Source organism: Rattus norvegicus, chromosome 9, assembly GCF_021556685.1.
Source record: "Rattus norvegicus strain SHRSP/BbbUtx chromosome 9, alternate assembly SHRSP_T2T, whole genome shotgun sequence".
Lineage (NCBI taxonomy): Eukaryota > Metazoa > Chordata > Mammalia > Rodentia > Muridae > Rattus > Rattus norvegicus.
The window spans coordinates 13,197,549-13,256,934 of NC_141542.1; the positions used below are offsets into that span (position 1 = coordinate 13,197,549).

The 59,386-nt window shown below is 39.7% G+C and overlaps 1 protein-coding gene and 1 pseudogene across 15 annotated transcripts; one reads left to right on the forward strand and one right to left on the reverse strand.

Annotated features, from left to right (window-relative positions):
• Positions 1 to 17,960: 17,960 nt before the first annotated feature.
• On the reverse strand, positions 17,961 to 40,639 carry LOC148003325 (sulfotransferase 1C2-like). 15 transcript variants are annotated; one of them, XM_087568047.1, is made up of 10 exons: positions 40,421 to 40,631; positions 34,724 to 34,797; positions 34,025 to 34,141; positions 31,070 to 31,247; positions 30,593 to 30,728; positions 26,028 to 26,125; positions 22,442 to 22,568; positions 21,915 to 22,009; positions 21,600 to 21,780; positions 17,961 to 19,987 (listed from the first exon to the last, which is right to left on the reverse strand). In XM_087568047.1, the coding sequence occupies exons 4-10, from the start codon at positions 31,100 to 31,102 to the stop codon at positions 19,875 to 19,877; spliced, it is 783 nt and encodes a 260-aa protein (XP_087424173.1). In that variant the 5' UTR covers positions 31,103 to 31,247; positions 34,025 to 34,141; positions 34,724 to 34,797; positions 40,421 to 40,631; the 3' UTR covers positions 17,961 to 19,874. The 15 variants fall into 15 exon arrangements, with proteins under 15 accessions (XP_087424173.1, XP_087424171.1, XP_087424178.1 ...); XM_087568045.1 differs by having other exon boundaries at positions 34,724 to 34,802; positions 40,421 to 40,552; XM_087568052.1 differs by having other exon boundaries at positions 34,025 to 34,138; positions 34,724 to 34,802; positions 40,421 to 40,537.
• A 9,350-nt stretch (positions 40,640 to 49,989) lies between these two features.
• Positions 49,990 to 50,824, forward strand: LOC148003326 (brain acid soluble protein 1-like; annotated as a pseudogene).
• Positions 50,825 to 59,386: the final 8,562 nt, after the last annotated feature.

Below are 59,386 nucleotides of genomic sequence, written 5' to 3' on the forward strand. Positions count from 1 at the left end.
ACATCAGCAGCTTGACAGCACACCTAAAATCTCTAGAACAAAAAGAAGCAAATACACCCAAGAGGAGTAGATGACAGGAAATAATCAAACTCAGGGCTCAAATCAACCAAACTATACAAAGAGTCAACAAAACCAGGAACTGGTTCTTTGAGAAAATCAACAAGATAGATAAACCCTTAGCCTGACTATCCAAAGGGCATAGAGAGTGTATCCAAATTAACAAAATCAGAAATGAAATAGGAGAAATAACAATAGATTCTGAGGAAATTCAAAAGATCATCAGATCCTACTACAAAACCCTATATTCAAGAAAACGGGAAAATCTGGATGAAATACACAATTTTCTAAATAGATAACAGGTACCAAACTTAAATCAGGATTAGATAAACCATCTAAACAGGCCCATAGTAAGTAAAGGAATAGAAGCAGTCATTAAAAATCTCCCAACCAAAAAATGCTCAGTACCAGATGGATTTAGTGTAGAATTTTATGAGACCTTCATAGAAGACTTTACACCAATACTGGCCAAACTGTTTCACAAAATAGAAACAGAAGAAACACTATACAATTCCTTCTATGAAACCACAATTAAGCTTATACCTGAACCACACAAAGACCCAACAAAGAAAGAGAACTTCACACCAATTCCTCTTATGAATATTGATGTAAAAATACTCAATAAAATTCTCGCAAACCAAATCCCAAAACACATAAAAATGATCATCCATCAGGATCAATGAGGTTTCATCCCAGGAATGCAGGAATGGTTCAATATACAGAAATCCATCAACATAATCAACTATGTGAACAAACTCAAAGAAAAAACCCACATGATCATTTCATTAGATGCTGAGAAAGCATTTGACATAATTCACCAGCATGACTCATTGGCTCCAGATCCAGCTAAATGTCTCTAAGATGATATATTTCAATAGCAAGAAATGAAATGCATAAATCTGATGGGGACTTTGTGTACCCTTGCTACTCAGTGAGGGGCATTGCTCCATGTAGACTTTTACCCGATAGGAGAGAAATCAGATGAGTACCAGGACCCCACATCCTGTACCTCCTTCCTTCCCTATGTGCTGGAGGGAATAGGAGCAGGGGCAGTCAGTCCAGCTATTTGTAGCAGGGTCTTCACAAAGATCATCTCAAAACATTCCACAGGTATTCACCTCATAGAGGACAAAACTGAGTCCTTGAGATGCTCTTTACCTTGCTTTTTTGGACAGATCAGTTTTGGTTGGGACAGTGTTTTATGTTCTACCCAGTAAACCTTTTGACCATATGTAACCAGTGCACCTGGCTTCTTTGGAGACTCAGAGGCCAAATCCAGATCTCTCATTGACTGTCCTTTCTCTTCTAATATTTTCAGACTCTTTTGGACATATTCTATTGTGGAGGTTTACTTTCAGCATGTGTGCATTTAGTCTCATATAAATATATGTGAGTTGTGGTGCAAGAATTAGGTGCATATGTTTAGACATTTTGGTGAGGAATGCTTTACCTCCTTTGCTTCTTGGGCCTGATTTCTGAAAAGTAACAGGGCATCAGTGAGAAATCATTAACTTGTAGTCAGAGGTGACAGAAGAGACAATAAAGATGTCATTGTAGCGACTTTCACACTGGAAGACACTAAATTTTATATCTGTCTCAGTCCTGATTCCACTAAAAAAAATAAGCCTACTGTTATCTGCCAGGGTTACAGGTATTGGGCTTGGGGAATGTGAAACTCTTGGCCAGCTTCTTCATTGATCCATAACATTTCTTCTCTTGTAGGTCCCTGGCCACATCCTGAAGCTCATTTCCACTGCCCAATCCCAGGACCTTCACACTCAACACTCGTCCAGAGATGAAGGATAGCATGTCACACCACCCTTCTGCTGGGAGACCAGCAGGCCATTGCATGAGCTTTAAAGGATCATAGAGGCTCTACACAGCATCAGAAAGACATGTTGTGAATAACAATGAAATGGTTTCTATTCCATCATCTACCTATAGACTACCATCCTCACTTCTCAGCAGTATCTGGGAATAAAGACCCCCTGTGAAAGCCTTTCGGGAGATGAGATCCCCAATTCATTTTCATGCTTTCTACAGTGCAGAAATGTCATCTATGTCCTCTTGGATTACCAAGGAAACTGGCTTTATCAGATGAGGAACGTGTCTCAGTAGAGTCTTGAGAAGGGAATGCACAACTGTTGGGCCTCTAGACTAGATCTGAGAAAGGCAATGTCCATGGACCAATTATGCCTGGCTACAACTAACCTGAAGAGGGTGAACTGGAGGTCATCCTATTAGACAATTTCTCACTGAAAAATTCTATTTAAATACTGAAGTATTCAAGAATTCCAACATAACTTACGTAAATTGTCATTAAGAAAACTTTAAAACTTGGTTGATAGAAATATAAAGTTGTTAACATGAGGGAACTTTTGCACTTCATCTATAGACTTAGCCAAATCTAGTATGATGCTCAAATACCAAATGTAACAAATTACTGGAAGAGGGCAGAAAAGATTCCTCAAGACCCTGCACTTCTGGTTCTAGCACTTTCCACAAAAAGCCTCCAAGAAACAGAAAGTGCTACAAGGAAGGAACAAAGACTGAACACATGAGATTGACCACAAAAACCAGCAACAGATCACCTAATTCAAGTCAGCTAGTTCTGTCAAAGGCACACAGGCAAATCAAGGCAGATAACATTGTTTATCCACAAGGGTTGCAAAAGAAGCATAAAAAAGCAAGTAGGAAAGCCATTGAAATAATGAACACTGTCACCAATATTACACTGTCCCAAAATCTAAAACTATAGTGTTCATATAAAAGTTACCTAAGAGAATTACCTAACTGTGACGTTGTGAAGAGGATTATTCAGTAACAACATAACACAGAAAAGGTGAACTATGGACACAGGAGCTCTGCATTTACCAGACAAGAAAATACAGAATGTGGAGCCTGGCTTGTTCAAACACCTCCTTAGGACATCTAGAGTGAGCCTCATCACTGTAACACCCAGGTGCCACAAATTCCTATCCTATGCCAAGATACTGATTTACTATTTAGCAGTACCAAGGGAATGTCCTGGCAGACAGGCAGATGTGCTTTGTTTGCTGCTGTTTTACACTCAAGACTCCCTTATCCACTTCCAAGATTTCTCCACAGGAATGTGGGATAGAAGAATGATCACAACCCAAAGCTGTGTTGTCCCTTCCAGCTCTTACTGTTAGCTTTGCTTTTGACTTCCAAATACCTCAGGAAAGTAGAAGAGTGAGGTAAAAGATGGGAAAGACATGGAACATTCTGTAGCTTGAGTGTCTCAATGCTGCTTCTCCTAGAAAACAGAAAGCCTAGAGCTGCACGTGTCCTATGAATTCTCTATACACACTGCTAGTTATCAACCCGTGCAGACATCCTCCTGCTCCCCCACAAAGACTTCAAGTTACCAGGCTCTGCTGGACACAGCACAGCTCCAACACTACTAGGTACCAGTCCATGCAAATACTTGTGGCCCTATACCACATATACCTCTAGATATTAGGTCTTAACTGAGACCTTTTTCCACGCACACACAAACACATACCAAAACTCCACAAACATTACAATGTATCAGGTCTGGATACCTCTCTCTCCACCACTCTATTCAATACATACCAGCAAGTCAGGACTTGACACATATGTCCTCCAGCTGCTCTGCTCAAATACCATTAGTAGTATTTGCCCCTGCTTGAAGTCCCATCCCCCAAAACCATCTCCTCAAATGTATTGCTCATCTAGAACCAGCTGAATATTTCCCCACAAAGCCCCATGTAACATACTCTATGACAAGCCTTTCTGTTCACCAACCATGCAGTTCTACATGAACTGTGTATCAGCAGTTGTTAGGCACCCTCCATAACCCCACATACTGAACCATTTCTTGGGGCCCTACTAGACACAAAGGTCATCTCATTGCCACCCAAAGCACACTGCTATTTAATGGACCATGCTAGGTAATACCCTGCTATAACCTTGCAGCACAAATGGAAGGGCACCTACATTCATAAAAGAAACTTTATTAAGCTCAAAGAACACACTGCAACTCACAATAATAGTGGGAGACTTCATCAACCCACTCTAATAATGGACATAACATGGAAAGAGAAACTAAACACAGACACAGAGAAACTAACAGATGTTATGAACCAAATGGATTTAACATATCTATAAACATATCATCCAAAAAAAAAAGAATAGACCACCTTTGCAGCACCTCATGGTACCTCCTCCAAAACTGACCATATAATCAGACACAAAACAGGACTCAACAGATACAAGAAGATTGAAATAATCCCATGTTCCCTATCAGAGCACCATGGATTAAGCTGGCCTTCAATAAGAGCAAAAATGATAGAAAGCCCACATACACATGGAAGCTGAACAACACTCTACCCGATGGTAATTTGGTCAAGGAAAAAATAAAGAAATTAAAGACTTTATAATTTAATGAAAACGAAGGCACAACATAACCAAACTTATGAATACAATGAAAGCAGTGCTGTGGAAAACTCATAGATCTGAGGGCCTCTAAAAGAAAACTGGAGGGAGCATACACTAGCAGCTTGACAGCACACCTAAAAGTTCTAGAACAAAAAGAAGCAAATGCGACCTGCGGATCCTGGCCCCCAGCAGCTCTCTGCTCCCAAACCCCATGGGAGAGAGACCTCACCGCCTGGTCAGGGGGGCACTCCTGAGGCTGCAGAGCGGAGGACCACCAACACTGCCCACTCCTGCCCACATCCCTGGCCCAAGAGGCAACTGTATAAGGCCTCTGGGTTCCCGTGGGGGAGGGCCCAGGAGCGGCAGGACCCCTGCGACTGAGACACCGCCGGAACCTGAAGGAAACAGACCGGATAAACAGTTCTCTGCACCCAAATCCTGTGGGAGGGAGAGCTAAACCTACAGAGAGGAAGACACGACTGGGAAACCAGAAGAAACTGCACTCTGCACACACATCTCGGACGCCAGAGGAAAACAACAAACGCCATCTGGAACCCTAGTGCACGGAAGCTCCCGGAAAGGGCGGCGCATATCTTCCTGGTTGCTGCCGCCACAGAGAGCTCCTGGGCAGCACCCCGCGAGCAAACTTGAGCCTCGGGACCACAGGTAAGACAAACTTTTCTGCTACAAGTGACCTGCCTGGTGAATTCAAGACAGGACCACAGGAACAGCTGAAGACCTGTAGAGAGGAAAAACTACATGCCCGAAAGCAGAACACTCTGTCCCCATAACTGGCTGAAAGAAAACAGGAAAACAGGTCTACAGCACTCCTGACACACAGGCTTATAGAACAGTCTAGCCACTGTCAGAAATAGCAGAACAAAGTAACACTAGAGATAATCTGATGGCGAGAGGCAAGCGCAGGAACCCAAGCAACAGAAACCAAGACTACATGGCATCATTGGAGCCCAAGTCTCCCACCAAAATAAACATGGAATATCCAAACACACAAGAAAAGCAAGATCTAGTTTCAAAATCATATTTGATCATGATGCTGGAGGACTTCAAGAAAGACGTGGAGAACTCCCTTAGAGAACAAGTAGAAGCCTACAGAGAGGAATCGCAAAAATGCCTGAAAGAATTCCAGGAAAACATAAATAAACAAGTAGAAACCCATAGAGAGGAGACACAAAAATCCCTGAAAGAATTCCAGGAAAACACAATCAAACAGTTGAAGGAATTAAAAATGAAAATAGAAGCAATCAAGAAAGAACACATGGAAACAACCCTGGACATAGAAAATCAAAAGAAAAGACAAGGAGCTGTAGATACAAGCTTCACCAACAGAATACAAGAGATGGAAGAGAGAATCTCGGGAGCAGAAGATTCCATAGAAATCATTGACTCAACTGTCAAAGATAATGTAAAGCAGAAAAAGCTACTGGGGCAAAACATACAGGAAATCCAGGACTCAATGAGAAGATCAACCCTAAGGATAATAGGTATAGAAGAGAGTGAAGACTCCCAGCTCAAAGGAACAGTAAATATCTTCAACAAAATCATAGAAGAAAACTTCCCTAACCTAAAAAAAGAGATACCCATAGGCATACAAGAAGCCTACAGAACTCCAAATAGATTGGACCAGAAAAGAAACACCTCCCGTCACATAATAGTCAAAACACCAAACGCACAAAATAAAGAAAGAATATTAAAAGCAGTAAGGGAAAAAGGTCAAGTAACATATAAAGGCAGACCTATCAGAATCACACCAGACTTTTCGCCAGAAACTATGAAGGCCAGAAGATCCTGGACAGATGTCATACAGACCCTAAGAGAACACAAATGCCAGCCCAGGTTACTGTATCCTGCAAAACTCTCAATTAACATAGATGGAGAAACCAAGATATTCCATGACAAAACCAAATTTACACAATATCTTTCTACAAATCCAGCACTACAAAGGATAATAAAGGGTAAAGCCCAACATAAGGAGGCAAGCTATACCCTAGAAGAAGCAAGAAAATAATCGTCTTGGCAACAAAACAAAGAGAAGGAAAGCACACAAACATAACCTCACATCCAAATATGAATATAACAGGAAGCAATAATCACTATTCCTTAGTATCTCTCAACATCAATGGCCTCAACTCCCCAATAAAAAGACATAGATTAACAAACTGGATACGCAACGAGGACCCTGCATTCTGCTACCTACAGGAAACACACCTCAGAGACAAAGACAGACACTACCTCAAAGTGAAAGGCTGGAAAACAACTTTCCAAGCAAATGGTCAGAAGAAGCAAGCTAGAGTAGCCATTCTAATATCAAATACAATCATCCACCATGATCAAGTAGGCTTCATCCCAGGCATGCAGGGATGGTTTAATATATGGAAAACCATCAAGGTGATCCATTATATAAACAAACTGAAAGAACAAAACCACATGGTCATTTCATTAGATGCTGAGAAAGCATTTGAAAAAATTCAACACCCCTTCATGATAAATGTCCTGGAAAGAATAGGAATGAAAGGCCCATACCGAAACATAGTAAAAGCCATATACAGCAAACCAGTTGCTAACATTAAACTAAATGGAGAGAAACTTGAAGCAATCCTACTAAAATCAGGGAAAAGACAAGGCTGCCCACACTCTCTCTACTTATTCAATAGACTTCTTGGAGTTCTAGCCAGAGCAATCAGACAACAAAAGGCGGTCAAGGGGATACAGATCAGAAAAGAAGAAGTAAAAATATCACTATTTGCAGATGATATGATAGTTTATTTAAGTGATCCAAAAAGTTCCACAAGAGTACTACTAAAGGTGATAAACAACTTCAGCAAAGTGGCTGGGTATAAAATTAACTCAGATAAATCAGTAGCCTTCCTCTACACAAAAGAGAAACAAGCCGAGAAAGAAATTAGGGAAACAACACCCTTCATAATAGACCCAAATAATATAAAGTACCTCGGTGTGACTTTAACCAAGCAAGTAAAAGATCTGTACAATCAGAATGTCAAGACTCTGAAGAAAGAAATTGAAGAAGACCTCAGAAGATGGAAAGATCTCCCATGCTCATGGATTGGCAGGATTAATATAGTAAAAATGGCCATTTTACCAAAAGCAATCTACAGATTCAATGCAATCCCCATCAAAATACCAATCCAATTCTTCAAAGAGTTAGACAGAACAATTTGCAAATTCATCTGGAATAACAAAAAAACCCAGGATAGCTAAAACAATAGTCAACAATAAAAGGACTTCAGGGGGAATCACTATCCCTGAACTCAAGCAGTATTACAGAGCAATAGTGATAAAAACTGCATGGTATTGGTACAGAGACAGACAGATAGACCAATGGAATAGAATTGAAGACCCAGAAATGAACCCACATACCTATGGTCACTTGATTTTTGACAAAGGAGCCAAAACCATCCAATGGAAAAAAGATAGCATTTTCAGCAAATGGTGCTGGTTCAACTGGAGGTCAACATGTAGAAGAATGCAGATTGATCCATGCTTATCACCCTGTACAAAGCTTAAGTCCAAGTGGATCAAGGACCTCCACATCAAACCTGTTACACTCAAACTAATAGAAGAAAACCTAGGGAAGCATCTGGAAAACATGGGCACTGGAAAAAAATTCCTGAACAAAACACCAATGGCTTATGCTCTAAGATCAAGAATCGACAAATGGGATCTCATAAAACTGCAAAGCTTCTGTAAGGCAAAGGACACTTTGGTTAGGACAAATCGGCAACCAACAGATTGGGAAAATATCTTTACCAATCCTACAACAGATAGAGGCCTTATATCCAAAATATACAAAGAATTCAAGAAGTTAGACTGTAGGGAGACAAATAACCCTATTAAAAAATGGGGTTCAGAGCTAAACAAAGAATTCACAACTGAGGAATGCCGAATGGCTGAGAAACACCTAAAGAAATGTTCAACATCTTTAGTCATAAGGGAAATGCAAATCAAAACAGCCCTGAGATTTCACCTCACACCAGTGAGAATGTCTAAGATCAAAAACTCAGGTGACAGCAGATGCTGGCGAGGATGCGGAGAAAGAGGAACACTCCTCCATTGTTGGTGTGATTGCAGACTGGTACAACCATTCTGGAAATCAGTCTGGAGGTTCCTGGGAAAAGTGGACATTGAACTGCCTGAGGATCCAGCTATACCACTCTTGGGCATATACCCAAAAGATGCCCCAACATATAAAAAAGACACGTGCTCCACTATGTTCATCGCAGCCTTATTTATAATAGCCAGAAGCTGGAAAGAACCCAGATGCCCTTCAACAGAGGAATGGATACAGAAAATGTGGTACATCTACACAATGGAATATTACTCAGCTATCAAAAACAACGGCTTTATGGAATTCGTAGGCAAATGGTTGGAACTGGAAAATATCATCCTGAGTGAGCTAACCCAATCAAAGAAAGACATACATGGTATGCACTCACTGATAAGTGGCTATTAGCCCAAATGCTTGAATTACCCTAGATGCCTAGAACAAATGAAACTCAAGACGGATGATCAAAATGTGAATGCTTCACTCCTTCTCTAAAAGGGGAACAAGAATACCCTTGGCAGGGAAGAGAGAGGCAAAGATTAAAACAGAGACTGAAGGAACTACCATTCAGAGCCTGCCCCACATGTGGCCCATACATATACAGCCACCCAATTAGACAAGATGGATGAAGCAAAGAAGTGCAGACCGCTAGGAGCCAGATGTAGATCGCTCCTGAGAGACACAGCCAGAATACAGCAAATACAGAGGCGAATGCCAGCAGCAAACCACTGAACTGAGAATAGGACCCCCGTTGAAGGAATCAGAGAAAGAACTGGAAGAGCTTGAAGGGGCTCGAGACCCCATATGTACAACAATGCCAAGCAACCAGAGCTTCCAGGGACTAAGCCACTACCTAAAGACTATACATGGACTGACCCTGGACTCTGACCTCATAGGTAGCAATGAATATCCTAGTAAGAGCACCAGTGTAAGGGGAAGCCCTGGGTCCTGCTAAGACTGAACCCCCAGTGAACGAGCCTGTTGGGGGGAGGGCGGCAATGGGGGGAGGGTTGGGAGGGGAACACCCATAAGGAAGGGGAGAGGGGAGGGGATGTTTGCCCGGAAACCAAAAAATTATTATTAAGTATTAAATAAATTTTTTAAAAAAAAGAAGCAAATGCACTCATGAGGAGGACAAGGCAGGAAATAATCCAAGTCAGTGCTGAAATCAACCAAGTAGAAACAAAAATAACTATACAAAAAAATCAACAAAGTCAGGAGCTGGTTCTTTAAGAAAATCAACAAGATAGATAAGCCCTTAGCCAGACTAATCAGAGGCACAGAGACAGTATCTGAATTAACAAAATTAGAAATGAATAGGAAGACATGACATCAGAATCTGAGGAAGTTCAAAAAGGCATCAGATCCTATTACAAAAGCCTATTCTCAACCAATTGGATAATCTGGGAGGAATAAACCATTTTCTAGACACATACCAGGTGCCAAAGTTAAATCAGGACCAGGTAAACCATCTAAATAACTGCATAAGCCCTAAAGAAATAGCAGCCATTAAACGTTTCCCAACCAAAAAGAGGCCAGTACCAGATGGGTTAGTGCAGAATTCTGTCAGACCCACAAAGAAGACCTAATACCCTTCACACTATTCCACAAAATAGAAACAAATGGAAAAATACCCAACTCCTTCTATGGAGCAATAATTGTGCTTATACCAAAACTACACAAAGACCCAACAAGAGGATTTCAGACCAATTTCCCTTATGAATATTGATGGAAAAATAATGAATAAAATTATTGAAAACCAAATCCAAGAACTTATCAAAAGTTCCATCCATCATCATCAAGTTGGCTTCATCCCAGGAACGCAGAAATAGTTCAGTATATGTAAATACATCAATATAATTTGCTATGTAAACAAATTTAAAGGAATAAACCACTTAATCATCCCAATAGATGCTGAGAAATCATTTCACAAAATTCAACACCTCTTCATGATAAAAGTCTTGAAAAGATCAGGAACTCAAAGCTCATACCTAAACATAGTAAAATCAATAAATGGCAAAAGAGTAGCCAACATCAAACTAAATGGAGAGAAACTTGAAATAATCCCACTAAAATCAAGAAGTAGACAAGGATGCCCACTCTCTCCCTACCTATTCAATATAGTACTCGACGTCCTAGCCAAAGCAATCAGACAATGAAAGGATGTCAAAGGGATACAATTTGGAAAGTAAGAAGTCAAAATATAACTATTTTCAGATGATATGTTAGTATACTTAGAGCCCACAAAAATTCCAGAAGAGATCCTAAACCTGATAAACAACTTCAGCAAAGTGGCTGGATATAAAATTAACTCAAACAAATGAGTAGCCTTCTTCTATTCAAAGAATTAACAGGCTGAGAAAAAATTAGGAAAATGATTCCCTTCACAATAGTCCCAAATAATGTAAAATACCTCAGTGTTACTCTAACCAAGTAAGTGAAAGATTTGTATGGCAAGGACTTTAAGTCTCTGAAGAAAGAAATTGAAGAAGATCTCAGAAGATTGAAAGTCCTCCCATGCTCATGGATTGGCAGGATTAATACAGTAAAAATGGTCATGTTGCCAAAAGCAAACTACAGATTCAGTGCAATCCCCATCAAAAACCTGACTCAATTCTTCATAGAGTTAGAAAGAGTCATTTGCAATCTCATTTGTTATAACAAAAAACACAGGGTAGCAAAAAATATCATCAACAATATAAAAACTTCTTGGGGGAATCACTATTCCTGACCTCAAGCTGTATTACAGAGCAAGAGTGATAAAAAATGTATGGTATTGGTAGAGAGACAGGCAGGTAGATCAATGGAATAGAATTGAAGACCCAGAAATGAACCCACACATCTATGGTCACTTGATCTTTGACAAAGGAGCTAAATCCATCCACTGGAAAATAGGATAGCATTTTCAACAAGTTGCACTGGTTCAACTGGAAGTCAGCATGTAGAATCAAACCATTCTTGTCACCCTGTACAGAGATCAAGCACAAGTGGATCAAGGGCCTCCATATAAAACCAAATACACTCAAACTAATAGAAGAAAAAGTAGGGAAGATTCTCATACACGTGGGCACAGTGGACAATTTCCTTTTTTTTTCTTTTTTTTTTTATTAACTTGAGTATTTCTTATATACATTTCGAGTGTTATTCCCTTTCCTGGTATCCGGGCAAACATCCCCCTCCCCCCTCCCCTTCCTTATGGGTGTTCCCCTCCCAACCCTCCCCCCATTGCCGCCCTCCCCCCAACAGTCTAGATCACTGGGGGTTCAGTCTTAGCAGGACCCAGGGCTTCCCCTTACACTGGTGCTCTTACTAGGTTATTCATTGCTACCTATGAGGTCAGAGTCCAGGGTCAGTCCATGTATAGTCTTTAGGTAGTGGCTTAGTCCCTGGAAGCTCTGGTTGCTTGGCATTGTTGTACATATGGGGTCTCGAGCCCCTTCAAGCTCTTCCAGTTCTTTCTCTGATTCCTTCAACGGGGGTCCTATTCTCAGTTCAGTGGTTTGCTGCTGGCATTCGCCTCTGTATTTGCTGTATTCTGGCTGTGTCTCTCAGGAGCGATCTACATCTGGCTCCTGGCGGTCTGCACTTCTTTGCTTCATCCATCTTGTCTAATTGGGTGGCTGTATATGTATGGGCCACATGTGGGGCAGGCTCTGAATGGGTGTTCCTTCAGTCTCTGTTTTAATCTTTGCCTCTCTCTTCCCTGCCAAGGGTATTCTTGTTCCCCTTTTAAAGAAGGAGTGAAGCATTCACATTTTGATCATCCATCTTGAGTTTCATTTGTTCTAGGCATCTGACAATTTCCTAAAGAAAACAACAATGGCTTATGCTCTAAGATCAAGAATTGACAAATGGGACTTCTTAAATTTGCAAAGCTTCTGTAAGGCAAAGGATACTGTCATTAGGACAAAATGTCAACCAACAGATTAGGAAAAGATCTTTACCAATCCTACATCAGACAGAGGGCTAATATTCAATATATATGAAGAACTCAAGAAGTTAGACTCCTCAGAATCAAATATTCCTATTAAAAATTAGGATACAGAGCTAAACAAAGACTTCTCAACTGAGAAATATTGAATGATTGAGAAGTACCTAAAGATATGTTCAACATCCTTAGTCATCAGGGAAATGCAAATCAAAACAACACTGAGATTCCACCTCACACCATTCAGAATGGCTAAGATCAAAAATTCAGGTGACAACAGATGCTGGTGGAAATGTGGACAAAGAGGAATACTCCGCTATTGTGGGTGGGATTGCAAGCTGGTACAACCATGCTGGAAATCAGTCTGGCAGCTTCTCAGAAAATTGGACATAGTACTACCTGAGGACCAAGCTATAGAACTCCTGGGCATACACCCAAAAGATGGTCCAACGTATAACAATGACACATGCTCCACTATGTTCACTGCAGTCGTATTTATTATAGCCAGATGCTGTAAAGACACCCCTCAACAGAGAAATAGATACAGAAAATATCATAATCTATACAAGGTGTACTACTCAACTATTAAAATCAATGACTTCATGAAATTCATAAGCAAATGGATGGAACTTGAAAATATCCTGAGTGAGGTAACCCAATCACAAAATAATATACATGATATGTACTCACTGCTAAGTGGATATTAGCCCCAAAGCTTGGATTACTCAAGATACAGTCTACAGGCAACATGAAGCTCAAGAAGAAGGACAACAAAAGTGTGGGTACTTCAGTCCTTCTTAGAGGAGGAAGCAAAAATATTCATAGAAAGAGATATGGTGGGAAAGTTTGGAGCAGAGACTGAAGGAAAAGCCATCCAGAAACTGCCCCACCTGAGGATCCAGCCCATATACATACAGCCACCAAATCAAGACAATATTTCTGATCCCAAGAAGTGCATGCCAAGAAGAGCCTGATATAGATGTCTCCTGAGAGGCTTTGCCAGTGCATGACAAATACAGAGGCAAATGCTTGCAGCCAACCATTGAACTGAGAAATGGGGCCCTGATGGAGGAGTTAGAGAAAAGATCAAAGGAGCTAAATGGATTTGCAACCCCATAAGAACAACAACCAACCAACCAGAGCTCCTAGGGACTAAACCTCCACTCAAAGAGTATACATGAACTCTAGCTGCATATGTAGTAGACAGTAGGCTTGCTGGGCAACAATGGGAGGTAAAGCTCTTGGTCCTGCTAAGGCTCAAGCCCCCAGTGTAAGGAAATATCAGGGCATGGAGGTGGGAAGGGATGGCTGGATGGGTGGGGGAACAACTTCATAGAAGAAGGGGAAGGGGACATTTGATAGGGGAAATGGCATAACATTTGAAATATGAATAAATTTTTAAAATCCAATAAAAATATTTATACTTAGTACCCATAATAAATTAATACATGTAGTATATATGTATATAGTATGTGAAATATATTTAATGTTTATGCTAATTATGAATATTTTAATATATTCTAATTATACTGAAATGGATAATTACACTATTTTATAATTACAATTTATTTACTGTATTACATGCTCAAATTATAATAATAGTTACAAAACAAGTATAATAAGATATACTAAATATATATTATACACATATATATATATATCGCATAATCAATTTCATTATGCCATTTCTATGCATGCCTAAAATGGACTTTGATCATTTCTCTTGTAGCATTTCACTCCCTCCACAATGTCTTTGTAACTATGACTTTTACAAAAGCTTAGCCTTCTTTTTCCACATGACCAAAAAAGACAAAATATATCCTATTTCTGTTTGTGAAACTGCTTTGTTTCCTGTAAAACTTCCTTTCTTTCTAGCTACTTTCTTAATGACAGGAGAGTTCACTAGTCCCTGTGCTGAGTAAGAACCCTTTCTTAGAGTCTCATTATATGTTATGATGTTATTTAACTTTTGGTTACAAATTATCCTTCTGTCCCTGAGTGGGAGGATTTTGAAAGTGAAAGAAGGGCTCTGTAGTGTGTTACTGAAATGGATGTGAAGTATCAAGTACTCTCATTGGTGATTTTCCTATCTCTGATCATCAGGAAAGGGAACTTGTGCTTTCTCTTTTCTTTGTGCTTAGTTGATTATGGGATCATTTGTGCTACCACAGGAATGAGTTCCAATGTAAACATTTGCGTTCTATTTCACCAGGTATTTTCTGTAACTTTGGTGTATATTTTTCTCCAAAGCTATTACAGAGTTGGGGAATCCATGAGGCCTTCTTTGGAGTTACATTTTTTGGTATCCCAAACTTGTTGCTTATGACTCTTTCTTTTAAGTGTTTTATTTCATTTTATTTAAATACTGAGGCATATATGAACTCCTTTCAAATATTCTTGTTTCTGAAAACATAAAATTTTGAATGTCCCTGAAAAATCATGTGAATTGTAGTCTATTGGGTAGAACATCACCTTATTTTTTTCTACACTGAATTTGTATCAGGTCTCTTTTAATCAGTGTCATTGGAGGGACTGCATGTTGGTCTTGCTAACAGCCATCTCACTTCAACAACAGAAACACTGGAAAGTCTATACATTCATGGAAATTAACTCTCTACTCAATGATCTCTGGGTCAGGGAAGAAATAAAGAAATCAAAGACTTTCTAGAATTCAATGAAAATAAAGACCCAACATAGCCAAATTTATGGAATGTAATGAAAGCAGTGCTAAGAGGCTGGCACCAGATGCCTGCATAAAGAAATTAAAAGCTTCTCATACCAGCAATTTAAAAGTACACCTGAAAGCTTGAGGGAAGAAAACTGAGGCAAGCACTCCAAAGAGGAATAGAAGGCAGGAAATCATCATTTAGAAACAAAGAAAACAATACAAAGAATCAACAAAACCAAGAGATGATTCTTTGACAAAATCAACAAGATAAACAAGCCCTTTAGCCAAACTAACCAAGAGAGAGAGAGACAGTATCCAAATAAACAAAATCAATAAGGAAAAGGGAAACATAACAACTGATGCTCAAAAAATCATTAGGTCTTATTTCACAAGCCTATGCTCCATAAAAGTTCAAATTCTTAATTAAAAGAATGGTTTTCTAGACATGTACCACTTAGTAAGGTTAAATCAAGATCAGGCAAATTACCAACGCAGCTCCATAACCCCTAAAGAAATAGAAGTGGTCATTAAAAGTCTCCCAACCAAAAGAGCCCAGGGTAGATGATTTTAGTGCAGAATTCTACCAGATTTTAAAAGAAGAGAAAATAATAATATTCCTCAAACTATTTCACAAAAATACAAACAAAGGAACACTGACAAACTAATTATATGAGACCACAGTCACCATATTACACAAACACTCAACAAAGAAAAAGAACTTCAGATTGATTTCTCTTATGAACATTGATGCAAAAATACTCAATAAAATTCTCAAAAACCACAAACTGAATTCAGGAACACATCAAAGACATCATCCATCAAAACTAAGAAAGTTGCATCCCAGGGATGCAGGGATGATTCAATATATGAAAATTCATCACAACCACTCTGGAAATCAGTCTGGAGGTTCTTCAGAAAATTGGACATTGCACTACCTGAGGACCCAGCTATATCAATCACTACTGGGCATACACCCAAAAGATGCTCCAACATACAACAAAGAAACATGATCCACTATGTTCATAACAGCCTTATTTATAATAGTCAGAAGCGGGAAAGAACCCAGATGCCCTTCAACAGAGGAATAGATACAGAAAATGTACATCTACACAATGGAGTACTACTCAGCTGTCAAAAACAATGACTTCAGGAAATTCATAGGCAAATGGATGGAACTAGAAAATATCATTCTGAGTGAGGTAACCCAATCACAGAAAAACACACATGGTATGCACTCACTATACGTGGACATTAGCCCAAATGCTCAAATTACCCAAGATACAATCCACAGACCATATGAAGCTCAAGAAGAAGGACAACCAAAGTATGGATGCTTCACTCCTTCTTAAAAGGGTGAACAAAAATATTCATAGGAGGGGATATGGAGGCACAGTTTGGAGCAGAAACTGAAGGAACACCATTCACAGCCTGCCCCACCTGGGTATATAACCCATATATATGTACAGCCACTAAAACTAGATAAGACTGATGAAGCCAAGAAGTGCATGCTGACAGGAGCCTGATATAGCTGTCTCCTGTGAGGCACAGCCAGAGCATGTCAAATACAGAGGCAAATGTTAGCAACAAATCATTGAACTGAGAATGGGATCCCCACTGGGGGCATTAGATAAAGGATTGTAAGAGCTGAAGGGGCTTGCAACCCCATAAAAACAACAATGCCAACCAAGCTGAGATCCCAGGGCCTAAACCAATACCCAAAGACTGACTATACATGGACTGACCCATGACTCCATCTGCATATGTAGCAGAGGATGGCCTTGTTGGGCAACAATGGAAGGAGAAGCCCTTGGTTCTGCCAAGGCTGGACCCCCAGTGTAGGGGAACATTTGGGGGGAAGGGGGTGGTTGGGTAGGGAAACACCCTTATGGAAGAAGGGGGGGATAGGATAGGAGGCTTATGTCTGGGAAACTGGGAAAGGGAATAACATTTGAAATGTAAATAAAAAAATCCCTGACACTATTAATGGGACTCTTTTATGCTTATAGACATTAGTCTAGCTTAACTGTGCTCTGAGAGGCTCTATCCAACAGCTAATTGATAGAGATGCAGAGATCCACAGCCCAACATTAGGTTGAGATTGAAGAGTTTTTTTTTTTTAAAGATTTATTTATTTATTATATATAAGTACACTGTAGCTGTCTTCAGATACACCAGAAGAGGGCATCAGATCTCTTTACAGATGGTTGTGAGCCACCATGTGGTTGCTGGGAATTGAACTCATGACCTCTGGAAGAGCAGTCGGGCGCTCTTAACCGCTGAGCCATCTCTCCAGCCCGAGATTGAAGAGTTTTTGTGGAGCAGTTGTTGGAAAGATGGGATGGGCAGAGAATAGAAACTTCAGAGGAAGACCAACAGAAGCAACTGACCTGGACCCTTGGAAGCTTCCTGAGAATTAACAACCAAGAAAAGAGCAAGCATGGGCTAGACCTAAGCCTTGTGCAAATACGTGGATGATCTGCAGCTTGGTCTTCATGGGTGTCCCCCAACAACTGGAGTGAGGGCTGCTTCTGAACCTTTTGCCTGCCTGTACATACCATTCACACGTAACTGGGGCACCTAGTCTGGCATCAGTGGGAGACCATACGCCTAGTACTGCAGTGACTTTATGTACCAGGGTTTGGTGATACCCAGGGAGGGACTCCCTCTGATCAGAGAAGAAAGTGAAGGGAAAGTGGGGGGAGGAACAGTGTAAGGGGGTGTTGAGCTAATATTGGGTTGTAAAGTGAAAAAATAATGAAAAAAACAAGTCAATTACTAGCAATTACTTAGCTATACATCAGATGTAATATTTCATTTACTTTATTCATTCTTTGCTCCAAAAGTAATAGTTAAAATTACCAGTGGGTAAATTATCTTACACTTACTAAACTAACATTATATGTTTTACAATTTTGAACAACTTTACAAGTTACTGTTATTTTCAATTCTGAGTAGAAATGTAAACTCCAAGCAAGACAAAGCCAATAGAGGCTTAAGTTCATCACCAACAAGTTTCAACAATTTACCCCAAATTTACTGTTAAACAGCACCTGGCTGAAGACACAAGCTGTGCCTTAAATACGCTGGAGCGACTCTGGGATGTTATGAACTTAACCTTGAAAGGAGGAAGGTATAGGAACTTCTATTTGGTTTGGATTGTAAGAACAGACAAATTACTTACAGAAACTGAATTACTTCAATACACATGTGAAGACATAGAAGAAAACAATAAAAATTTACAATCCAATCAGGATATAAACATCTTTTATATCATAGAAGTTGTCAATTATCTATGCACATATAGTTAGATTTTAGCAGTAACCAAACAGTTGCTTATAAGTTCAACAAAATTACAGATGTTTTTCAGCATTTTATAGCCACATCGTTGGGAATGGGTTGTTGAGCTTCCTTTCACTTTAATGAGTATCTGGGATAAGCAAGTTATAAAGACAAAAGCTTTATTTTAGCTTTTGTTTTTGGAATTTACATTCCATGGTCAGATGGATAGAATATCATCATGGAATTAAATGACAGAGCAAAACTGCCCACCTCATATTATTGAATTTTTCATGGCCAAGAAACAAGGGAAAGAAAAAGCAAGGGCCAGGAGCACTCCTTCTCTTCTAGGTCACATTCCGTTTCTTAGCTTCCACCCACTAACTTCTACCACACATTCTAATGGCTCTTGCTGGCAGTAACACATGCTGTGCCCACGTCCTCGACATTTAGGAGAAAGTGTACATTTGAGTGATTGAAAGGAAATGTCATTCTAGCTCATGCTAGGTACCCTGAGCTCACATATATATCCTGCTCATGCCACAGGCTGCTCCTGCTGATCTCAGCTTAGCAGTGCTGACGTCTGCAACTAAAGTGACAGGGTAAGTGCTGAGACCCAAAACATGTTTGCCTTTCTGTCTTCCCAGCCATCATTCAGTCGTGCAACATGCTGTGTTCTCCATATTGCCTGGTTACTGGGAGTAAAAGGATGCCCAAGACATGGAGCGAGTGGGAGGTGGAAGGAAGTATGCTGGCAAGCAAATGCAGATGGACTCTGCTAAAGTGGGCAAAAGTACAAGCTGTTCCTCAGAAGAGATGACAGGAGATCAAAAATCAACTGGCTCCACACTGAGCATCAAGCCTCCATTCTGCTCTTGTCCAGAAACAATTTGTGCTTCCAAAGGCCACCTTCATGTCTTCTGTCTGTTTCTTTATGACCTAGAAATAGGATTCCCTTTACTAAGACTTGGATTTCTGACATCTCCTTGAAGTTCTTCCCTCACTTTCCTCCCACAGAACCCGCTCCCTTAAACACATTGCAACAAGTTGCAACATGTTGACTCTTCCCATTGTAATCAGGCAAAACAGACTGAACAGGAAGGACTTTAGGATTTCATGTACTTTAATTTAGATGATCACTATTGATGTGTGTTTCAGAGTTAGTATCCTGGTTATACCTTCTAGAAGAATGTCATCATAAAATGTATACTACTAGAGTTTTATTTATGTGTTTATTTACTAGCTCGTTAAGCTGTGTTACTGATTTGTACTGAAGTGTGGAGGAAGTATATACTAAACATGATGCTTTTATGAATGGTAATGTGATGTTAGTTATCACAGAGTAGGAGCCACAATCCTTGGCCTTTACAGGTTGCTTTCAGAGCTTCCTTTGGCTGAATTGAGGCTTGCAGACAGACTCCTGTCTTAGATGTCCTTCTTGATCAGAGTTCCATGCAGAAGTTTAGAGAGGTTCCGCCCATCTTTTGCTTATAGATTTCATCAAACCTGTCATTCTGAGCTACAGTAAAGTGGTTTTTCCAATCACCCACAGTTCCTGAAATACAAAGCCCAGACAAGAACATCAGTCTCTGATTGACAGACTTTGTGTCCCTGACTGGAGGGTGGAGGGACCACAATGGAGCTGTCATAACAGGAATCTAATTCCACATCACCTTACTTCTCCTGTCTGAAAAGGACCCCTATTTGTCTTTGGGAGGGGCACCAGCTTCTAAATTAAGTGGTTGATTAATTCAAGGTGATCTGGCTTACATATACTAGATAGTCATAGTTATAAAAATGAACAAATAGTAGACATATAATCATACCAGAGGAGCTTAAAATGTTATAATGGCCAAAGACCCTGGACATAATAAAATACATATTGTGATATTCCATCTATACATAATCTAAAAGCAAGCTAAATCAACCTATAGTGAAAAATGAGAACATTTATCTCTGTAGGAAGTGACTGCAGGCAAAAGATATCACACGAAATTGCTCAAGGTGATGAAATTCATTGCTTCTTTGATTCAGATGCTAATTGAATAGTTTTATTTGTTTAGAAAATTTATTGAAGTGTAGAGTTAATTTCTGTGAATTGATTTTATGAAGAGTACATCTTTGGAATTCCTATGATTCTTGTGGAAATTATGCAATTTGATGAACAAAAATGTTCATTGTAGCATTGATCCTATAATGTAAACATAGTATTTATAGTTTCTATAATTAGAGAAATGATTGGAAAAGTAATAGTATGTCTATAACACATGTACAAACATGTACAAACAGTGATGTTTGAGATCTGTGTTTCTTTCGCTGGAGAGATAGCTCTTATTCATTATATACAAAAGTGTATAATATAACCACAGTTTATATTGTAATTAACAGATTAATGTCATGGTATCTGTATTTGTGTTTTTATGGCCAAAGCAAGCAAAGAAACAAACGCAAGTGAATCCAAAGAAGGGTGGACATGGATGGGCTGGGAAAAAGCTACTTGTCAAATTCTCACCAGGATTAATAAAGAAAAGAGATAGAACAGTTTGATTTGTTTCAGGGCCTGAACACTTGGTATACTGCAAGAGGAATGAAATGAATTAATTCATGTGCTAAAAGGAAGACAAAAGATGTTCTGGAGAAATGTGTAAACCTCAGTGCTGGTTGCACTGCTGTGGGAAAAAATGCATGTGTCAATGAGACAGTGGGATGGGTTTCATTCTGTACCTAACATTTGGAAAGTGGGTTTACTGAGGATCTGTATGAAATCATCAAACTATTGAGTTTTAAAAAGTTATTGAGTACACTAACTTTAAAAAAAAACGTTTTCCTCTTAAAAGTGAATCATGAGGGACAATCAGATTTTTTTTCTTTCAAAATCTAGGAAGTAATAAGGGCCTGGGTCTCAGTAATACATGCTGAAAGTCCTGAAAGTGTCATGAGTCATGATTTGGAGACAGAATCAAACTAGATGTCAGATCTGATGAGTCTAACCGCAGGCAGGGATCCCAAGGAGGTGTGCACCAAGGGGAGTCTGTCTTAGTTATCTGTAAGACTTGCTTTGTAGAGCTTCTTGTACACTAGGAACAAATCTCTAGCTTTCTTAGAATCACAATATGTGGATTGGAGAGGGACTGGCTCAGAATTAGAGATAAATAAGCCCCACAGACCTTTTCTCATGAAAGGGGAAATGGACTGGTCCAGGACAGACTTGGGGACTGTAGAACGATTTGTCATAGGATTCTCTTTCATTTTCTCAAACGATGTCTCCAGGACTATTTTATCCACGACCTCTTCATCCAAATTCTTGCCCATGAACTGCATTACCTTCTGGATTTCAGGCTTTGGGTCCTGTGAGTGAGGGTAGCATTGAGTTGGACTGGAAAAGAGTTTTCACACTATCACATTTTTCCAGACATCCCTGTCAGAACCACATTCCTAAAGCAGCTTCCCTGTCCCTGGAGCTGAAGCAGTGATTTACTTACCCTCTTCATATCTTCATAGAAGAGAAAGAGAATCTGGTATCTGTCTCGAATTTCCCACCATCCTTTCACATGGTCAAACCAAGATCCCCAACTTACTGTGAAAAACAAGAATTGTTTTCATGGACACAAACCTTCCAAGTCAGGAAAGTTTGACTTTCCTTTTTCTTTCTTTCTTTTTTTCTTTTTTCTGGCTTCAGGTACATCAGAGAAGAAAAAATTCTGTATTAGATATTTCCAGGGTCACTGAGCTGCTCAATTCTGAGGTCACGTAGTTTCTATCAGTATTGGAGGTTTTGCTTTAATATGAGAATTAAAGTGGCTTCATGTTGATTATGCACAATCACTTGCACCCTCATCTTATAACAGGGTCACACAGGCTGAGGAAAGTCTATAGGCCAGGAATCCCGGAATAAAAGGCCTTTAAATAGGAGGCACAGGAAACTCTGGGGGATCAACTGTCAGGGGTTGTTCTCTCAGCTCAGCCTAATCGGGGTAAAACCACAGAGGGACAATGCATTTTTATTTACCTTTTCCATTGATGAAGGTTTCAAAATACTCATTCCAGGTGCCTGGATCGGGGAGCACCTGGCTCATCCTGTAGAAGTGGTAGTAGGAAACCATGCAGTCTTTGGCATTTCGAGCCACATAAAGGAACTTTGGAGAAGAAGAGAGGTGAGTTAAAGGAACATGAACATGAAAAGTTCTGGGTTCTCACTCTGGCTGAGTCCTCTTGGGGAATGCTCAACTCTCCTGCCCTGGCACCAAGACTCAGCCTAGAGCAATGTCACCAATTATGATACTCCCAGCCCAGTCCTAACTCATTGAAATTTATCTCAGTTCTTGATTTCCCTTTTGTTATCAGGGGCAAACTCTTCCTCTAGATACTCTGAATCAACTACAGAGCCACTGAGCCTTCCAGAAACCTCAGCCTGATTTCTGGGAAAGCAATCACTCCACCTGGTGTTTCGATGTGGAGCAGCACCATGGATCCTACTTGCTATGAGCACAAACTTTCTTCCATGATGGTCACTTTCAAAACTGTGTGTTTCTACACAGAATAAACAAATGCCAGGTGCGTTTGAATAAGGACCCTTTTGGGAGACTTTTTCACCTTGCTAGAGATCTAACCCATGTTTCCTCCAAATCCAAATGCTTCTGCGCTCCAATGGAAAGAATTTTCTAAAGTTTCAGTTTATTTATTTATTTATTTATTTATTTATTTATTTATTTATTTATTTATTTATTGATTCTTGCACTTTGTACTCAGGTTGTCTTTCACCTCAGTATTGACTGACGTTTTATGAATTTCTTCTTTCCTTTTCATGGATGTGGCTTCCAGTCACAACACAGGACTCTCACATTTCCTCAGTCCTCATTCATCCCCTTTCCAAGTTCTTACATTTCTCTATCCAGATGCACACAGTCTGAGAGTTAGGCTACTTCTGGTTCTTAACATTCAGTGTTTTATATATAAATCATTAAATATGCATAATATTTATAATGTATATGATATATAATATATATGTGTTTATACAATTATAAAACACCATTTCTTTATTTGATGATTTGACTCAAAGTCACACCTTCTTTCCTTATGTCATTTACAATACAATGATCTATTTTATACAGCATTAACATTTTTTTATTTTTGCATACAACAGGTTTGTCAGAAGTTTTTGGGGGCCAACTCTGACTCTTCTTTGGCAGACACCCTTATGAAGCTCTCTTCCCTTATGTATGTTGTGTGTACGTATGTATGTATGTATGTATGTATGTATGTATGTTGCAATGTATGATCATTATCACAGTGGTAATCTGGGGGTCTGCGCTGAGATGACTCTTCAGAAAAGATCATGTGTATTTCTGTTGAGTATACTCTTGTTTTTGGTACTGGGGTCATCTTAGCTGACTTGTATGAGCTTGTAGTGTCCTGAACAGGGCAAAAAGCGGGAATTAATCTTTAAAACCTTTGAGGGGTGACAAAAGACTATCCAGAAACTACCCATGGTCTCCTTTACGACCCACAATGTACATTATATTGGTAAATTGCCTTCTGTTGTTTGAACTCACTGACAAGCTGTTTCCAGAAGTTGGGTTACTATACACACATTTCAACACCAAGCATGTAGTTCTAAGTGTTCTCCAAGATCCCTTATCTGGGGAGAGACTATTCCACTAACTCTGTTACAAGGAGGGGAGAGAAGAGTAAATTGCTTCTGTTACTGAGATCATCTGGAAGTTGAACTATTTCCTACAGGTGAAACTTTGTTTAGCCCACTGGGAAAGAGATGCTAGATCAGCTCTTGGAAACCTTAGCCATAGAGAGAAACCTCAGTGTGAAACTCCAGCTGATACTTAAACTTCCTCAGTTTCTTGAAAATGGTGTGAGCACAGGATCTCCTGATGTTATCTCTTTCCTACCAGTCCTTTACTTGGAGGAATACTCTGCTCAGCCTGGGTATTTTATGAGTAAACTGACTGGCTATCCCAATGGAGATTCATCAGTAGTTTTTGCTAGATGTTTGTGAGTCCTCCCTTTGTAATATTATCTTTCTACTGTGATTTGTTCCTTGACCTGGAAGCCGTGCCCAGGGACACACTATGCTCTGCCTGGGAATCTAAGTGCTGGGAACACAAAGTGTCAGATTCAAGAGGGCTTGTCCAGGCAATTTCTGCTTGAGGACCTGATTTGTTGTTTGTCTGTCTGTCTATCTCTCTAACTCCATCCTTTCATCTGCATGCTGCTTGCTATTTATTTTTCTTTGGCTTGTTTTATATACTTAATAACCTCACTCATTCAAAACTGAAAATATACCCATTGAAGACTATTCTCTGTACCACAGAGCTCAACTCCTCCACCTACATATACATGGAAGATGATGACCCATGATACCAAAGCTCTCTCCTCATTCTCTTATCTCCTTGTGTATGTTCTGTTTCAATCCCTGTGCAAACATTAAAGCTAATGTTGCTGAATTATCCAGGGGATCAAATACCACTGCACAGGTCCATGATAATTCTGCTTTTCTTAATTTTATTTCAGTTTTATTTTTTGTAACTTGGGAATTTCCTCAGCTTATTTGATCTCAGATAATATCAAGAGGTATTCCTCAGTGATTTCATGATAGCTGGTCCCAGTAATGCCAGGAATAGAATTGGCATTCCTCACCCACCTTTACAGACAATACACAGTCATTTGATTGTAGGAGCTCCAACAATATTTCTGCTATCTAGAAATACTTTAGTCCTTTCAAAACAATCCTTAAAGCTTAAATTATGCGATGGTTTTATTTATATTGATGCGTTGCCTGCTTCTATGATCATGACCCATGTGCAAGCAGTACCCATCCAAACCAGAAGAGGGCATCATATCCCCTAGTACTGAAGTTTCAGACAGTTGTGAGCTAATATCTGAACCTCTGTCGTCTGGAAGAACAGTCAATGCTCTTAAGCACTGAGCCCATTTCTCCAGTCCCTTTTTATCTTTCTTTCACTATTTCCATTTAAAAAAGAAAAAGATTATTCTTAGAAAAGCCATTGCCTCATCCTTGAATCTCAGCTCCACTCACTGCACGATTACTGTACCCTTGGCATACTCCTTGGTATACCCATGGTATACTCCTACCATGGTCCAACACCCTCAATGTGTCAGGAACACAATAGACAAGACATTGGGACACATGACATAATCCTAGAAAGAGTGACAGCAGCCTGGAGGCTTCTGAGGCTCCATCCAAGCCTCCTTTGCAGCTCCACTGGGATTTACCCTTTGAACATCAGTCCTTTGCACTTGATCTGCTCAGTCTTCTTTGTGCTCCACTCCATAAGCCCTCCTATAGCCTACAGCCTATGGTTCCCGTTCCCCACTCCCAGTCTGCTTCACTGAAGAACACATGATCCCCAGTACCTCAGTCTGCCCTCGGCCTTCACATCACATTTGAAAGCCTCTGGGGAACCACTCTACTAAATCTAGCATGGTGTTTGACTTTACTGCACAGTATGAGGTCTCAGAGGTACAGCGTACTGCTAAGGAAGCTATACTCACTCAGGCTGTGAAGGGCTGAGGCCCTGGGCTCCCTGCTCCAGTCCCGATAGGAACTGCTACTGTCTTACCTTACAGTTGTTTGTCCAGAAAGACGGTGGGAGCAGCTGAGTGGGAAGATGGGTCCTTAATATCCTTGGAGCTGGCATCGCATTGGCTTTGTCCACACCTGTAACACAATTCAGGAGATGATTGCACAGTCTGCTCAGCACATGAGAACATCCACTCCAGGCTGCCCACTCTCTCCCTACTTATTCAATATAGTTCTTGAAGTTCTAGCCAGAGCAATCAGACAACAAAAGGAGATCAAGGGGATACAGATCAGAAAAGAAGAAGTCAAAATATCACTATTTGCAGATGATATGATAGTTTATATAAGTGATCCCAAAAGTTCCACCAGAGAACTACTAAAGCTGATAAACAACTTCAGCAAAGTGGCTGGGTATAAAATTAACTCAAATAAATCAGTAGCCTTCCTCTACACAAAAGAGAATCAAGCTGAGAAAGAAATTAGGGAAACGACACCCTTCATAATAGACCCAAATAATATAAAGTACCTCGGTGTGACTTTAACCAAGCAGGTAAAAGATTTGTACAATAAGAACTTCAAAACACTGAAGAAAGAAATTGAAGAAGACCTCAGAAGATGGAAAGATCTCCCATGCTCATGGATTGGCAGGATTAATATTGTAAAAATGGCCATTTTACCAAAAGTGATCAACAGATTCAATGCAATCCCCATCAAAATACCAATCCAATTCTTCAAAGAGTTAGACAGAACAATATGCAAATTCATCTGGGATAACAAAAAACCCAGGAGAGCTAAAACTATCCTCAACAATAAAAGGACTTCGGGGGAATCACTGTCCCTGAACTCAAGCAGTATTACAGAGCAATAGTGATAAAAACTGCATGGTATTGGTACAGAGACAGACAGATAGAACAATGGAACAGAATTGAAGACCCAGAAATGAACCCACACACCTATGGGCACTTGATTTTTGACAAAGGAGCCAAAACCATCAAATGGAAAAAAGACAGCATTTTCAGCAAATGGTGCTGGTTCAACTAGAGGTCAACATGGAGAAGAATGCAGATCGATCCATGCTTATCACCCTGTACAAAGCTTAAGTCCAAGTGGATCAAGGACCTCCATATCAAATCAGACACACTCAAACTAATAGAAGAAAAACTAGGGAAGCATCTGGAACACATGGGCACTGGAAAAAATTTCCTTAACAAAACACCAATGGCTTACGCTCTAAGATCAAGAATCGACAAATGGGATCTCAAAAAACTGCAAAGCTTCTCTAAGGCAAAGGACAGTGTGGTTAGGACAAAACGGCAACCAACAGATTGGGAAAAGATCTTTACCAATCCTACAACAGATAGAGGCCTTATATCCAAAATATACAAAGAACTCAAGAAGTTAGACCGCAGGGAGACAAATAACCCTATTAAAAAATGGGATTCAGAGCTAAACAAAGAATTCACAGCTGAGGAATGCCGAATGGCTGAGAAACACCTAAAGAAATGTTCAACATCTTTAGTCATAAGGGAAATGCAAATCAAAACAACCCTGAGATTTCACCTCACACCAGTGAGAATGGCTAAGATCAAAAACTCAGGTGACAGCAGATGCTGGCGAGGATGTGGAGAAAGAGGAACACTCCTCCATTGTTGGTGGGATTGCATACTGGTACAACCATTCTGGAAATCAGTCTGGAGGATCCTCAGAAAATTGGACATTGAACTGCCTGAGGATCCAGCTATACCTCTCTTGGGCATATACCCAAAAGATGCCGCCCCAACCTATAAAACAGACACGTGCTCCACTATGTTCATTGCAGCCTTATTTATAATAGTCAGAAGCTGGAAAGAACCCAGATGCCCTTCAACAGAGGAATGGATACAGAAAATGTGGTACATCTACACAATGGAATATTACTCAGCTATCAAAAACAATGTCTTTATGAAATTCATAGACAAATGTTTGGAACTGGAAAATATCATCCTGAGTGAGGTAACCCAATCACAGAAAAACACACATGGTATGCACTCATTGATAACTGGCTATTAGCCCAAATGCTTGAATTACCCTAGATGCCTAGAACAAATGAAACTCAAGACGGATGATCAAAATGTGAATGCTTCACTCCTTCTTTAAAAGGGGAACAAGAATACCCTTGGCAGGGAAGAGAGAGGCAAAGATTAAAACAGAGACTGAAGGAACACCCATTCAGAGCCTGCCCCACATGTGGCCCATACATATACAGCCACCCAATTAGACAAGATGGATGAAGCACAGAAGTGCAGGCTGACAGGAGCCGGATGTAGATCGCTCCTGAGAGACACAGCCAGAAAAAAAGAAAAAAAAAAGAAAATTTAGATGCCCAAACTACCAGACCCAAGGAGAACAGAAAGCCACTAATGACAACACATCCCACACCTGTGTAGCATGTTCAACTTCAATAGATGTGTCCCACACACATCACTGGAGTTCTACATTCCTACCCTGGGATTATTCCTCCTCCTCCTTCTCCTCCTCCTACTCCTGCTCCTCCTCCTCCTCCTCCTCCTTTTGCTTCTGTATAGGAATTAGTCAGCCTGAGTTCATGAAACCCCCCAATTTCTCTGAGACCTATAAGAATGGACTTCCCACATTTTACCATGTTGCTTGGATTCTCATCAGTGCCCTTTCATGCTGCTGTCTATCTGTATGACCATGGGGTTAACAATTCTCCTAACAAGACTTACATCTCTAAGGAAACTCCTCTTAGTTTCCCTCTCAACACCCAAACCTGAAGTCTCTTATTGGAACCTCAAGGAATTCACTCTATCATTTTGAGGATAATGACCTGGAAGCCAAGAATAACCAAATTTGTCCTTTTGAGCCAGAGCTGATCAGAAACAGTGAGCAGACTCTTTCCACCTCCCTTCCTGTCATATCAAAAACATCTCTCCGGTTCTGTGCAGTGATGTTTCTTCTATTACATCCTTTCTGATACATGGTTTGTGATGTTTGCACTTCTATTTACAACTCTTGTAGGGACTTTCTCTGTGAATCTTTGAGACAAACTGGAGTAAGATGAAATAAAGATATTGCAGACTGTCCCTAAGGTCTTTCCTTTAATCTAGCAATCAGGCTCTTCAAATAATGGCAGTGGAGAGGTTAGAGAATTAGTCCTGCATTGCTTCAAAGATTGCATGAAATCATTCTGTTAGGCGGCACATTTGAATCTGGACTGTGATCCACAGAAAATGGTAAAGATTCTCTTATACGAATAATCGGAAATCCTGCCAAACAAGGAACAGAGATACTTTTAAAAAACTAGAATTGTGACTGATAATAAGTGGCATTTAACTATAAACATACAGCGGGAGGGCATGGTGTAAACTTACGTTCCACCTTACTTCTATGATATGAGGTCTGGAAGGTAACAAGGTATAATGCTTACTTTCCATTGTCAACTTGACTGGACTATGAACTGTATCTCTGGGTGTGTATATCCATAATGCGGTTTCCAGAAAGGTTCACCCACAGATTGGCAGCCCAATGGGAAATTAAACTAAATAGAAAAAAGGTGAGCAACACATTAGCATCTGTCTCTGCTTCTAACTATAGACTAATTGTGATGAGCTTCATGACAGATTCATAATGTGTCCTGAAATTTGAACATCAAGCTTAAAAGCCCTAAAATGCTGTAAGCAAAGCTTCACAGACAATCTGGGGAAAATTTGGAAGAGCGCAGTGCCAAAAGAGTAGAGAATGGAGGCCCACTCATGAGGTTGCAGAACTGCTCTATGGAGAGATGGGCTGGAGGTTATTATATTATATTTTGGTGAAGAGTCTGGCCACATATTGCTCTTGAACTAAGAACTTGAGTAAGGTTGATTTCACAACAATAAGGGATTATGTTTAGCAAGGAAATCTCAAGACTAGAAACTATGTATGAAAAGAAAAATGTTCAGTTAACGTCACGGGGAAAATAGCTTTTCAATTGAACAAAGTAATTGCCTCCTCGTGTGTGTGTGTATATGTATGTATGTGCATGTGTATGTGTGTGTATTAATATGCCTGTGTATGTGTGTGCATGTGTGTGTGTATGTTTGTGTGCATGTATATATGTGTATGTGTGTATATGTGTGTATGTGTGTGTGCATGCGTGTGTTTGTGTGCGTGTGTGTGTGTTTTGAATCATAAGACACTGTCCAGAAACCACTTGGTTATGAAAGGTAAAGTACTGAAAGCAGATGGCTGTGAGCTGCTGATGAGTAGATTTCTGTTCCTTCCTCTATTCTGCAGTTACACATGACCAGAGCAAAGGTATAATGAGAACATTAGGCAGAATTTTGCCTTCATATGCATCTATCTTCCTTGCTGATTCACATTTGGTAGAAATACAGAAAAAAAATGGATCTGGAAGGGGTGGCATATACATTTAACCCAACACTCAGGAGGCAGAAGAGGAGAATCTCAGTGAGTTCAAGGCCAGCCTAATATACAGCATGATGCTGTTCCAAATAGCAACTAGGGGGAGGGAGAGAGACAGGATAGGAAAGAAAAAGAGAAGATGAAGGGACAAGGACAGAGATTAGACAGGAGAGGAACATATATGGAATCAGGGTCTCTTACCTGATGGTTGGGGTGGCCGAGCCCACTCAATAAAAGGGTGTCGGTGTTGAATGATGGTCCTCTGGCACTTCTCTACATCCCCATTCTGCTCAATCATGTCGACAATTTCTTGAATCCATGTTGTCCCTGGGAAGACCTTAAAGATTGAGTTAGAAGATTATTCTTCAAACATACTAATGAACGGGTGTGGATGCAGATGTTGGCTTTACCTTCTGTTCTAACCAGGATCTTGTTAGCTATAGAAGAAATACTTTGGATCTCTGGGAAAGGTAAAAGAGTAGAGACAAATCTCACCTCTTCCCAAGAAAAATGAATGGTACAAGAGACTAAGCTTCAAGATCCCAGGGATAAGACATGTGAAGTAGCACCCATTGTGGGACAAAAAGAGCCAGCTTCTCATTGTAGGTAGTTCTAACTTAGGTGAGAAGTTCAGATAGCTCAGAGGATGAGGCTGGGGCTACTACTCTACCAGGTTACCTGATTTAGGGTAAGTACAGATGAGGAGGTCATCTGGCTTCGCCTTGAAGGTCTGAATCTGACTCCAGTTGTCAACAGTTGGAGCCTGCAGTCGGATCCCTGCGACCTCTTTCAGTTTTGTCTGTCTGCTCAATTCTGGGGCCAGGGCCATGATGTCTCAGGGAAGAAGGTTTAGTCCCTGTGAGAAAAGATCAGAATGGAATTCTTAAAGTACTGTGATAAAGCATACACAACATGAAAATGACTCTTAAGTATCATAAGTGGATGGCTCAGTAGCATTAATAATATTCCTGCTGTTCTTTGTCTACCATCACCTTGAATCTCCTGAAAACATTTTACTTTTCTAGATGGAAGCTAGGAGCCCACTGCTGCTAAATCTCAGTGCCTGGCTACCACTATTTTCCTTTTTATCTCCTTAAACTCTAGATGCTTTAGACTAAGTTCATTTTGTCCTCTTGTGAATAGCTAATTTATTTAGTTGAATATTCTTAAGGATCGGCTGTATTGTGGCATGCCATCAGATTTTCTTCCCAATTAATGCTAACTTTTATTGCATGCCTGCTTGTAGTGTGGTTTGTTTATCCATTTCTTTGTCCATGGGCACTTGGAGTACCTCCTTTCAACTATTGTACAATAAAAAATGTACAAATATCTAAGCTTCTACATTCATATTTTTGGGTTCATAACTCAATGCAGATATGCCATATAGTATGTTCTCATTTTTGAGAAATTGTCATAGAACTTTCCTCCAGTGGCTGTATCATTTAAGAAGTCTACCAGTAGTATATAGTACTCTCGAATCACTGACATGTATCTCCCTTAAATCTCCATCCCAATAGATTTGTTTTGCTTTTCCTTCATGACTACTAATGAATATCTTCTCATGCACTTACAGTCTACTTTATGTCTTTTTTTCAGAAAGAGACACATTGTTCCACTGTTTGTTGTTGGTTGCTATACCTAGAAACTTACAAATATATGAATAGAAGGGATGAATGATCTTCTAATACTCAAGAGTAAGTGGCTATTTGAGTTTCAAAGCACATCTATCACTGCTGCTCAGAGGGATAGCAAGGTAATGTTCAGTGACTGCTACAATAGTGAGCACCACTATTTTATTTATTATAAGCAACTTGTTTTTAGTTCTTATATAATTTGAGGCCTAGAACATTAGAGGGAAAGAATATTTATGGAAAGTGTAACAGTGAATAATTGCTAGTAATTGTGTAAAGAAAACTACAATGAGTGAGAGAAACAAAGACTGTCCAGGCTGGCCAGACCAAATATCAGGATGACAGGTTCCCAGAGAAAGCTGAGTTCTCTGGAATGGATGCAGGGCTTTTAGAAAATGAAGACCCGGTTTTACTTGAAAACATTTCCAATATAAGCAGCAGCTACAGTTGTAGTATTGCAGAGAGGGTGTACTTCCCATAAAACTCTGAGATGTGATATAATCAGCTTCAGCAGAGGAAGATAAAGTATTGCCATCTCCCCTTTCTTTTCTTTTAAGGTAAGAGTAGATAGGGTCTCTACATATCCCAGGGTTGCCCATTGCTCATTCTGTAGCCTTGAATGTACAATCCTCCTGCTCCAGTCTCCTTGGTTCTGAAGTGGCAAGTGTAAGCTCACTCACTTGGTTTGGAGCACTGACATTTCTAACATACATTCTATGTTAGGTCCTTCCCTAAATTCCCCCTTCACTTTTAATCCACATCACAGGTTTAGCATAAGTAATATTCATTCCTCTAAACATAAGAAGGCTTACAAGATTCTAAATCAATGGTTTGATAAAGACCTCAGCTAGTATCTGTCTACTAATCTCATAAAACTTCTTTAAAAATTGCTTCTAAGTTACAAGTGTCCATGAAATTTAAGATGCCCATGCAATAAGTCCATATTCACAAAGAAAACTAATACAAAAATTGTTATTACAAAATGTATTTTTGTCCTTTTCTTTTTTTTTTCTTTGAGCCAATTGGTAAGATATAATTGCCCACCTAAACATACAAAGCCCAGTACCATCCATCCCTTAGGAACATTAATAACAATCTGTAAATACACAGAGTGAGATCTTTACATCAGCGTCCATTGTCCTGCCAGCGCTTCTCTCTCTCTCCCTCTCCACTTCTCTTTCTGTTCCTGTCTCCTCCTCTTCCTTCAAACTTCTCTCCCACCCATCCTTCCTTCTCCTCCAATGACAGGCAATGGGGAGAAGTTTCTACTGAAGTCACCTGATTCCTGAGTACATGACTAGACAGCTGTCCTTGGGGCAGTGGAGTTAGCATCAAAATACAGATAACTCCAGGGCAAACCACAACATTTATCCCTTTTTGTCCAGTTAAAAAGCCTTTTCACTTATATATAAATTGAGTACAATTATTACCATTCTAAAATTTATAAAGCATATGATATACTCAACACACAGTCCATCACTTGTTTAGTTAAACAGAACATTTAGTTATCCATTCCAGCTTAAGAAAGGCTTAAAATCTATATTATATCTTGGCTAGCTTGTATAGTATAGATAACTATACAAAAAATATGTATTTTCAGAGTTAAACAGCCTGATAGGCTATGAGACTGTAATCAGTCTTCAACCCCACCAGAAATCTTTGAATGACCAAATATCTATTAAGATAGGAAGCCTAATATGGCCTCCGGAACTGAGAGGTTGTAGAGACAAATCTCTACTAGCACATTCCCCTCTTGGCAACATGAGAGCACAAGTCTGCAAGTCTACAGTGTCCTTTTCAAATGTAAATTTAGGTATTCAATATAACAGTTCCCAAACACATTCTCATTTTGAACTCCAATAGAACTTTGGTGGTGGATATGGGAGTTCTCTAAGTATACTGATGATGCAGTTCCCACTACCAGCTCATAGACAAAAGGGAATAGATTTCACGGCCTTTAGAAGCTGAGGATAAATTGGAGGCAGCATCCTCAGTCCTTTACCTGCACAACAGAACAGAAGGCTGATGTTCAGCAGATGAACTGAGGAGGGATGCTTTCCCCTAGCCTCTTGGTGTGCAAAACTTCATTTCACCCAGCCGCTGTAATCTGCTCAAACTTCTGACCAAAAACAGTTAAAACAATCAGTAGGCTATGATGGCAAGCAATATGAGGGAAGCTAGCAGAAAGAGTGTGACTTTGAGGCCAGTCTAGGTTACAGTAATACTGTTTCAAAGCACTAAACCTATGAATCTGGAATGCCATGCAACCAAGGGAGCCAATCCAGAGCAAGAGTAAGTTTGATGTGTCGAAGCCTTGAAAATCTCATCCTGACACCAGCAGGAGTTGGACTGTTTTCCTCCTTGCTCTGGGTGTGCATGCCCTGTGCACATAAACCCTATGATCCCCACTTTTGCAACCCTTGAGGTAGTCATGGCAAAATTAGAGATTAACCTCCCTCTTTCCCTGTAAGGATATGTTCAGGAATCAAATAGTCCTCCACAGGTAAAGGAACATTCCCAACATATGAACACCAGCCAGTAATATACCCTCACTATGAAAACTCCTACCTACACACCAAGGTTTATATATACCCCTTAATACCCCCAATAAGAGAGAGCTATTTCACTGAAAACCATCACTAAAGAAGGCTATTTATCCCTTTGCATTCACTCCGACTGACACCCTGTGAAATCCACCTACCAGAATAAACTTTTTTCTTTTCAGTCCTGCTCAGTGCACAATGGTACCTGGATACCTCAAGGGCAGAAGCAGACCTAGGCTGGCACAAAACAAAATAAGAATAAAGGAAAAAATTTGAGTTAATTAATTCATCCTTTGTTTTTCTAAACAAAATTGCAAGTATCCCTCTGCCTCTGCCTCTGTCTCTGCCTCTGCCTCTGCCTCTGCCTCTGCCTCTGCCTCTGCCTCTGCCACTGCCTCTGCCTCTGCCTCTGCCTCTGCCTCCAAAATGCTGCGATTCCAGATACATACTACCACGTCTTGTTGCATCATTTTAAATTGCTCAATTTGTGAGCAAGTGCAAACTATTTGCATAAACTAATATTGCAAAAGCATTGGTGGATATGATGGACTGAACTGTGTGCCTCCACATTCACATGTTGAGCTCTAATCTTCTTACTTTAAAATGTGACAGTTTGAGACAGGGCCCTGATGATGTCATTAAGTTGAGATGAGGCTCCAATTCTATCATACTAGGGTTCTTCTTAGAAGAGATTTAGACATACAGAGAAATACCAAGGGATGTACACAGGGAACAACATGTGTGGACATAGTAAAAGAAGGCCCCCTGCAAGCAGAGGAAAAGGCCTTGAGAAACCATACTGACAGACACCTTGATCTGGAACTTTTTTGTAGGAATTTTTTTTAAAACTGAGCAGAATAGCATGATCAGTTAAAGCTCAGAGACCTGCTGTTTCATTGAACATTGGAAAATAAAGAAAATTATGCATTTCTCTTAGTGTTTCTTTGTTACTTGACCAAACAAGTAACTGAATTTAAATAAGTTTAAAATTATGACCTGAGGTAAGGACTGAAAATCTTCAGTTGACAGAGACCAGCTCATTAATAGAGTCTGTGTGGTATAAAGGTAGATTTGAGGGCTGAGTGAGGCCATGGAAGTATGTACAGTGAGTCAGGTGGGGGCTGATGTGTAGTTCTGTAGTAAAGGTTTGCCCAGTGTGCACCATGCCCAGCTTGACAATGTTGGGGAGGAATAGAGGTTTCTGAATGCCTTATCTTACAGTGATACAAAAGCCACAGACACCCAGCTGAAATCAGATTCTCAAGTTTGAATGTGTTCCCAGAATTGGAATTTGATGTGTGCACAAACCTCACTTCTGCTGCTGAGCAGAAGCAGAGATCACAGGGGAAGAACTGAAAGCAGCTTCCTGTGCTACTGAGCACCAGTGCCTCGCAGACTGGGTACATCAAATACTGAGAATGACACTTTCTACTTCTGATAACCTCATAGAAGGTCAAGGAGCACACAGGTAGAAATACACCTGCCATCTGACAGCCCACAGCATGCAGGCTAGAAGAGAAAAAGAGTGCTTCCTTGGGCTTCTACTTATAGGTGGTCTCAGCTATGGTCACTGCTATTTTTAGAATAAGGCAGATAGACACACAGACTTTCCCAGGCAGGCTCCTTTTCGTCCTCTGAGGCCAGGTCCCTGTGGCCTCCTTTGTGAAACAATCTCTAGTCTTTTCCATACAGTTAACCTTTCATCTTGTTTTCTGAGACAGGTCCTCACACTGTCCTCCAGACACGATTTGCAATCATAACTGTCCTCCACCCTCAGCTGCAAGAGGATCTAAATTTACATGAGAACTTCCCAGATCTTATGCCACAGTGCTATGGTTACTTGCTTATATAAGTAACTTCCCTAAGCAGGAGACCTGGTCCAGTTCCTTTTATAGGCCTAGCTTGAATGGTGTCCACAGACTTAGACGAAAGAGGGTCCAGTGTGGTGAAGAAATAGTCATAGCCAGAGCAGTGTAGATGGCTGACAGGAGGGGAGTCTTTGTGAGGGAAAAGTACAGTATGCACATAGAGATGGTATTGTGGAAAGGTGTCTGCATGAATTTCTAAGTTGAACACAGCCAATGTTAGCTTCAGATTTTTTTTATTATTATTTTTCTTAGGTTTCTTAAGACTTAAGATCTTTCTGACTTGAGTTACACCACTTACACATTAGCACCTGTATGTCTGAGAACTAAGAACATACACCAACAAGTTATGCCAAATGTTTCAGATAAGCTGTGTTCTTACCTTCAAACTCTAGTTTTCACCAGTCTAAAAGCTGGACTGCCCAGTGTTCGGTAAGTACAAAGGTACATTTAGAGGAAGGAGGAAAGTATTTCTGGTATATGGCAAGCACAGAGGCTCAAATTCTACTATGCCAAATGTACCCAACCTTTAGCAATCAATCTCAAATGCTCTGCAATCAACGAGATCAGCTAGAGCTTTAATCAACAGAGTCACGACTACAAGAAACAAACTTTGGCATCTGGCCAATGAGGAAGTAAGTCTCACTGTTTAGGGATCACTGTTCTATAAATCTCCACTACCTTAAGTACTTTCAGACTCAAGGCTGTTTAGAGAAATGCACAGAGGCAAACACACTGCTCCTCCCTCTCTAAGACCACCTTGTTCCCCACTATGTGCAGGCCCTGGCTTTGTTGCAGAGTCCCCATGCTACGTGGTCTTCTTCCTCTCCAGTCTGATAGAGTTTAAAGTGGGAAAAACAAGAGTATTGCCATGCTTATGTTCAAAAAGAAAAATAACTCAAAAGCTGACACATTCAGCCTTTTGCTCAAAGCACCCTGTGCCTAGATGAGTGCAGCCCTTATAAAGTTACTCAAACCTGGCACATGAGGCTTACATCCATGACCTCATTTACCTTTTAAGACTCGTGATGCTAAGGTGTGCCAAACTAAAAAATTATTAACCACCAGGATTCACAAAGTAAACTAATTCCCAATCTCCCCTTGACTGTGATTAAAAAGAAGCTTAAAGCATGAGTGAGTTTAAAAAGATATTTCAGAACACGAGTCTAAAGAATCTTTGTTTTTCTTCTACCACAAGAGCTAGTCTTAGTTACTTGGGTCCTGTTCTGTTGGCAAGTAAACAGACTTGGGTTCAGTAATGGAGAAACTAAAATACTGGCTGCATGGTCTCAGGTATCCAGTGGAACCTTCTTAGAGATTTCTTTTCTATATCTATAAAATGTGAGTCATGCTAACTACCTCCAATCAGTACTGTTAGATTAAAAACATGGAACCAGGGCTCTGAGGTTAGAGTGGGTGGGTAAGAGAGGGAGCATGCTCATAGAAGCAGGGGGAGGAGGTATGGGAGAGAGGGAAAGGGGATAACATTTGGAATGTAAATATATAAAATATCCAAGAAAAATAAAATTTAAAAAGAAATAAAGAGAGAGAGAAAGACAGACCCAGCACAGACTAAGTAGTTACAAATGCTGGCTTTTTCCCTTTCTTTCCAGAACATATTCATTGATGCACACATATGAAATGACAGAACAAAAGTTTAGACGAAGAAACTATGTATATATTTATTTATACTCACATCATCCCATGATATATATATATATATATATATATATATATATATATATATATTTGCATGAAGAAGGCAAATTAAATTCCTTGATGTTGTTCTTGGCAACCTCAGATCAAACTGAGCTTACTAGATCTCTTCTGGCAACTTCCAAACTTGCTTTAGCCATGAAATTAAAGCTTAACTCATCTTTTGATACTGTAATTCCTCCATGGCTGATATGTCTTCTACCACCTCCTTTCTAAAGAGGTTTTGTTTGTTGACTCGCAAGTCACAATTGCCCTGTAGCAGAAGACCCTGTGTCCTAGTATCTGTGTGGAGATATCCTACGTTGCATGCTACTATTTTCACACTCAAAGTGTCACTCTAGACTCTTTATCCCATATAAGAGTGATATTGCTAATTGAACAGCTATGTATTGAGGGTGAATGCAAAAGAGATAAATCAATAGGTTCTAATAACCTGGCATATGTATTTAGTGAGCATTGATTACAACTGATTCCTTCATGGTCACAGTGATGAACTAAAGTGACACACACCCCTCCAACAGCTCTATTTGCTTCCTCTAACACACAACAAACTGTGGGACACCAACCAGACGCCAATAAATGAGAAAACAGAAATGGTATACAGCTTGCCACAGTTGAAACAGGCAGCTAGAAGCCAGGGGAAAAGATGGTAAAAGTCCTCAAATATTCAGTCACTCCTGACAGCCCATTGTTCGAGTAAAGGAGCCTCTAGAAAAGAAAATCTGTAAATATTTATAACCATAAATGCACTAAACACAAATTCATAAAACAAATACTGTCTATTAGATCTAAATCCACAGATTAACCACCACAATGACATTTGATGACTTTAGTATCCCATTGTGAAAAACTGAGAGGTTGTCCAGACACAAACTAAACAGAGAAACACTGGAACTGAATGAAATCGCAACACAAAAGGACAAAATATATCTTATAGCACATCTACCTGAACATTAAAATTATACTTTCTCCTCAACGAGACAAAGAAATCTCTCTAATATTCACCGTATATTAGAACAAAAAGCGACTTTCAACAAACACAGGAAAATTGAAATAACTTCCTGCATTCTATCTGAACACAATGAAATATTACAGCTTTGAATGCTTAATGAAAATCTAATTGAGAGATCAAAAAATCAATAACTTAATGATACATCCAAAAGCCTTGAACAAACCAAACCCCAAACCAGTAGATGAAAAGAGGTCAAAAGTTAATGAAATGGAAGTAAAAAAAAGTTTACAAAGAATCCATTAAATTAAAAGTTTCATCTGAAAATATTTTGGCAAACTCTATGTTAATCTAAGCAAAGTAAAAAGAACTCACATGTAGAAAGCCCTGAATGAAAGCCTAAGTGCATGTGTGTTTTTACAGACCCAAATAATAAAATGAGAAATGAAAAAGGAAATATTATAACATATAAATGAAATTAAGAAAAGTATAAGAACATATTTTAAGTCTCTTTTCCACTAATCTAAAATACCTGAAAGAAACAGATGAATTTTTAGAAACACTTGACATATCAAAATTAAACCAATAAAAAACAAATGAGCTAAAGAGATCCATAACTTAGTAATGAGACTGGAGAAATAATAAAAATAAAACATGTCCCAAATAACCAGTGCCAAAGATCAGATGGACTCACTGCAGAATTTTAGCACAAGTTCAGAGAAGAACTATCCAATTGCTCACAAAATAGAAAAAGAGTGTATGAGCCAGCAGATATAGAGGACAGCTATAAAATGCTGACTTCTGGAAATGACACAGCTGGTGCAAGAATCAAGTAACTCAGAGCAGATGTGGTTACCGGTATAACACCTGTACAAGATCATCAAGCCAGTTAATTACCCTGTAGTAGATAGTCCTGTGTCTTGGTGTCTCTGCATACACTGCATGCAACTATTTCACACTTGAAATGGCTTACAAGAATTGGTAAATCCAATCACAGGACCCATGCCCTCTTCTGGCTTCTGTGGACACAGGTAAAGCCCTCAAACATAAAAGAAAATTACTCTAAACAACTTCTTTTAAAGAAAAATAACTTTTCTTGTTAGCCAACATCATTTGAAATTTGCCCTTGTCAATTGAAGAGCCAACAATCCTATTCATCTTTCAAAATGTGTAATCTATTTTCTTACATTTTTGGTTGTTAGCCTAGCCTTTAATGGCTGAGCCATCTCTTCAGCCTAACAGCATATTTTCTATTCAGTGTTTAATGGCATTTCATTTAAAGGACTAAGTAAAGTCGGTGCTATATGCTATCTTTAATTACTTACAGTTAGTGTTTAAGCACAAGCAGTATGTGTGTCTAAGGATAGTAAGCAGAACAGATGCACGTCTTGCTTTTCTAACAGTCTCTTCCAAAGGTCCTCCTTCAGATTAGTGAATTCCCTGATCCAAGGTTAACTGGCAGCACAGGAATCCACACACTTTGACCCCATCCTGGAGGCACCAGAACATCTTGGCATGAATGCTGTGGCTTTCTTCAGGAAATCACCCCTCAGTGTTGCCATGTTGTATTATGATTAATAAGTTTACTTTTGATAGTATTGGCCACATATATGTTTGAAATCAGGGTTGGACTTTTGTCCTCTAGAGGAAAGAGCATGCAGGCTGAATTAATTCTCAATGTGGGAGGAAAGTGACAGAAACATTCTTCTTGAGGGCCTCTGTTCAAGGGAGGGAGAACAGTGCACTACACTTATGTCTTTTGAGACTTTAGGGGGATATTGGTGATGTCTAGTAGCTTCTGGCAACATGTTCTAGTTAGAAAGCCAAAAGATTCTATGAACAGGTAATAGGAGGCTTTGAATTCTATAAAAAGATGGAAAGAAATACTGATATTGTTCTAGTAATTAGTGATGATGGCCATTTATTCATTAAATATTGGTTGATTACTAGGAACTGTATCAGACATGGAGGAGTGTTCAAAGAAAGAAGTGTTAAAAATCTTAAGATTTTTAAAACTTGACACTGCATGTGTTGTTACCGCTCTCAAAATCTTAAGAGAAATGGCCCAAAACTCCTGGGTTGAGTATATAGTCCTATCTCCTGCTTCTGTAAAAGACAGTGGAATTCTGGAGACAGGTAAGATAAAAGAATGTGCAATAGGACAATGTGCTCCCTTGGTTCTGTCCATTCAGATGCACTTACTGGCTGGTAAACATGGTTATCCTGAAAACCTTCAGTGGTGGCACCCTCTACATAGCAGGGTCTTAGTTTGATTTCTCTTCCTATTACAAAATAGCCTAGACTAGGTAATTTATCAAGAAATGAAGAATAGAGAACCTTGTGACCTCTGAGGCAGAGGTATCACACAGTGAAGAACAGGAAACATTCTTGTTCTTGCCTTATGTATTCTCACCCAATCCTATTTACTTTTCAAGGACCCTTCTAAATAGCATTCATGCATGAATGTGGGATGATTGTTTCTAGCACATGGTTTTTGTGGTACACTTTAAACTTAACATTAAAGACCAGATGTATATATTGGGCAGCATCATATGATAAATATGTTATGATTTACTGATCGATCATATGGTAACTTTGCAAGTATGCAGTTGTCTATTTACTGTGAAATCAGTCACAACACACTAAGTAGATAGGCATGACTGTATTCAAATGTTGATTTCTCTGCTCCCGTAACTTCTTGTAATCCAGACATGGCATTGTAATGCTTATTCCAATATCTCCTGTCTCGCTGATATATACTTATTTCTCCCCATTTATTCTCTGATTTGTCAATGAAAACTGATCAGCCAATGACTGAGCAGGGGAGAGAACAGAGGTGGACTTCCGATTCCAGTGAGTGGAGAGGAGTAAAGAAAGGGGTCAAAGAAAAGTCAACACAAAGAGAGAGTCCGAGTGATACCTGGAAAAGTGCCCAGAGCAGAGAGAGCCAAATCAATACTAAAATGCAAGTATCTTGGGAATCTTCCCTGAGAGGTAGTCAGATTAGCTTAGAGGGTTAGATAGACTAATAGCTACTCAGATATTGTTCTGTAAAGCTTATCAAATAAATCTTATAGTCTCTGTCTCATGTACTTGGAAGATAACCAAGATAAACAAGAAACTGTTAATTATAAAATTGCACTAACAAGATGAGATGTCAGATGTTATTTCAATTTTCCTATGTTCATGAAGACTTACTTTTTCTCCTAATAGTGTGTTTAGTTTTGGATAAAATGTCATTAACTGCCAAAATAAAATTTAGTGTCTAATGATTGGGTAAAACATTGTAAGAGTCCCATTAGCTCCATTCAATGTATGATGTAATTAACTCCAGAGTTTTTCTGTTTAGCTTTTGTCAGGGTGGCCTGCTTATTGGTTCGAAGTAGGTCCTGAAGTCACTATGCCTGTGTGATGCTCGACATATAATTTTGGATAGAGTAGTGTTTGTAGTATGAAAGGGGGTGCCCTTACATTTGGTACAGAAATGTTTAAAACTGTAACATCCTGTTGGTAGTTTTTTCCTTTAATGAGTATGTAGCTTCCTCCCTTATATCTTCTAATTAGTTTTTGTTGGAAGTATATTTGTCAGATATCAAATAGTTAGCCTGCTTGCTTCTTGTCCTCATTCCCTTGAGTACATTTCTCTATTCTTTAACTCTAAGATGGTAACTGTCCTTGATGGAGAAGTGTGCTTCTTCCAGGGAGCAGGATCCTGCTTTTCAATCCAATCTCTTATTCTGTATCTTTTTATTAAGAAATTAAAAATATTAACAGTTATTATTGAGTATTTATGAATTTCTGTTGTTTTTGTGTTCCTGACTCACTTTTTAATCATCTTTTGCCTACCTATTTTGGGATTATTTACTCATTGTGCCTTCTTTTGGTCTATAACTAGTGCCGTGTGTAGAAATGAATTGGTGGACAGAAATTGTTGATATTTGTCCTTACTGTGAAATATTTTTTCTTTAATCTTTCATTATGTTTGATAGTTTTACTAGGTAGACTGGGCTGACATCTGATTTTCTTAGAGCATGCAGACTATTTATCCAGGTCATTCTGACTTTCTGCATGTCTGCACAAAAACTCTTGGAAAGATTTCATATTAATAAGCAAATGATACACATGAACACTTTAGAAAAACAAGCAGAAGCAATACCCCAATAGTACAGACAGAAAGAAATAGTCAAACACAGAGATCAAACTAATAAGATAGAAATAAACAAAAAAAGCAATACGCTAAAACTCAGTGAAATTAAGAACTATTTCATTTAAAAAATCAACAGTCCTGACAGACTTTTAGACAAATTAGCCAGAAAAGAAAGAGAATCAAAATTAGGAAAATTAGAGATGTGAAAGAGAGCCATTACAACAGACACTGAGGAAATTCAGAGAATCATAAAGATATAGTTTAAAAATCTTTATTACACTAAACTGGAAAACATAAAAAATGCATGAATTTCTTTTTTTTCATTTCATGTATATATATATATATATATATATATATTTTTTCATCTTTATTAACTTGGGTAATTTACAGTTCAACTGTTATTCCCTTTCCCGGTTTATGGGCCAACATCCCCCAACCCCTCGCCCTCCCCTTCTTTATGGTTGTTCCCCTCCCCATCCTCCCCAATTACCGCAATCCCCCCTACCATCCAGTTCACTGGAGGTTCAATCTTGGCAGGAACAAGAGCTTCCCCTTCCACTGGTGCTCTTACTAGGCTATTCATTTCTACCTATGAGGTTGGAGCCCAAGGTCAGTCCATGAATTGTCTTTAAGTACTGACTTAGTCCCTGTAAGCTCTGGTTGGTTGGTATTGTTTTTCATATGGGGTCTCAAGCACCTTCAAGCTCTTTCAGTCCTTTCTACGATTCCTTCAACGGTGGTCCCGTTCTCAGTTCAGTGGTTTAAGATTGCATTTGCCTATGTATTTGGTGTATTCTGGCTGTCTCTCGGGAGAGATCTACATCCAGTTCCTGTCCGCCTACACTTCTTTGCTTCATCCATCTTATCTAGTTTGGGGGCTGTATATGTATAGGCCACATGTAGGGTAGGCTCTGAACGGATGTTCCTTCTGCGTCTGTTCTAAACTTTGCCTCTCTATTCCATGCCAAGGGTATTCTTGTTCCCCTTTTAAAGAAAGAGTGAAGAATTCTGATTTTGGTCATCCTTCTTGAGATTCATATGTTCTGTGCATCTAGGGTAATTCGAGCATTTGGGCTAATATCCACTTATCAATGAGTGCATACCATGTGTGTTTTTCTGTTGGCGAGGATGTGGATAAAGAGGAACACTCCTCCATTGTTGGTGGGATTGCAGACTAGTACAACCATTCTGGAAATCAGTCTGGAGGTTCCTCAGAAAATTGGACATTGAACTGCCTGAGGATCCAGCTATACCTCTCTTGGGCATATATCCAAAAGATGCCCCAACATATAAAAAAGACACGTGCTCCATTATGTTCATAGCAGCCTTATTTATAATAGCCAGAAGTTGGAAAGAACCCAGATGCCCTTCAACAGTGGAATGGATACAGAAAATGGGGTTCTACTACACAATGGAATATTACCCAGCTATCAAAAACAATGACTTTATGAAATCATAGGCAAATGGTTGGAATTGGAAAATATCATCCTGAGTGAGCTAACCCAATCACAGAAAAACACACATGGTATGCACTCATTGATAAATGGCCCATACGTATACAGCCACCCAATTAGACAAGATGGAGGAAGCAAAGAAGTGCAGGCAGACAGGAGCCAGATGTAGATCTCTCCTGAGAGACACAGCCAGAATACAGCAAATACAGAGGCGAATGCCAGCAGCAAACCACTGAACTGAGAACAGGACCCCCGTTGAAGGAATCAGAGAAAGAACTGGAAAGCTTGAAAGCCCTGGGTCCTGCTAAGACTGAACACCCAGTGAACGTGATTGTTGGGGGGAGGGTGGCAATTGGGGGAGGATGAGGGGGGGAGCAGCTAGCGGGATGTTGGCCCGTAAACCAGGACAGGGAATAACACTCGAAATGTAAATAAGAAATACTCAAGTTAATAAATAAATAAAAAAAAGTTGGAATCTGAATGTCTTCATCCCACCCCTTATATTGTTTGACACCATGCAAAAGGTCAACAGAACAACACAGATAATGCACATTTTTATTTAGTAACAGTTCATGCTTATATATTATGGATTACAAATAATTTAACTTAACATTATCCTAAAATGCAAATATCCTTCACTCTTATATCTACATAAATTTCTTAGTAAATCACTACAACAGAAACAGATTTTTGGTCAGTCATGTGATTCCTAAGCACTTGGTTACCAGTATACTATGGAAAATTACCACTCTCCTTGTGTTAGCTGAGATCTTGGGATCTGGGGAGAGGTACCACCAGATTGTAGTTTTATTTGAAAGTACTACCTCAGGCAATTACAAGAAGTTGGGCAGGATTCTAGAAGGGTCAAGCTTCCTAGCCAATTTGGTGTGTGGTCTATTATCCTGAGGTGGTGTTGTTTCAGGGTTCCACCAGTGTGCCCAGGGCAGGGATGGCAGAAATGGCTGTTCAGGGTACTCGGAGTGGGTGTGGTCCTGTGAAAGGCATGGGGCTGCAGGCCTGAATATGACTGTGCCCTAAGCTGAGCAGTGAGTTGAGTAAAGTTGAGTTTCTAGACCTCTGACCACTTCTGACCGTGTGGAAGTCCCATGCTGCTGTCCAGTGTTGCTGAGCCTTGGATCCTTCTAGAAATTTTTCTCCAATTGCTGTGGAGCTTAGGAAGGTGTATACCTTGTTTGAACACACTCCAAGGCCTGATATGTGTTCCATAAAGCCTGAAACTGTAGACAGCGCTGGCAGGAACATTGATGAAGAAATCCCAGAGGGAGCCTTCACTCAGACAGACTGATGGACAAATACTAGGATTGTGGTAGAGTGCGATATGGCTTTTCCTTTAGAATTTATTGTTGATATATTCTGCATGTGATGTTTTCAGCATGTTTGTTGTGTTGATGTATAGATAATTCTACCTGCTCCTGTCCATTAAGAAACCCAGCACCATCAGTAGCTACAGAAGGACAGTATACTCTTGCTTCTTCATTGTTCCTTCCCCTGTAAACCAATGATAAGCCCCTCAAGACACAACAATCCCTCTGGTACTGGAAAGCTTTGGTAAAGGATAAGAAGTCCAGGGAAATGTCCTTTATGGTTGTTTTGTTCCATTGACAGTTCCTATTGTGCAGTGTCTAAGCTGTCCTCTGGCTCATTATTAAGGTTAAGGTCATTTTGAACTCTCGATCCTTCTTCCTCTGCAACTTATGTCTTGACATGGCAGGCTTGCCCAAACCACATCTGGACAATGTGCTGATTTGTTTTATGCTTTGAATGTTTGTTTGTGACAGATACCTTTGTTGTTTCTGTTCTTTGTTGAATGTGGTATTTATGAAAGGCTGGCTTCAGAGACTGGAATAGAAAGGATACCATCAACTTCTATCCTCTGACAGGAATTAGAGAGCAGGACCTGTAGCTCAGTGGTAGAGTATTTGACACAGGATGTCCTAGGTTCAATCCCCAACTCTGCCAAAATGGAAAGGAGGATAGAGGACTATCACAGTTTCTTTTCTAAATGTTTAGAAGAATTTACCATTCATCCTTTATAGTATTCAAAGCCAGACATCTTATTACTCTGGAGGTAGAGGAAAGTGAATGTCCATGAGTTTTAGAGCATCCTGTTATAAGGGTGCACTTATAAGGGTAAACCGGCTCACAAGGTAAAGGGGCTTGACATGCACCTTCATGGTCTGAGTTCAATCCTCAGGAATTCACATGGTTGGAAGAGAGACCTGCTTCCCACAAATTATCCTCTGACCTCCACAGGCACATAGTAGCAAATGCAGTGTGGTGTGTGTGTATGTATATGTGTGTATGTGTGTGAGAGTGAGTGAGTGATTTTTTAAATAACAAAGTCAAGGAGGCTTACACTTGAAGAATGGCACCCAAGGTTGACATTTCTTGCTTTCACATTTATACACTTGTGAAAAATCTTCATAAACATTAATAGGCACCACTCCACATACATACATATGATGTATACAAGAAAGTAACATCTCAAAGCACTGCTTTACATCAGTACTGGAATTCAGGGCACTTGAGCACAGTGTAACATTTCAACAAAGTACAGCTATGCCTTTTTCCAGTTGACCATTAACATGAATTCCTGAGAATGTCTGTGACTGAAATCCACAGGTTAAATACAAAGTCATGAGTTAATTCATTTCTCTAAGAGCAAAGAAACCCTTGCAAGAAATAACACAAAGAAACTGCAGGAAGTGACAGTTCAAACAGTGTAAATATTTATATATTTTCGGTTCCAGAGAGAAATTCTATAGGAAACTTGGATATGTCAAATTATAAAGACACAATTTATAAGGGGTAATAAGTAGCTAATGTTGTTAATTACAAAGAAGTCACATAAAAGATAGAAAAAAGACAAATAACCCAAGAGGAAAATGTGAATTCTTGTGGTCAAGGCCTTTACAGACATTGAATCTTTTAGTTACCTTTAAGGGAGGTCCTGCTGCTGAATGTCAGGCAGTGAGGGTTGGCAGAAGGGACTGGAAACAATCGCGAGTGTCTCGCTTCTATGATTTACAGGCTGTATAGTGTCAGGAAAAATTCATGGTCCCATACATATTATTTCTCTAAATCCTAGGTCTACAGATGTTTCCCAACATGCCAAGTCTCTAAGTGGGAAGAGATGGTGCTAACTCAGGAATTCATTAGTGTAAACCATGATCTATCTTTCTTGAAGTGTCGATGTCTAAATCCTGCCACCTTGCATTGTGCTTTGACCTGGAGCACCCTGTTGGTTGATAGGAAATGAACCATTAATGACTTGCCTGGTGCGTATTTGCATGTTTGCCTAGTTGGGGGTGTTAAGAGAATCATCATTTAGCAGAGATTTGGTTTTGTCACTAAGGCCCCAATGAACTTTTTTTTTATGTTTAACTTATAGAACCTCATGAGTACAATTCCTAAGATACTTTCAGTATCATAGCACTCACATGTGTCTTTGTGTGTGTTTTTGTATGTGTGTGACTGCTATGTTTCTGTGTGTATGTTTTTGGTCTTTGCTATTTTGTGGACTCTTCTTTTTCGCACTTTTTATCCCCTTCTCTCTGGTTTCACCTCATAACATTAGATAAGGCAACAGGGTTATAGAGGGTAGAGAGATAGAGATGCCTGAATTTTTCTTTTGTTTCTTCTTTGATCACAACTACTTACAAATTATAAACAACCCCCATTAAGGACCAACAGTACCAACACCCTCTCCAGCCCTCACATTTATGTACCCTATGAAAAGTTCCTGGAAATTCAAATGTCATACAATCACATAAACCATCTGAAGTTGGTGAACCATACTTAAGCTAGAGTATGAGCCAAATCATGGTCAGCAGCCACAGAAGTCTGAAGTATCCCAGTATCCCTACACCTAATTTTAAGATGAAAGCTCATTCTTACAATATGTCTGGGTGTTTTCCCCCTAAAACACAAAATTTGCAAATTCTTAACAATGCCACCCTATTTGATTTTGGTACCAATCAGGAGCCCCACTGTTCCCTGACCAAAATGTATACACATGGCCACATCTAGGTAGAACATATGCTTTGCTCACAGATTTGAATTATGAGCAAACTAAATTGCAACCCACTCAACTTATGAGAGATACTTTGGCGATGACCACTTGGGAACTTTTTTTTATGGGTCCCCACATTTGCCTTGTTCTCTGTCCTTGTTATTTTTCTCTCAGTTCTGTGAGCAATTCTGTACCCGTACTAGTTTCTGTTGTACTGGAATAAGGTGATCCATGTTGTGCTTGCTACCATAGAAACAAATGAACACACACACACACACACACACACACACACACACACACACACACTGAATCTTTAAACTGCATTTTAGTCAGACATCCAGCATTCTTCTCTCTGTGTAGTGAATGATTCACACATACACAAGGCTGTTGCATTGCTCTTGAGTCTCCATCTGTGTTACACCTAGGTTAAAGGTTAACTTAGAACAGTTAGCAGTGTAACCTGCTGGGCTACTTACAGTGTGCACATTCAGCTTCCTTTCTACTCGATGAAATACGGATGTGCCTCACTAACATAGAACCAAAAAGTGTCCCTCAGTATTCCCATCAGTGGTATTTATTATTAAAGAACTCTAATAATTAATCACTCACCTCCATGGACCTATATGACATATGTTAAAACTACACAAATGCAAAACTCAAAAGGGCATGGTTAAATACAATCTTAATAACCTTTGCAAGACAGTCAACATAGCACACATGTGTATTGTACACATCCACATCACTTTATAACACACACACACACATGCACACACACCATACACACACACACACATACACACACACACACACACACACACTCAAAGACTCAAAGAGAGAAAGAGATAGAGCAAATACTACCTTTTAAAAGTAGAATTCCTTAAAACGATACATTATCCACATAATATTCTAAAGTGATGGTACCATATTTCTGCTTGAGATATCATTTGAGGATTATTCAGTACCTACCACTGGAAGAAAAAAGGTCTGAAACTTTGATTCATTCTTCGCAGGTAGAGGTACTAAGGGCCCAGAACTAATTAAAGTCCATATACATATGCATTCTTTTCTGTTCATCTTTTGTTTGAAATGTGTGAGTGCCTGCCTGTATGTTTGTTTGTACACCTCCTGGAATTGGATTTATAGTTGTGATTTATCATGTAGGTGCAGGAATTGAATGAACTTGTGTCCTTTGCAAGAGGAACACATGCTCTTAACAACTGAGTTATTTCTCTAGCAGTCACAGTCTTGAGAAATCATAAACACTTGCTATGAAATAGACTGAGTGACTTTCAAGCACATACTTTAAAAAAGTGAAGTGAACTCTTCTCATCGGCTCCTCTGAGGAGAGGAACTCCATGATGGGAGGCAAGCTGAGCAAGAAGGGTTACAATGTGAATGAGGAGAAGGCCAAGGACAAAGACAAGAAGGCTAAAGGCGCGGGCACCGAGGAGGAGGGGACCCCAAAGGAGAGAGAACCCCAGATGGCCGCCCACACCACTGAGGTCAAGGAGAGCGCAGAGAAGCCCAAGGACACTCCAGATGGGGAGGCATGGGCTGAGGAAAAGGAGGCCGACCAACAGGCGGCCGGTAACGAGGAGGAGCCCAAGGCCCAGCCCGAGAAGAGCGAGGGCGCCACGGAGGAGCAGCCCGAGCCCCGGCCAGTGCCTGAGCAGGAGGCGGCCTGGCCCGGGCCCGCGATGGGCGGCGAGACCCCCAAGGCCGGCGAGGCGAGCGCCGAGCGCCGAGGGCACCCGCGCGCCGGATCTCGTGCCCCAGGAGGGGGGCGAGGCCAAAAAGACTGAGGCTCCGGCCGCTGGCCGCGAGGCGAAAAGCGACGCGGCCCAGGCGGCTTCAGATTCTAAACCTAGCAGTGCGGAGCCCGCGCCCTGGTCCACAGAGACGCTCGCGGCCTCTGAGGCGCCCAGTTCCGCGGCCAAGGCCCCCCCAGGCACCGGTCTCCAGCTCCGAACAAAGCGTGGCCGTCAGAGGTCACTGGCAAAGGACCGGTCTCAAGCTCTCTCTGTCTCTGTATCCTATACTAACTTGTTTCAAATTGGAAGTGAGGCTATGTATTGCCCAAGGGATTAAAAAATAAAAAAAAGAAAAGAAAAGAAAAGAAAAAAAATAGGAGGATGTGTCCCATCCGGGGAGGGAGGGAGCGGGGAGCATCCAAATAGTATTTTTGTAGGGAAATATCTAATATACCTTCAGTCACTTTGACCAGTCAGTCCTGGATTTTACAGACCATTGTCTGAAAGTTCATCATCTGTACCTGAACCGCTATCCCCTAGGCTCCATCCTTTAAAAACCCCAGCATCCCTCCTGTGATACAGCTGGGGAGGAGGGTGTTTGATTTTGCCCACAGGGCCAGTGCCAAGGCAATCAGATCTTTATGAAAGCAGTATTTTCTGTTTCTTTTTTAATCTACAGCCTTTTCTTATTTTTTTTTTTAACGTTTGTGGATGAATGCCAACTTTCAGACGGAGACCACTTAGCTTGTCCACACTGTATCTCAATGCCAGCCCTCCACTCTTCCTCTCCGGATAGTTTTGGGAGTGACAAACATTCTCTCACCTTACTTAGCCTACCTAGATTTCTCATGACGAGTTAATGCATGTCCGGGGTTGGGTGCACCTGTACTTCTGTTTATTGGTCAGTGGAAATGAAAAATAAAAAGTCTGCATTCATTGCAGCTCCAGTTTTCTTCCATCTGTGTCTCAGACCCCAACACACCAGCCATTGGAAAATGGAAAATAAATAATAAATAAATAAATAAATAAATAAATAAATAAATAAATGTACAATGGATGCATTGAAATTATATGTAAGAGTATAAATGGCATGAAAGTAATAAAGCTAAGCAATTAAAAAGTAAAAAAAAAAAAGTGAAGTGAAACATACAAACTGGTGGTTTGAATATGCTTGGCCCGAGGAATGGCACTATTAGGCAGTGTGGCTTGGAGGAAGTTTGTCACTATGGGGGTGGGTTTTGAGAGACTGTTCTCTTACCTGCCTGGAATTCAGTCTTCTAGAAGCTTTCAGAAGGCTGTAGAACTCTCAGATCCTCCAGTGTCAAGACTGCCTAGATGCTGGCATGCTCCTGTCTTGATGATAAGGGACTGAAACTCTGAATCTGTAAACCAGCCACAATTAAATGTTGTCCCTATAAGAGTTGTTTTGGTTATGATGTCTGTTTACAGAAGTAAAACCTTAGCTAAGACACAAACAGAAGGGAACAGGTTGCATATGGACATACCTCAAAGGAGAAGTGAGACCAAAACTTCACAAGTATAAATTGAAGATCCTTGGCAAAAAGACAAAACATGTTTAATGGAAGGATTCAGATTCATGAAAATTAAAGATATGCTTCTCTCTAGGCAGAATAATGTGGCAAGAGAAGGAAATTAAAGAAAGCGGTACAAATAGAAAAAGAAGTTAAATTATCTCAATTTGCAGATGATGTGATATTACATTTAAGTGATCCCAAAATGCTACTAGAAAACGTCTAGACAATTTCAGCAAAATGGCAGGACACCACGTCAACTTACAAAATCAGGAGCCTTTCTATACAACACCAACAAATACACCAAGAGATCACGAATATATTCACATTTACAATAGCATCTACAATATAAACTTCAAATACCTAATGAAAGAAATAAGAAAGAAGCTAGAAAGTGAAAAGGTTTAAAATATTTATGCACTGGTAGAATTAATATAGTGAGACTGTCATCCTACCAAAAGTGATTTAAAGCTCAGTGCAATGTTAAAATAAATACCCCCCAAAATTAGTCAAAGAAATAGAAAAATTCTACAAAATCATACGGAAATAAAAATAACATCAGAAACCAAAGTAATTCTGAGAAAATAGTGGGGAAATTACTAATAAAAAGTTAAAGACAAGTCTTGCACCCAAATCCTGTTGGGAAGAGAGCTGCACTTTCAGAAGTACAGACAATCCTGAGAACTCAGGGGAGACCGCCACTTCTGCTCACATTCCTGGCCCAAGAGGACCCTGCCTAGTGCCCTCTGGATACTGGAATATAGGAGCAGTCAATGGCAGGAACCTTCTGGTTTCTGCCTGCACCCAGAAGTGAACTGAACAGGTACCACAGCTCCCTGCACCCAGATCCCATGGAGCAGAGAGCTGGACTCTCAGAAGTGCAGATAATCCTGAGAGCTCAGAGGACACAACTACTTCTGCCCACATTCCCAATCCCATAAGGACCTGCCTAATGCCCTCTGTGCCCTCTGGACACAGGGACCTAGGAGTAGTCAGAGGCAGAACCCTTCTGGTTTCTGCCTGCCCTGAGAGCCAAAAGCCAGTCAGCAGGAGCACCTACACATTTGAGAACAGACAGAAGACCTACTCTTCTGCTCCAAGCGACCCACCTGGTAGCCTTAGGACACACAAAGTCAGGAGTAGCTCTCTGTTCCCAGATCTGGCTGAAAGAAAACAGGTCTACAGGAGTACTGACACACAGGCTAAAAGGAAGGTCAAGTCACTGTCAGAGACAGAAAGACAAGCTAACACCAGAGAAAACCTGATGGCAAGAGACAAGCACAGGAACCTAAGCAACAGAAACCAAGACTAGTTGGCATCATCAGAAACCAGTTCTCCCACCAAAACAAGATTTAGATTCAAAATCACATCTCAGGATGATGATAGAGGACTTTGAGAAGGACATAACTTCCTTAAAGAAATACGGGCCAACACGGTTGAACAAATAGAAGCCCTTAAAGAGGAAACAGAAAATCCCTTAAAGAATTATAGGAAAACACAACCAAACAGGTGAAGGAATTGAACATAACCATCCAGGTTTCAAAAATGGAAATAGAAACAAAAAAGAAAGCACAAAGGGAGACAACCCTGGAGATAGAAAGTCTAGGAAAGAGATGAGGAGTCACAGATGCAAGCATCACTAACATAATACAAGAGCTAGAAGAGAGAATCTCAGGGGCAGAAGATACTATAGAAAACAGCAACATAACCATCAAAGATAATGTAAAATGCAAAAAGCTCCTCTAAAACATCTAGGAAATCTGGGGCACAATGAGAAGATCAAACCAAAGGATAATAGGTATAGAAGAGAGCAAAGATTCCTAACTTAAAGGGTCACTAAATTTCTTCAACAAAATTATAGAGGAAATCTTCCCTAACCTAAAGAAAGAGATGACCATAAACATCCAAGAAGCCTATAGAACTCCAAATGGATTGGACCAAAAAGGAATTAACTCTTGTCACATAATAGTCAAAATACCAAATGAACAAAACAATGAAAATGTATTAAAAGCAGTATGGGAAAAAGGCCGAGTAACATAAAAAGGTGAACCTATCAGAAATACAGCAGACTTCTCACCAGATTCTATGAATGCCAGAAGGTCCTGGGCAGATGTCATACAGACCCTAAGAGAACAGAAATGCCAGCCCAGGCTACTATATCCAGCAAAACTCTCAACTAACATAAATAGAGAAACCAAGATATTCAATGAGAAAACCAAATTTACACAATATCTTTCTACAAATCCAGCCCTACAAAGGAGAATAGATGGAAAACTCAAATACAAGGAGGGAAACTACTCCACAGAAAAAAGCAAAAAAGTAATCTCCTTGCAATAAAACCAAAAGAAGAGAGACACACAAACAGAATTCCAGTTTTAAATATGAAAAGAACAGGAAGCAACAATCCCTAGTCCTTAATATATCTCAACATCAATGGACTCAATTCCCCCCGAAAAAAGACATAGACTAACAGACTGGATATGTAAAGAGGACCCAGCACTTTGCTGCATGCAGGAAACACACCTCAGAGACAAAGACAGACACTACCTCAGGGTAAATGGCTGGAAAACAAATTTCCAAGCAAATGGCTGGAAGAAACAAGCTAGAGTTGCCATTCTAATATGAAATAAAATTGACTTTCAACCAAATGTCATCAAAAAAGATAAGGAAGGATATTTCATATTCATCAAAGGAATAATCCACCAAGATGAACTCTCAATCCTAAATATCTATGCTCCAAATGCAATGGCATCTACATTCATAAAAGAAACCTTATTAAAGCTCAAATCACATATTGTATCTCACAAAATAATAGTAGGAGATTTCAACACCCCATTCTCATCAATGGATAGATCATGGAAACAGAAACTAAACAGAGACATAGAGAAACTAACAGAAGTTATGAACCAAATGGATTTGACAGATATTTTTGAACATTTCATCGTAAAACAAATGGATATACCCCTTTCTCAACACCTCATGGTACATTCTACAAAATTGATCATATAATCAGTCACAAAGCAGGCCTCAACAGATACAAGAGGATTGAAATAATCTGACGTATCCTATCAGATGACCACGTGGTAAGGCTGGTCTTCAATAAAACAAAAGTGACAGAGAGCCCACATATACATGGAAGTTGAACAATGCTTTATACTGTGATAACTTGGTCAAGGAAGAAATAAAGAAAGAAATTAAAGACTTTTTAGAATTTAATGAAAATAAAGAAACAACATACCCAAACTTATGGGACACAATGAAAGCAGTGCTAAGAGGAAAACTCATAGTTCTGAGTGACTCCAAAAAGAAACAGGACATAACATACATTAGCAGCTTGGCAGCATGCCTAAAAGCTCTAGAACAAAAAGAAGCAAATACACCCAGGAGGAGTAGAAGGCAGGAAATAATCAGACTCAGGGCTGAAATCAACCAAGTAGGAACAAAAAAGGAGTATAAAATGCATCAACAAAACCAGAAGATGGTTCTTTGAGAAAATTACAAGATAGAGAAACCTTTAGCCAGACTAACCAGAGGCACAGAGAGCATATCCAAATTGACAAAATCAGAAATGAAAAGGAATTAACAAGGAATTCTGAGGAAATTAGAAAAATCATCACATCCTATTACAAAAGCCTATATTCAACAAAACTGGAAAATCTTGATGAAATGGAAAATTTTGTAGACAGATACCAGGTACCAAAGGAAATCAGGATCAGATAAACCATCGAAACTGGCCCATAACTCCCAAGAAATAGAAGCAGTTATTAAAAGTCCCTCAAATAAAAAGAGCCCAGGACCAGATGGGTTTAGTGCAGAATTCTACCAGACTTTCATACAAGAAAATACTGTCAAACTATTTCACAAAATACAAACTAAAGGAATACTACCCAATTCTTTCTATGAAGCCACAATTATGCTTATACCTAAACCCTTCAGGTATAAAAAGAACTTCAGACCAATTTCCTTATGAAGATCAATGCAATAATAATAAAATTCTCGCAAACAAAATCCAAGAACACATCAAAAAGATCATCCATCATGATCAAGTAGGCTTCATCCCAGAGATACTGGAATGGTTCAATATACCGAAATCCATCAACATAATCCACTATGTAAACAAACTCAAAGAAAAAGAAAACACATGATCATTCCATTAGTTAGTGAGAAATCACTTGACAAAATTCAACACCTCTTCATGAGAAATCTTGGAAAGATCAGGAAATCAAGATCCATACCTAAACATAGTAAAAGCAACATACAGCAAACCAGTAGCCAACATTAAATTAAATGGAGAAAAACTTGAAGCAATCCCATTAAACTCAGGGACTAGGCAGGGCCGCCCACTCTCTTGCTACTTATTCAATATAGTACTTGAAGTTCTATTCAGAGCAATCAGACAACACAATGAAGTCAAAGGGATACAAATTTCAAAGGAAGAAGTCAAAATATCACCATTTTCAGATGATATGACAGTATACTTAAGTGACCTCAAAAGTTCCACCAGAGAACTACTAAGCCTGATAAACAACTTCAGCAAAGTGGCTGGATATAAAATTAACTCAATGAAAAATCTTCCTCTACTCAAAGTATAATCAGGCTGAGAAAGAAATTAGGGAAATGGCACACTTTACAACAGTCATAAATACCATAAAATACCTCGATGTAACTCTAAAAAGGAAGTGAAAAACCCATATGACAAGAACTTCAAGTCTCTGAAGGAAGAAATTGAAGAAAATTTCAGAAGATGGAAAAATCTCCCATGCTCATGGATTGTCAGGATTAATATAGTAAAAATGGCTATTTTGTCAAAAGCAATCTACAGATTCAATGTAATCCCTATCAAAATTCCAACTCAGTTCTTCACAGAATTAGAGGGAACAATTTGCAAATTCATTTGGAATAACAAAAAGCCCAGGATAGTGAAAACTATCCTCAAGAATAAAAGAAGTGCTACGGGAACCACCATCCCTGACCTCAAGCAGTATTACAGAGCAATAGTCATAAAAGCTGTATGGTATTAGTATAGAGACAGGTAGGTAGATCAGTGGAATAGTTCAAAGACACAGAAATGAACCCACACACCTATGGTCACTTGATCTTTGACAAAGGAGTCAAAAACCATCCAATGGAAAAAGGATAGCATTTTCAACAAATGGTGCTTTTTCAACTGAAGTCAGCATGTAGAAGAATGCAAATCAACCCATTATTATCACCTTGTACAAAGCTTAAGTTCAAGTGGATCAAGGACCTCCACATTCACCCAGATACACACAAACTAATAGAAGAAAAAGTGGGGAAGAACCTCAAAGACATTTTGGGCAGTGGGACAAATTTTCTGAACAGAACACCAATGGTTTATGCTCTAAGATTAAGAATTAACAAATGGTACCTCATAAAACTGCAGAGTTTCTGTAAGGCAAAGGTCACTGATATTAGGACAAAACGGCAACCAACAGATTGCAAAAAGATCTTTAGCAGTCCTTTATCCAATAGAGGGCTAATATCCAAAATATACAAGACTCAAGAAGTTAGACTCCAGAGAGACAAATAACCGTATAAAAATGGGGTCCAGAGCTAAACAAAGAATTCTCAGCTGAGGAATATTGAATGGCTGAGAAGTACCTAAAGAAATGTTCAACATCCTTAGTCATCAGGGAAATGCAAATCAAAACAAACCTGAGATTCCACCTCATGCCAGTCAAAAACTCAGGTGACAATATATGCTAGTGAGGATGTAGAACAGAGGAACATTTCTCTATTTTTTGTGGGATTGCAAACTGCTACAATCACTCTTGAAATCAGTTTGGAGGTTCCTCAAAAAATTGGACATTGCATTACCTGAGGACCCAGCTATACCTCTCCTGGGCATATACCCAAAAGATGCTCTAACATAGAACAAGGATGTATACTCCACTCTGTTCATAGCAGCCTTATTTATACTAGCCAGAAGCTGTAAAAAACCAAGATGCCCTTCAACAGAGGAAATGATACAGAAAATATCATATATCTACATATTGGTATACTACTCACCTATCAAAAACAATGAGTTCATGAAATTCATAGGCAAATGGATGGAACTTGAAAATATCATCCTGCATGAGGTAACCCAGTCACAGAAAAACACACATGGTTTACACTCACTGATAAGTGAATATTAGCCCAAAAGCTCAAATTACCCAAGATACAATATACAGATCACATGAACCTCAAGAAGAAGGATTACCAAAGTGCAGATGCTTCAGTTTTTCTTAAAAGGGGGAACAAAAATATTCATAGGGGGGATATGGAGACAAATGTTGCAGCAGAGACGGAAGGAATGGCCATATGGAGCCTGCCCCATGTGGGGATACAGCATGTGTATGTATATGTATATGTATATGTATAGGTATAGGTATAGGTATAGGTATAGGTATAGGTATAGGTATAGGTATAGGTATAGGTATAGGTATAGGTATATATGTCTCTAACTATTTATAGCCACCAAAACTAGGTTGTTATCTATGAAATCAAGAAGTACATGATGACAGGTCCCTGATACATCTGTCTCCTGAGAGGCTCAAGAAGAGCGTGACAAATACAGAGGTGGATGCTTGCATTCAACCATTGAACTTAAAATGGGATCCACATTGGAGGAGTTAGAGAAAGGATTAATGGAGCTGAAGGGGCTTGCAACCCCATAAGAAGAACAAAACCAACCAACCATTGCTCTCAGGGATTAAACTCTATCTAAAGAGTACACATGGACATATCTATGGCTCCAGCTGCATATGTAGCAGAGGATGGCCTTGTGGGCACCAGTGGAAGGAGAAGTCCTTCTTTCTGCCAAGGCAGGACCCCCAATGCAGGGGAATGTCACGGGCAGTGGAATGGGGGTGGTTGGGGAAGGGAAATAATACCCTTATTGAAGAAATGGAGGAGACTGGATAGAAAGCTTTGGGTCAGGGAACTGGGAAAGGGAATAACATTCAAAATGTAAGTAAAAAATATCCAATTTTTTAGGAAAAAATAACTTCCAAGACACATTATACAGCTAAAGTAACACTACTATTTTAAAAATTCAGTATCAACAGAGACACAGAGAAACTAACAGAAGTTATGAACCAAATGGACCTAACAGATATCTACAGAACGTTTCATCCTAAAACAAAAGACTATACCTTCTCAGCACCTCATGATACCTTTCCCAAAATTGACCATATAATCAGTCACAAAACAGGCCTCAACAGATACAAGAAGATTGAAATAATCCCATACATCTTATCAAATTACCACAGACTAAGATTGGTCTCCAGTAACAACAAAAATGAAAGAAAGCTTGCATAAACATGGAAGCTGAACAACGTTCTGCTCAATGACAACTTGTTCAAGGAAGAA

Coding starts and splice junctions, on each gene's coding strand:
- LOC148003325 (XM_087568038.1), bottom strand. CDS start 31,220: ATGGCCCTGGCCCCAGAATTGAGCAGACAGACAAAACTGAAAGAGGTC. Junction 22,569..26,027: donor TCTGGACAAACAACTGTAAG/GTAAGACAGTAG, acceptor TCTTCTCCAAAG/TTCCTTTATGTGGCTCGAAA. Junction 22,010..22,441: donor AACCTTCATCAATGGAAAAG/GTAAATAAAAAT, acceptor TGTTTTTCACAG/TAAGTTGGGGATCTTGGTTT.